A 72,089-nucleotide genomic window follows, 5' to 3' on the forward strand; every position below is an offset into this window, starting at 1 on the left:
CCGCATATCCCTGCAAGCCGCCGCTAAGACGACCAGCCCCCCTTTGCCGCAAATGCTAGCGAAGAGAACAGAGAGCTGCGATGCTGCAGTGGCCTCCAATTGGCCTGCACAGCCACTCCTCACGCTCCCTTACACGTCGAGAACAGGGAAAAAACACCTCTGCTCCTTGAGCTTGTAATGGCAACTGCACTGAGGAAGAAGGCAAGGCTGGCCTATATAGGCCAGGCCATGCCCCCCAGGACTACCCGGATGCCCGGGAAAGAATCTTTCTCTCCCTCTGTGCAGGAAGGCAAATGGTGGCACCCGGATAAGTGTGCTGTGCGTGCACTGAGAGTGCCATTTTCTCTTAGACAAATCAAGAGGGAAGAAAGCCCTCTCATATATTCTACTGTAGTTACTACAGATGCAGATGTACTGTGAAGAGGCACATAACACCACCCCTTCCCTTGTAGGGGCAACTGCAGCACTAAAGAATAAACAAACCCTCACCCCAGCATACCTTCTGACTCATTTTCTTTCTTTCTTTCTTTCTTTCTTTCTTTCTTTCTTTCTTTCTTTCTTTCTTTCTTTCTTTCTTTCTTTCTTTCTTTCTTTCTTTCTTTCTTTCTTTCTTTCTTTCTTTCTTTCTTTCAAAACATTAATATGCCACCTTTCCACCCAAAGAGAGTTCCCAAGGCTGTGAACAACATCTATTAAAATATTTAAAATATTAAAATAACATTTAAAATGTATATATAAATACATCAGAAAACAAACATATACAACAAAATATAACAAAAATAGATATATAACAAACATATACATGCACAACCTTGGAGGAGAGCCAATATGGGTTTACTAGGGAATATGCTAAATGAAACAAAAATGGTCTTCACCTACTGGTAGAAGACATTAACTGAGGGAGATAAGCAAATCTCCTTGGGGAGGAAGTTCCAAAATTTCGATGCCATGACTGAGAAGACCTTTTCTCGAACTTGCCACTGTCTAGGCTCAGATGGCAGGGGCACCCAAAGCAAGGCCTCTGAAGATGACTGGAATAGATGGATAGGTTCATATGGGAGAAGGCAGTTATGCCTTAAGTTAGGCTGCTCTCAAGTTGCATAGGGCTTTGGAGCCCTATGAATTGGGCCTGGAAGCAAATTGGGAGCCAGTGTAGATGGAGCAAGACTATCATCCACTCCAGTAAACACTCTGGCTGCAGCATTTTGTATCAATTGCAGCTTCTGGACAGTCATCAAGGGCAGCTTCACATAAAATGCATTGCGCTAATATAATCTGGATATTGCTAAAGCATTCAACACAGTAGCAAGATCTTTCCTGTCCATGAAGGTCTGCAGCTGTCTCACCAAGCTGTTGAAAGATACCCCTGGCCACCACTGCTATCTGCTTATCCAAAAAGAGGCCTGGTCCGGCAGCACTCCCAAACTACTAATCTGCTCCTTTAGGGGAATGCAACCCTTTCCTGGGTCAGTCCTCCCCCCCCCCCCACCAGTAGCACCTCTTTTTTGTTGGGATTAAATTTCACTTTCGATTGACAATCACCATTTTAGCATCTGGTAACATGCCATTCATTATTCTTAAAAAAGTGTTACTAAAATTAGTATTGGAATTACTGTACGTTTGAGTGTGAGAATGCAAAAAAGTATCATATTTATGCAGAGATCCCAGATTTTCATATAAAAGATGAGGTTTCTCAGGCATCTGGCAACACTGTTATAGCCTTTGTGAATATCAACCAACAAGCCATGTAAAGTTCAGGTACTCTTCTTGTACTTTAGTCCGTTTAACCTTTTGTACCTTTAGTGACCCTTGAGGTACTCAAAGGCATATTAAGTGATACATAATTCATTTATCCCAAGAGTTTGCTATAATTTTATACTGAATTTTTGATTTTCTTGTTATATATTTCTACCCAGGCTGCCAATCTCATGTCCCTCCCTACTACATGATTCCTGACATCGCATCAACATTTTGAAGCATAATTCCCAGCTGACCATTGACAATTATACAAGGTCATAGCATGGGTTTATTTTAAATTGGGAAAGTAAGATCAGGTTGGATAAAATAAAAACAGTCAGCTCAAAACAGAACATGATTGCTTCTTGGCTAAGATTTGAATGCTTTCCTTCATGAGCAATCACACTATGCTCATTGGTGCTTTATATATCTACAATTCCCACAAAGCAAGGTGACAGGAAGAGACAAATTTCATACATAGATGCAATTATGTATTTGGAAGGAGTTGAGGCTGGGAGGGCTTTTTGTCTCTGCCTGGTGATCAGAGCAGGCTAGTCTGATCTTGTCAGATCTTGGTAGGCCCCTGGATTGACCCTAGTTAGTACTTGGATGGGAAGCCCAGGGTCATTACGCAGAGGCAGGCAATGGCAAACCACCTCTATTTGTTTCTTGCCTTGAAAACCTTATTGGAGTGCCATAAGTTGGCTGTGACTTGATGGCACCTTACACACACACACACACACACACACACACACACACACACACACACACACACACACACTCTTTCTAGCCCTCAGCTCATTACACTAGAACTTTTTCTATTTAAAGCAGCCTGTGCCCACAGTCTGTCCTTGGTATTAGCAATAGGCCCAGATTCATGCTACTGATTCATAATGGACTGTTCAAAGAAGGCGTGGGTGCATTCTGGGTGGTCTACTATTATAGGCAATGGCTATAGCAACTCCCAGGCCCCATTTAGTCTGATCCTGAAGCCTACAGGATGAAACAGGACCATGAAATGACCCATTTGGTGCCAATCCATCACTAAATTATCCTTACAAGATAATTAGCCAGTCTTTTCTTAAACAATTTAATGAAAGATACAATAGTTTCTCAAGGTGATGCTTTCCAATGTCCACTTTTTTACATTTAAGCAAAGTGTATCTTCTTACAACTTAGATCTCTTGCCATTTATTTTACCTCCAGGGCACGAGAAAACTGTTCTTGCTTTTCAAAATGGCAGTATTTGCATATTTTAAAAATTGCAACCCCCTACATATATTACTTTTCCTGAGCCAAACATAAAAGAAGTTTAACCCTTCATTGATGAACCTGCATTCTTCCCCATCTCAGGCTTATAATTAAGATATTGGCATAAGGTGCTGATCACAGCATGTCTGGAAGTGTAGAACAATTGGAATATCATGTACTTTATTGAAAAGTGGATTGTCAGAGTTCTTAGCTGCAAAACCTGAAGTCTAATGTTTACAATCTTTTGAAATTTAGTTCTGAGTCATGACTCAATACCATAGTAGAGTGTGCAGCCCTCTCAGGTAAATGTGCATAAAATCACAGCTATGGTGCACAGCCCTACATAGACTTAAACTCAAGCTTGCCTATCTTTGGAGATGTTCTAGTCTTCTTCTAAATGTCAGTAAAATACTCCCTTGAGGAATACTAGGACACAAAGATTCAGCTGAAGAAACAGTAGACATATGTATAGAACTTTATTTGGGTTTGAGTTTAGCTCATTTTATTCATTAATTTTTTTCAGATTGTTTTTACTGTTGTAGTATCATGTGTCCTTGCATTCTTGTTATTGCATTCTTACATTGGTTCCAACAAGAAACATTCCCATGTGTAATGTTTTTGGTCTGCTAACCAAACAGGATGAAATTCTCAAGGACTATGCCCCTCACCCAAGGGAGCAGATGAGCTTCCAGTTGTGTGTGTGTATGTGGGGGGGGGGGTGAAGATGGGGGGGGAATAATGGAGCACAAGAGGATGTTGTGATCTGCTTACACACTGTCATGTACCATAAACCTCCCTTTCCAGGCAGTTAAGGGATGTCACAACACTCCACCTGTCTAAGCTCTATCAGGCAGAGAGCCCTCATTCAAACCCATACCGGGTCCTCTCTTTCCTCTTTCCAGAGGCTCCACCAGACAGGCAGCCAGTTCCCTATATCCACTTCCCCTCACCCAGCTACTGCTCAGGGCTATTGGGGAAAGGGAACTTAGTGTTTTCGTTCCCTAAGATACACTGCCATCATTTAGATTAAATATATTGGCCCATTTGTTGTGACCAGAGTGTTTGAGGTTCGCGCGCGCGCGTGTGTGTGCGCGCGCGCGCGTCTTATTTCCCCTGAGCCAACAGATTCAAGCCAGCAGGGGTTAAAACAGAAACAAGAATAACTTATATTTATAACATAGAAAATAGGAGTGAATGAATCCCAAACTCATAGATATATTGTGGTTAAATAGGGAAAGATTACTGTGTAACAAAACAGACTAACAGCAAGCTACATCTCCCCACAGCAGCTGTGGAGAATGGCTGTTAAAAAATAAAGGAGAGCCCAAATGGTCTCAGAAAGCCACTGCTGAGGGAGGAAGGGCTCTTGCCTCCCCCCTCAAGCCATTTTCCAAAACAGTGAGCGGAGGCAGTCTCTATTTTTGCTACTCCACATGGAGTATTCTGTGGATGTGGAGCAGTAAAAAAAAAACCCATACCCCTCCCCCGTGCTATTTTGACATGGGGAAACAGCTTGGAGGGGGAAGGCAGCGGCTCTTCCTTCCCCCACGGTAGTGTTCTGAGGTCATTTTGGCTATCTTTTATTTTTAATAGTCATTCCACACAGCTGTACTGTGACTGTGGGGAACCAGACTTGGATCTAGGGAACCCAGACCCAACTCTTAAAAAATCTGCACATTTAGTTTGACCCTCAGTAACTCTTCTCCAATGGACTTTCAACAGTCACTAGCCCAGCATTCTGCCAGCTCTCATTGGCTTTCCATCACAGATGACCTCTGACTTTAGCTGCCCACCAAGCATCACTGCAGCCAATTCCACATTATAGAAGCCCTATACATATAACACATCTAGCAAATCCACAAGCAGGAACAGGGCTCTTTGTGAGTAGACATTAAGAAACTCTAGGACTAAGTTGGGTTCTCAGAGAGGCCAAGTTACACCAAGGACAAGTAAGGCTAACAGACAAACTATGACAAGCCAGAGTTGAGAAACTGGTTGTTTGAAGCAATGGAGTCAATAAAGATCCTAGATAAGACTGAAGCATAACTATATAGCTCTAGGAGGAAGCAGCTCCAACCTTTTCCATGTGGGTTCTCCTGGGCCTGATTGTGCAAGGAGTTATTTGAGCAAGAATCTAAGGAGGTGTGGGCAGTAGACTTGCTCAGTGGCATGAGCAGGGGTCAGAAATGAGGCAGTCTTCCTACTCAGAGTCATTTTCTCATGTGCTTGCCATCTCTGGAGGTCTTGGTTAGGAGGGAAGCCTGTGTAACTGGCTGAGAGAGAGGCAGGGCTGAGTAGCTGCTGAGAGAGAGGCAGGGCTGCATGGCTGATGGAAGGCTGCACCAGGAACTAGTCACCCTTTCAAGTTGTAGTCAAAGTATAGTTAGTTATCAGTTTATACATCTAGGAAATAATCCGTGCCAAGCAGAGTGACTTTAATTCCTTGTCTTTTTGCACACAATATTTGCTAATATAATTTCAAAAGTGTCATGTTGTTCATTTATATTATTTAATGTCAAATAGTGAAATTCTCTTAACAATAAAAATATTTATTTAGATTGTGAAAAATGTGATAACTGCTCACAGAGCAATGTTTGTAACAAATGTTTTTTCCACAGAGGGAAAAAATGGCAGAACCATCAGGCTGGAAAGACTGGCTTAAGGGAAGGAGGTAAATACTGCATTTATATGTCTGTGTGCAATTTTGTTCTTTACATGTCATTAAAACCTTCAGGAATGCAATTAGATATTATATTGGTAGTCGGGACTAGACATGGGCACTAACCAAAAAAAATTACAGAACCAGAGGATCGTGGTTCGGTGCAGACCACGATCCCGAATTCCCGAACAGCAACGAGCATGTCCCATTCCTGAACCCGGATTGTGGATCGTGGATCGTGAAACCCAGCCTGGGAGCCCATGGCTATTTATAAGCATGGGTCCCATTCAGCAACACAGGAGGTCTGTGTTTGGCCATCAGAGCTGCCTATCAGGGTTTGCAGGGATGAGATTGGAGTGCCCATGGCTACAGAACACCCCCTTCCCCCTCCCTCCCCTGAGTGTCTTCTCCCAACTTGTGACTGCTTTGCTGCTCTGTGGTTGGAAGGAAGCCCTGCTGATCAAGGAAAGCTGGACTTCCATTTGGGTTTCCAGGGCAACAGAAGGAGGGCAAACAGAGCTCAGGCAGTCCCCTGACTCCGTTGCCAGGGGAATAGATTGCTGGCACCTGAGTGTCTGGATCCCCAAATCGAGCCTGAACGCCATGATCCAGGCCTCTCCCGACCGCTGGATCGTTGGCCGTGGACGATCACGATCCGCCGGGTCACGATTGCGCAATCACCATTTTTGTGGGGTTTTTACATTTGTAATGCGGATCGTGCCCATCTCTAGTAGGAACTATGATTGTTTTAGTGTTTTTCTTTTGCTTCATTGTAACTTTTGATATTAACAATTCATTGTCTGTACCACTATTTGTTCCTGGTCTTGTTTCAGCAGAGAGAATACAGCTTCTCCATCTTCTGCTGATTATGTAAATTGTTTCATTTCTGTGTCGGCTATCTGGTGACATCCACGTATACAGTTTTTTATTTGGTTACCTAAAGCATGTATTTGCAATGAACGAATTGTTAGCTTCACAAAATTCTGTGAGTCGCTCTCCTTCATTTCATATTCCTTGTTCAAATTTTCTGACAATATTTGATTCTACTTTGCTTTCTTCTTTCGCTTTCCAGCCACCCATGATGATCAGAGCATCTTGTTTCGGTGTATAATCAATTTCTTCCTAGACACTTGCATAAAAGCTTTCAATTTCTTCCTCTTTAGCGCCTGTAATGGGGTGTAAACTTGAATGACGGTTATATTGATAGACTTTTCACGAAGTCTAATTGATATTATTCGGTCCAACTTTGCATTATAGCTTCTGATTGTGCTACATCTCAGCTCAGTATTAGAACAAGACTGTTTCTTCTGAGTTCGTAATTTTCTGACTGAAAGTATTCATTAGTTTGCTCACACCAAGGATTCCAATGTTTAAATGTTCCATTTCTTGTTTTACCTTTTTGAGTTTACTTTAATTCATATTTCTCACATTCCATTTTCCTATTAGAACCGTGGACTTTCCTTTTGTGTCTATTCATATTACCAATTTGGCTTTAATCTGGTCATGTCATTAAGAACAGCGCTTTTAGTACTTATCCTCGAATCTTCCCCTAGTAGTAAATTATTACTATTTAAATGAGTGTTATTTAAACATTATTAGCTGCCTTTCTACCTTATAGCACTCAATCTGTCCGCTTCCCTCCTCCTGAATGTTGATGGGCAGGAATCTGGAATCAACCCCATCTTGGGACAGTTATTATCTGTTTGTTGTTTTTATGATGAACTGTTGTTTTATGGTTTTAATATTTGTATTATATTTTTATAATCTGTTGTACCTTGCCCTGAGCCCACTTGTGGGAAGGGCGAGTTAGAAATGTAAATAATAATAATAATAATAATAATAATAATAAAAAGGTGGTTTACAACAAACATACAAATACATTAAAAAACCCTTAATTTAAAATCATAGTTTAAAACTATCATTAAGTAGAAATCTTAGTCAAATTCCATTTAAATAAAAGTATCTACAACTGCCTCCTAAAGATTAGAAAATATCTTCTTTCATTTTTGGTTGTTTCATCATAGGGTTTTTGAGGTATTAGAGGCTTCAGAAGTAGTTTAACATTGACTTCTTCTGCACAGTACTAACTGTTAGCTGAAATGTCACTGCCATTGTCTATGAAAAATCCAGTTCCACTACTGCTGCTGCCCAGTAGTTCCCCTTCAAGGATTCCTCTGTTCACATCACCATTAGAACTGTCAATTCTCTTCTGCTGATGGGATTGTTGGTTCCTGAAGAGAGTGGATGCATCTTAGTCAGCACTGACCATTCTGCCTTGAGTGACCCTATTAGGAGTTTAGACTTCTAATAGACTACATTTCTAATGGATTTGCTCTCAGTTTTACTGACACACTCACATGTTTATTTCTACAATTGTAAAATCCTTATAGTCATAAGCTGTCTCAAAGATCAATTTGACTGAAAGACATAGTAGAAATCTTCAAAATAAATAAATAAATAAATAAATAAATAAATAAATAATGTATATGTATGTGAATTATGCTTACAGCCCAGGAAGTAAAATTCATGGTACTTAAACTGTAATTCCAGAAGCCTTGATATTGTCTAGTGAGTTATCAATCCATTTTGCATTTTCCTCCAACAGTATACAGTTTCTTTTATTGTCAATATTCATTATATGGTCACTCCATGCTCCTTTATCCAAGTCTTGAGTAAAAATGTCACAGTGTCATATTGTAAACTGAACTTAAAAATGCCTTGATTCATTCTTCTATAAGTGACACATTCTGACAGTTACACATTTGCCAGTTTATAGGAAAATTTGCCAGTTTATAAGACAATTTGCCACTTTATAAGACAATTTGCCAGTTTATAAGAAAATAATTGTTTTCATTTAATCAAAACTACATGAGTGATAATATATTGTTAGAATTGCTTTATGGAATTAATACTTTGAACTCACTTAGAAGTAAAGCCAGTCTTTAATTAGATATGAGTACGAACTTTTAAAGTGTGCATTGTGTTTGGAGACTCTAAGGATCTGAATAAGTAAAAGAATATGTTTAGTTTCAGTTGCAGAAAGCCTCACAAGAACTGGAGGGTGAAATGGCTCCCATTAGACAAACATGGTTCCATCTAGTGGACTTAGAAGGATTGTAGTGATTGTTTCTTGTAGGTTCCTCTTAAAAGGCCTTACAAAGGAGGTCTGTCTTTTCATAGAACGTGGCAAAATGTAACAATGGAAGCAAATGAAATTGTTATGGCTTTGTCTCTGGAGGGGAAAAAAATCTCAAAATTATAGCTATCCAGGCATATCCTGAGCCCATCTGTGGGGAGGGTGGGGTATAAATCGAATAAAATAAATAAATAAATAAATCTTGTTTTGTTAAAGTTAAGCAAGTATTCTGCTCCTATTAAAGGCAATGGAATATTAAGTGCATGCTTTGTGTACATTCTCAGCATGTCCTGTCTATCCTCCCATTTCTCTTGTACTTTTCAGCCTTCAGGAATGGCACTTGCATGATGGTTTTTCTGTGCCTCCTGTTCCAAAGTGTATGTAATGTATATAAATAAAAAAACAATAATACTTGCATTGCTGGCATAAACAACCTGCCACATCTGGCAGCTTTGTGGCATCCATAAATGTTTGAAAATTCCCCCAGATTTATCCTAATCGGCCCTCCTTTTCACTCTTTCAAAGAATGGTAGATCAGCAAGAGGGGGAGATTTAGATTTGAGGAAGTAAGCTAGTAGCATGAATACACTGTGAGGGATGGGCAGGTTTTTGTTTTTGTTTTTTGCTGTGGCAGTCTGGAAGAATCCTTCTAGGTTTCTTGCCAGGGCTCATAAAACATGAAGCCAGTCTTGCTTCTGTATGAAATGAAATATATTTGTGTTTATTAATTTATGACTTACTTTCTTGGTCGATCCAAGCCCTTAATTCTAAACTGTACGCTCTTGATGCTAAAGATGTGAGACACAAAGAAAGCAGTCCCTAGAGAACATCCTTCTTCAGGTATGTGACTGGGAAAGGAAAGTAAGAAAAACCCCATATGTGCCCTTTTGCATCCTTTCAATGATTGATAATGGTATTGCAGTCAGTAGGACAAACTCCTGTATTTGTGGGCTTTGGGTTTGCTTTCTCCAGTCCAGTAGATTTTAAAGTGGACATTGCTGCCTCCCCCTTTTCTGACTGAAATTTGGTGTGAGAATAAGTGCAATTAGGTAGGCAATCTGTGCTTGATTTGTTTTCTAACAAGCCCTTTAAACTGTCCTCGGACTGAGAGGCTTATTAGGGGAGAAAAAGTTTAAAACGGAACATGTACCATAGCAGCAGAGATTGTGCAGGCAATAGACTCTGTGGATTGCGCCCATAGTAGTAAAGTAATGCTGTTCAGAGGCTAAGAGTTACAATGTGCTTAAGTAAATGTAAAATGCCATTCATATTTTTTGAATTCATCCACTAAATGAAGCAGAAGTGAATCATGGTGCTGCAGGAAAGGAACAGAAGAGAATGAAGTAACAACTGTCCTGAGAGGATTTAAATCATCACCTTCTTGGGATTGTTTGTCCTTAAATCAAATGTCTCTGGAGGAAAATAATATATAATAGAAAGAAACACATGTAATAGAAATAAGTTGAAAACTGCACAGTTACATAAGCAAGATATTTTATGTTGCAGTGATAGAAATAGAGGAGAAAAATCTGGCTGATGCTGGTCTGATAGTAAAGTAATCTTCAAGCACTTGGAGTAAGCCTAGCTGTTAGGGGACCAAGTTCTTCCATTATGACCGGATTAATAACAGCTTTACCCAAGGGGGAAAATCCACAAACAATACTACCATCCTACAGTCGTAATCTTAATCCATTTATTATTATGCAGCCATGTAGTTAGGTGCACATTGGCATAGAAGAACCTGAACTCTGGTCACATTCACAAAAGCCTGGATACCCCTCCATCCAATTCAAGGAGCTGCCATTACAATCACTGTGCTTGAACTTTATATCTATGTAAAATCAGTTTAGTGTAGTGAATAGCGTATTCGTATTATATTATACTACATGCTGTTATGAATTTTATGGATTTAAAGATCTTGATGGAGTTTTGTCAATTTCGGTTTAAATTTTATGATGTAGTAATTTGTATTAATAATATTGTACTTTTTTGTTATTTGCTATGGCTGTGCTGAAGCAATAAAGTATTGATTGATTGACTGATCGATTGACTGAATAGCGTATTCAGTTTGGTCATGAAATTTAAACCCTTCCTTAGCCACCAAATGTACTGGATCGCCTTAGCTGAGTAACAATGTTTTCAGCTTAACCCAGAAGGTTACTGGGAAAACAGAATGAGATAAGAAGTATTCCTCAAGTACTGTAGTTTGCCAAGATCATAGCCTACAATATTGGGGCAATAGCAGATGTAAAAAAGGCGGCTTGTCAGAAAGAATTATCATATATTCCTCCCTATGGATGTGAATGTGGGACAGCAGCATTTACTTTGACCTGGTTTAAGTCTGAATGCTATATGGTAATAAAGCACAATTTTAGAGGGGGGAGGAAATCTAGTGAAAAACCAGCTTCACTTTTATTTTTATTAAGCACATCAATTAGCAAACATGTTTGGTGGATAATATTAACCTTAATAATAGATCAGCAATCTTTTGCAAAGAGGCAAATAGCAACTCATGCTGGATTTGTGAGCAAGTAATAACCAAAGCACGGCTTCAAGATATTGCATAAAAAAAAAGGCCTTCTGATGTGCAGGAATATGACTTACAGCTTCAGCAGAAATGGGGTAAAGTTCAGGTGAGATACGTGAACAGCTCAATCCTAAGGCCCTGTCTGGCACCAGCAGCTACATGTCAGTGTAAATGCAGCACCATTCATCTGCTTCCTAAGGACTTTTGTGGGAGAGCTGGGCCAGCCAGCCGAGCCTGGGAGGGTGCAGCCAGGTGAATGCACTGGTGGTACATTGGTCGCCTGCGCTTCAGCTCCCTCTGTGCTCTACCAAGTAGCAAAGGGGTGTGTGTGAAGATTTTCGAAGATTTTTTGTGTTGCTTGCGGATATTTGTAAAATTTGAATATTCATTCTGTATTTATTAGCACATTATTTATTAACACTATTGCACTCTGGCACTTTAATATATATAAAAAGTGTAAATTATTGCCTTGAGCATTTATTGTTTTTCCCGGTCCACAGTCCCAGTCAGGCATGGCAGGTGACTGGGGAGGTTCCGCATGCCGCCCTGGATGCCATGAAGCTGGCATGTCTGGCCCGCAGCTGCTGCAGCTGGCCAGCCCCGCGCCGCCGCCGCCGCCACCAACACATGCCCCCGGCCGGGCGCAGCAGCCACAGGCCAGGCACGGCAGGCATCCAGGGCAGCATGCAGAACCTCCCCAGCCACCCGCTGTGCCTGACTGGGAGTGTGGGCAGCCTGGGCCAGGCATGCCAGCTTCATGGCATGCACCTCTGCCCCCAGAACCCCCTCTGGCACCTCCTTTGGCACCTCAGCACCCGCGGCACCCGCCTCACCACCTTAATGGTGGTGCTGGCCCTGCTGTTTCATACAGTTGCCAACCAGTTGCCCTGTAGGGTTAAGAAACGGAACACAGAGGCTAAGGCCTTCTCCTGATGGTGAGTTGTAGTACTGGGCTTCGTTGCTCACACTGAGTTTTATGCATGTGAAGATGGGGGTTCCCTTTACTAACCATGGCTAATAGGCATTGATGTACCTATCATCCATGAATCTGTCTAACATTTTAAAATGCCACCTGTGCTCATGGCCACCATTAACTCCACATCCAGTGATTTCCAAAGTTAATTACATGTTGAGTAAAGAAGTAGTTAATCTTGTCTGTCCTCTTCCTACTTTAAAATTAGGCAATTTTAAAGTAATGGCCTTGGGCAAAATTTGATGTAGTATCGTTGCTCAGCCACAGCCGAATGCATTGCCAAAAATAACTCACCAGGTGTGTATGGAATGGATCTGTGTATGAAGTTCCAGGTAAATCAATTAAGGAAGCCCTGTTGTGATTTCTGGTGTAGCTAATATGCATGTAATCATTTTTATGGTAGTGCTGGATTTTTTTGTTACCTCTACATAACTCAAAACATTTGAATGTCCCACTAACAAGATGTGTCCAAAAAAGAAAGAATCAGAGAGGAGGAGATATATGATTCTGATGTTAAGTTCTTATTGTTCATTTTCTTTCTTTATTTGTCTACATAGTTCACATTTGCAAAATCATCTGAAGTTATTCATAGTCACAGACAAAAAGACTCTCTTCTTAAATTTCAAACATATAACAACAATTTTATACTAAGATGTAAATGCGCAAAAGTGCAATCAATCATAAATATACAAAATATTATTCCAATTACATATATCACAGTCAGTCCTTTCTAGAGTTAACACACGGATATTGTTACTAGTACCAATTTTTCAAAAAACAAGGCAACCAGAATCCACATTCTTAAATAAACAGTTACATAACCAGTAAATCTGGAAATGAATACAAAACCAAATGTCCCAGTACACCAGTCTATACGACAGTATAGTCGTTACCAAAGTGCCAATATGTTTCTACAGCAGTTCAGAAAAGGAGCTTCTTCTTATCAGTAACTTGAAACTGAGTAGTAATATATCTGCTCGGAGGTAGTAAATCCGCCTGACCAAAGGCTAGCTTCAAAGGTTTCGCAGTAGCTGCTTCCTGTGGGGGGTGACTCTGCAAACTTGAACCACTTCAAAGTTTCACAAAGCATTCCATTTCCATCTGGTAGCCACGAGAGCAATGTCCATAAGAACATAAGAACATAAGCAAAGCCATGTTGGATCAGGCCAGTGGCCCATCCAGTCCAACATTCTGTCACACACAGTGGCTAGAAATCCAGTGCCATCTAAAGGACTGTCAGTGAGGCCAGGACACCAGAAGCCCTCCCACTGCCTTCCTTCCAGCACCAAGACAACAGAGCACCACCTCCCCACAAAGAGAATACCATCTATCTCCTGTGGCTAATAGCCACTGATGGACCTCTGCTCCATATATTTGTCCAGTCCCCTCTTGAAGCTGGCAATGCTTGTAGCTGCCACCACCTCCTGTGGCAACGAATTCCATGTGTTTATCACCCTTTGTGTAAAGTAGTATTTTCTTCTATCTGTTCTAACCCGACTGCTCAATAATTTCATAGAGTGCCCACGAGTTCTTGTATTGTGAGAAAGGGAGAAAAACACATCTTTCTCTACCTTCTCTAACCCGTGCATTATCTTGTAAACCTCTATCATGTCTCCCCTCAGTCGTCTTTTCTCCAGGCTAAAGAGCCCCAAGCGCCTCAATCTTTCCTCATAGGGAAAGTGTTCCAACCCTTTAATCATTTTAGTTGCCCTTCTCTGTACTTTTTCCAGTGCTATGATATCTTTTTTAAGGTGAGGCGACCAGAACTGTACACAGTACTCCAAATGAGGCCTCACCATCGATTTATACAGAGGCATTATGATACCGGCTGATTTGTTTTCAATCCCTTTCCTAATAACCCCTAGCATAGCATTAGCTTTTTTTATGGCAGTCGCACACTGTGCTGACGTTTTTAGTGAGTTATCTATCATGACTCCAAGATCTCTCTCTTGGTCAGTCTCCGCCAGTTCAGACCCCATCAACTTGTATTTATATTTTGGATTTTTGGTTCCAATGTGCATTACTTTGCACTTGGCTACATTGAACCTCATTTGCCACATGGATGCCCACTCTTCTAGCCTCGACAGATCCCTTTGGAGTGCCTCACAATCCTCTCTGGCTTTCACCACCCTGAACAACTTCGTGTCATCTGCAAATTTAGCCACTTCACTGCTTAATCCCAATTCCAAATCATTAATAAACAAGTTAAAAAGCATTGGACCCAATACCGACCCCTGTGGCACCCCACTGCTCACCACCCTCCACTGTGAGAAGTGCCCGTTTATACTCACTCTCTGTTTCCTATTAATTAGCCAGTTTTCGATCCACAAGAGGACTTGGCCCTTTATCCCATAGCTACTGAGCTTACTTAGGAGCCTTTGATGAGGAACTTTGTCAAAAGCTTTCTGAAAGTCAAGATAAACAATATCTATCGGGTCTCCCTTGTCCACTTGTTTGTTCACTCCCTCAAAGAACTCTAACAGATTGGTGAGACAAGATCTTCCCTTACAGAACCCATGCTGAGTTTTCCTCATCAGCTTTTGGTCATCAATGTGCCCACTAATTTTATTTTTGATAATAGTTTCCACCAACTTACCCGGTATTGACGTCAGGCTGACTGGCCTGTAATTTCCCGGATCTCCCCTGGAACCTTTTTTAAAGATGGGGACAACATTAGCTACCTTCCAGTCCTCAGGAACAGATGCAGAGTTTAATGACAGATTACATATTTTTGTGAGGAGATCTACAAGTTCACACTTGAGTTCTTTCAGAACTCTTGGATGTATGCCATCTGGGCCCAGTGATTTTTCAGTTTTTAAATTATCTAGCAGTCGCATAACCTCCTCTCTCCTCACCTCAATGTGACTCAGGTCTTTCAAAACCCCTCCCAAAGTCAGTGCTTCCGGAGTGGGCATGCACTTCTTATCTTCCACAGTGAAGACAGAAGCAAAGAACGCATTCAGCTTCTCGGCCATTTCCCTATCACCCTTTAGTAATCCTTTTACGCCTTGGTCATCCAAGGGCCCCACTGCCTCCCTAGCTGGTTTCCTACTTCTAATATATTTAAAGAATTGTTTATTGTTTTTCTTTATGTTCTTTGCAATATGCTCCTCATATTCCCTTTTTGCCTGTCTGATCACAGACTTGCACTTTTTTTGCCACAGCTTATGCTCCTTTTTATCAACCTCACTCCGACTAGTTTTCCACTGCCTAAAAGAATCCTTTTTACCTTTTACAGCTTCTATTACATTGCTTGTTAACCATGCTGGCCTTTTCCTAAACCTATTTGTGCCTTTCCTAACCAGCGGTATATATTTAATTTGAGCTTCCAGGATTGTAGTTTTAAATAGTCTCCAAGATTCCCCAAGTGTTTTGACCTTTTTTACTTTCCCTTTCAGTTTCTTCTTCACGTACCCCCTCATCTCAGAAAAGTTACCCCTTTTGAAGTTAAACATGGCTGTGTTGGTCTTATTAGGCAATTTCCTATTTATACATATGTTGTACTCAATAACATTATGGTCACTGTTCCCAAGTGGTGCAATCACATTTACATCTCTCACCAGGTCTTCAGCATTACTGAGGACCAAATCCAGGATCACCTCTCCCCTAGTAGGTTCTGTAACCATCTGTTCCATAGCACAGTCATTGAGACAGTCTAGAAACTCACTTTCTCTCCCCCGATTCGAACACCCATTGGCCCAGTCAATGTATGGGTAGTTAAAATCACCCATTACAACACAGTTTTTTTGTTTAGCAGCCATCTTTAATCCTGTCATCATTTTATAATCCTCCTCTATTTTCTGATCTGGAGGGCGATAACAAACTCCCACAGTTAAGTTTCCATTTGGGCCCGTAATTTCAACCCATAGCATTTCCAGAAGCGAATCTAATTCAGTTACCTTCTCAATCTTACTGGAATGTATACCTTCTCTGACATATAGAGCCACCCCACCACCAACCCTTCCCTCCCTATCCTTCCGATATAATTTATATCCAGGAATCACCGTGTCCCACTGATTTTCCTCATCCCACCAAGTTTCTGATATGCCCACAATGTCTATGGATTCGCCCAACACTAAACATTCCAGCTCCCCAATTTTACCTCGGACACTTCTAGCATTTGTATATAAACACCTGTAACTTCCCCGGCACACTTTGCCTCGAGACGTAGTTAGGTCATCTGCACTGTTTGTCTCCATCTCAGTTGACAACTCTAATCTATCTCCCTGTAGAAGTGTTATACCTAGCCCTTCATCTCTCTGAGATGAACCATCCTGAACCAGAGACACTTTATCTCTTGTCGGCTTTCCCCTAGCATTTAGTTTAAAAACTGCTCTGCCACCTTTTTGATTTTAAGTGCCAGCAGCCGGGTTCCTTCTCGGGACAAGTGGAGACCGTCTCTCTTGTACAGCTCCCGCTTGTCCCAAAAAGAATCCCAGTGCCTAACAAACTTGAACCCTTCCTCCCTACACCATCGTCTCATCCACGCATTGAGACTCCTGATCTGCGTTTGTCTCTCTGGCCCTGCGCGTGGAACAGGTAGCACTTCTGAGAAGGCTACCTTGGAGGTCCTGGCCTTGAGTCTCCTGCCTAACAGCCTAAATTTTTGTTCCAAGACCTCACGACTGCATTTCCCAACATCGTTGGTTCCAACATGGACCACGACCGCTGACTCCTCCCCAGCACTATCTACCAGCCTATCTATAACACGCGTAATGTCCGCTACCTTCGCACCAGGCAGGCAAGTCACCATACGGTCAGAACGCGGTTGTGCCACCCAGCTATCTACTTGTCTAAGGATCGAATCACCAACTACCAAGAGCCTCCCTCCCGCCCCACCCAGGGATGGTTCCTTGATGCGAAAGGAAACCTGCTCACCAACTGAAGAAGAGGTCCCTTCTGAGGGCATGTTCCCCTTATCCTCAGTATGGTGCCCTGATTCCACAAGCTCCTCATTCTCCTTGACAACAAGAACGCTGCCATTTTTAGAGTGGGACACATCTATCCTGTCCCTGAGAATCTTGTCCTCGTGCCTATCTAACTGTCTCCGCTTCTCCAGGTCAGCCACCTTGGCCTCAAGGGTATGTACTCGTTCCCTGAGAACCAGGAGCTCCTTGCAGTGAGCACACATCCAGGACTTCTGACCAGAAGGCAGATAGTCATACATGTGACACTCAGTGCAATACACTGGAAAGCCCCCAACCCCCTGCTGGCATTCTGACTTCATTATTCTGTTTTAGGAATAACACACTAAGAGGAAAGAAAACGGCTATGATCCCCCAGCTAAGAGCCACAGGCCAAGAGCCCTTTAGCTCTCGCCCTTCGGCTCGCGCCAAGGGCTCGCGCCCCTGCCCAGCAGTTGCCTTTTCAATGCAAAAGGTCACTTCCTGCTAAGCACAGGAGGTGAGCACAAAGGGGGTGTGTGGCTTGTACTCCAGCAACCCCCAGCAGCCTTACAAACACACTCACCCTCAAACACAATCAAGCCCAAACACACTCAGCCTCAAAACTACACTCAAATCAACACAAAACTACACACAAAAAGCCCCAAAGCTAGAGAGGACCACCCTTAGCTTCTCAGCTTAACCCACCACAGCCAAGAAAGGCAAAAAGCCCTTACCTCCTCTAGCAGCTGCAGACCATGTGCTCCTGAGCCCAGGTGACTCTGCTCTGTCCATCATTGTATATTGTATATTTGTGTATATTTATACATTTATGATTGATTGCACTTTTGTGCATTTACATCTTAGTATAAAATTGTTGTTATATGTTTGAAATTTAAGAGGAGAGTCTTTTTGTCTGGGACCTTACGTTTTCTCCTTTGAGTGCCTCCTATTGCTTACCTGTTATTCATAGTCATTGACTATTCTTATTGAGTGCAAATGTTCATAATGATACTAGTTGTCAGACTATGGAATCCCAGTTATCTAGAGTTTGTCTCCCCGCTCTTGCAAGAAGCACAAGGTTTCTCGATTCCAAAAGGTTTATTGAAAGACTATGCTCAGGCTTTTGAGCAAAGGCTTTTGAGGCCCTTGGCTGAACGGAAGCTTTGTTGAGAATGGCATGCAAAGCGAAAGTTACAATACTTCAAACACCCATTCCCAGCCTCCCCCAGTCCCATCTGCGAAGGCATGAGAAGACGAGGACATCAAGGTCGTTGGCTGGTCTGGATAGATAAGGACTCTTCGCTCCCATGGGTATGAGCGGCCTGGACAACACCTGGGCCTGGAGGGAGGAAAACTATACAACTACTGATTATAACACAAGTTAATATGGCGTAACTCTGGCTAGAGAACTGACATCCTGACACTAGTACATGGGCCCCAAGGAATTCAGTGGGGTTTTTACTGCCATATGGTTATAGAATTTGAATATTCTATTTTCATTTTTAAAAATCCTCCATTCAGTCTGAGAACTATGTTGTAACATGTATTGCATTAACTCAGCTCTGGTATGAGAGACATTCTGAGCCACCTTTGTTTTGGTATGGAGGACCAAATTGTTGGTGATATGAAGCCTTATCTGCTGATGCATTGCTAATAATTGGTGTGCTATGCTTGCTCAGCAAAGAAGAAACGTGGAGAAATGAAACCCGCTTAATGGTACTTGAAACTTGAAAAGTGAAGTCAGCCATGGGTATTGCTGGTGTCTTTCAATTCTAGTCATGTATAGGCTGAAGTGACAAATGGCATATATAAGACTGAGTAACCTGAGAAAAATTGATTGCGAGATGACTAGCTAGTACTCCTCCTGAGGTGCCTTTTCAATATATAAATATATATTCAAGCTCATTTTGCAGAAGTGAGAAACAAGTTGTATTTCAATCATTTTTCACTCCAAAGAGTAGACTAATTTAGAATTGTCTATGTAACAGTGTCTGGAAATCATCTTCTCCAAAATGATAAAGGACTGAATTAAGTGCTTGCTTTATTCTGTCATCCCCCCACCCCCATCTTGCCTTTATTTACTTCAAAGTGAGGAAAATGTCAAAACAAATAATATTGTTTAGTTATTGAAGTTATGTGAATCTTTTAAATGAGAACATACTCAATGTTTTTGAAAACTTGGCCATATATACATAAAAGCTGGTACTGGTGATTAGCTGTGGCCACATATACGGCAAATCGTACCATGTCCAAAAGTCAGTCACTTCTTTGGGGTGCTTTTTTTCGTTGGCGCCCTCACTGAAGTTTCCTCTGGGCTTACATGAATGTTTAAGGCAAGGATACCCAAACTTTTGGAATTTTGATAGAAGGTGCCAGGTCCCCTTAACCTTCTGGCAGGAGGGGTGGGGGAACCTGGCATGTACCTGTGTGTTTTTCTCACATGCATGCACTCCTACCAGGCATTATGATATCAATTCTGGAAGTAGCATCATCACTCCTGATGGCAGGCTTGCTCCTGCCCTTCACAGGGGCCAATTTTGGCCAATTTTGGCCTCTGTGAAGGGCAGGAGCATGCCCATCACTGAGTGTGATGATGTTATTTCCAGAAGTGACATCATCATGCCCATGGAGAGTGCACCCACTGCACACTGGCCCAGGACGCTTCTTGCCTCCTGGAGAGCCCGTTTGATGTAGTGGTTAAGAAGAGCGTGGGACTCTAATCTAGAGAATGGGGTTTAATTCCCCAGTCCCCCACTTGAAGCCAGCTGAGTGACCTTGGGTCAGTCACAGCTTCTAGCTCTAGGTGGGTGCTTCTAGGTGACCTTGGGTCAGACACAGCTTCTAGGTGGGTGGGGATAATAATGACATACCTCACAGAGTGTTTTGTTGTGAGGATAATAATGACATACTTTGTAAACCACTTTGAGTGGGTGCTGAAGGGCAGTATATAAATTGAATGTTGTTGTTGTTGTTGTTATTGCCTCCCAGGCTCATTCCCTGGGGACTTTGCTTCCCGCCAGCCAAGTGAGTGGCAGCAAGATGCAGAGGCTGGGAGCGGGGAATCCCCCACCCCCACTGGGGGACTGGCAGCCCTAGTGCAACCACAAAATGACTGCTGTGGAAGGCAGAGCCAACCACAAAATGTCAGGGAGTTAGATTATGTGTAACTCTGATAGCAGCTCTTCAACATTAACAGGATGCCTTTTAAAATTAACACATTGTTTAAAATATATTCTTGCATACACACAAAAAAGTATATAGTTTATTTGGTCCTTTATTTGGTCCTCATGTGCATGTGAAGTGCGCACTCACTCCCAGCACTGCACTGTGATGTCACTTCCAGGATGTTTGGGGCCCAACTTGGCCCAGTGTGAAGAGTGGGAGCACTTCCAGGGCCTGCACATGATGTTACTTCTGGAAGTGACATTGTTGCACTGCACTGGGAGGCCTGTTCCCCTGTCTTTCCTCCCACCAGCCAGGTGAGTGGTGGAGGGGACAAGGGAGTGGGAGAGGGGAATCTCTGCCCCCACCAGGAGACCTGGCAGCCCTATCTGGGCTGGGGGAAGCAGGTGGGGTTGGGAAGCCTATTCTAGTATTTTGCAAAAACTGTATGGTAAAACTGTAAAGGTAAAACCAGAAGTGAAACAAGTGTGCTGGCCTAATGTTGGCACACCAGGCCCTGTTCCCATTTCCTCCTGGAAGTTGCCAGCTGCAGCCTGGCAACCCTACATGATAAACAAGCAAACATACATGCTAAGCTAGATGTCATATCACTGACAAGGAAATTTAGATCAGGTGTCTCCAATCTTGTCAAGCCTGTGGTCACCCTTGAAATTTTGAGAAAGGGTAATGAGACAGTGCATCCCTAAAAATAGCTGTTGCAGAAGGCAGTACAAAACCCAATGCCTGTGCTTTGAAAAGAATTGTATGGCAACCATGCTGAACACTCAAAACTGCCTTATTCAGAGTTTGATCCTTGGTCTGTCAAGGTTAGTATTATCTGAAGTTTGGTTGGAAGCATGATGCAGTGGGTGGTCTTCTACTCCTAAACATTTACCTCTTCTCATGGCAACAGCCCAGCTTCCTGGACTTTAGCAATGGGACAAAGGTCACTCTCAGTTTTGCAAAAGAAGCTCATGGCAACAGATGGTAAGGTCACAAACTCCATACAATCACTCTCACCTCCTGCCTCATTTTATTCCACAATGTACATGTACAGTAGCCTTGTAAGCGAGTAAGATCATTGGTATACCAAGGTCAGAATTGTCTCTACTTGGACTAGCAAACATATTGGTGACATTCTATTTAGAGACAATCATATCATTTAAATTTCTATCTGGCTTCCCATATTGATAAGCCATTTGTTTTTATGTTTTTTTTTAAAAAAACGTTTCCAGTAAAAAAACAAAAACAAAAAAACAAAAACACACGTGCTTCTCACCCAGCTGATTTGGGCCCCAAACGTGCCAAATTTGGCCTATTTTGGGCCCAAATTAGCCCTGTGAGAAGCGCAGAAGCACTCCTCCTGGGACAGCGTGATGAGTCACTCCCGGGAGTGAAGTCGTTGTGCTGTCCCAGGAATGTGCCCAGGAGGCCTGTTCCCCCACCTCCCCCCCCCAACCAGCCAGGTGAGTGGTGGCAGGGGGGAGAAGATGGGAGCAGAAGATCTTCTGCCCCCACTGGCGGAACGGCAACCCTATTTCCCCCAGATATAAATTGCTTTCCCTGTCCTTTCCCAGTTCTTAGCTTGTAAATTGAAATCTGCCCCCCCCCCCCAGGTTGGAAATGTTATCTGTGATGGAAGAAAAATGCTAAAGGAAATGGAATGCAGCATAGTAAGCTGCAGGATGGGGCTGGGTGTAGGTCCCAGAGACAACTTTCTATTTCTCACTTAAGGATGCCACAAAATTAGGGAAAAGCTCACCTATACATCAATTCATCTCTGCAAGTGGGAATATTAATTGCCTATAGAATAGGAATGCTATCTCCTATCTAAATGTGGGAAGGGAGTATTCCTTGGGTGAGGGTTGCAATTGCTGATAATTTCATTCCAGGTGGGGAAAGAGAGGGGCTACACCTTGAAATGTATATTTTTATTGTGGAAATAATTGGATCAACATCCTAATATGTCTAACTTTCCTTCTAACAACAAAAAATTCTTTAAATGACATATATGACCCCACTCTGAATGTAATTATGTTTTACTTTCACCTATTGTCTGCATATTAGTGTATGGACAATACTGTATTGTCAGTGTAAGCAGCACATACTCATTAATAAATGCAAGGCTACCATGACCCAGCAACAAGAATGTTTTCTGCAGTTCTCCTGAATACTTACCACATTCTTAGTTACAGGGAATAAATTTAGTAAAAATGCATCCTGAAACTTGGGAGTGTATTGGAATTTTTTTTTTGCTGTTTTACCACTTTAAATGTTAGAATAATGAATCATTTAATCATTTGGCCTACACAAGATTGCTATGTAGTCTATTTTATTGTGCTGTTAACTAAGGTACTGTTCAGATCTCCAGCTAAGATGAGCAACAGGTGTCTCAATATGTGCCTTGAATCTTAAAGCTTGGCTGAATGTTTTATAAGAAGTCTCTTATTCTCAGTGAATATTTAGCTCTGTGCCTGGAAATTTCAGGGACAGTCTAGCACAGCTGGATATTGTGGAGCCTGATAGGTATACAAGGACACAGAGATACAAAAATATGTTTTAATGACAGAGCTTTGCCTTTCAGTTCCATGCCTTGTTAACCGAGTTACTAATACATATTCTGGGCAAGACAATGTTTTGCAGCAATCTAGATCAATGGTGTTTTTATGTGGACAGAATTTGCTATTGGACACCAGCACAATTTAGGATTACTGAGTGAATTCATTATAAGTATGATCACTGATATCCATTTCAGTGCAATGTTTCCTTTCTCCTGCTATATACTACAGACCCTTTCCTTATTATTTATTATGCTTAGACTATTATTGTTGTTGTTTTTGTTGTTATTTCTAATCTGCTCTCCTCATGAATGGGCTCAGAGTGGAATACAACACATATAAAATAAACTAGCTTGATGCTCGTGCTTCACTACAGTATTTAACTACTTTAAATCCAGTTATAATACTTACGGGTATAAAACATTTTTTTGGTTTGTGGGTGGTGGTGGTGTTGAGTTGGTTTTGTAGTATAATAGCATAGTACCGGAGCTTCACAAAGGTATTACAAAGTGAAGCATGTTGCTGCCGAAAACTGATGAAGTGAATTTTGAAATGTAACATTTATTGAAGAAATTTTAAAAGGAAAAGATTGTAGTGCAATAAATAAAGTGAAAAATACGTACAAACTTTTTTTTTCTACTGAAGAACCTCTTTGTAGACCTCATTGGTGGTTTCCCCCTCAGGTGCTAGGATCACCAGGCTGCTGGGTGAGCTCACTCTGCAGCAGGCCATGTAGAACTGCCCATGTGAGAAGCAGTTCTCCCTCAAGTCCATTCCTGCCACCTTCAGTGTGTGCCCCTGGGACTTGTTCATTGTCATAGCAAAGCAGGCCTTAAGGGGGAACTGCAGTCTCTTGAATTTGAAGGGGTTCTCTGATTATATGAGTTGTATATGTGGCATAAACACCGACTCCCCCCCCCCCGAGCTCTGTCGGTGAACAATGTGGCCTTGATGATGTTCCTGTGGAGGCTTTCACTCATAGTCTGGTGCCATTGCAGAGTTTGGGTGGGCTGAGATTCTGGAGCAGCATTGCTGGAGCCCCCATTTTGAGGAGAAGCTTGTGGGCTGGGAAGCCAAGAGGGTTGAGCACGCTGAGGAACTCCGCAGGATAGTGGACCCCATCATCCATTTGCACTGAGTCTACAGATCTGTACTTCATTTTGAGTGAGTTAAGTTGTGTTTCATTAAAGATAGCAGCCTTGTCGATCTGGGGAGTCAGAATGGCACACTTGCATAGCCAGTCCATGGACCTCTGTGATAGTCAGGGCTCATTTTGAGGGGAAACGCACAGGAACGCAGTTCCGGTAGTTCTCCAAAGAGGTCACATGTCAGGTGGCCCTGCCCACCTGATTTTCGGCCATTTTGGGCCCATTGCAGCCTGGATTGGGGCTGAAACAGCCAGGATAGGTGATGTCAGGGGGTGTGGCATACACAACCCAGTTATGCTAATGACACACTTCCGGTGATGTCAAGGGGTGTGGCATATACTAATGAGTTATGCTCATAAATTCCTGCAGCTCTTTTTCTACGAAATGGCCCCTGGTAATAGTGATGATATCAGAGTATATTGTGGCTGTTAGGTCTGCTAGGGTCATCACTACTGTGCCCAGGCCTGCAGGGATGGTCACCTTTCCTTTGGACTCAGGAACGCTTCATCCCCTATTTTTAATAGGAGTTCAGAGAAGTCCCCAGCGGACACCTCACCTCTCAAATGGACCCTCATGTTCTTTATTACTGAGAGTTTCCTCATGAGGGGCCACAGATACGACACCTTGACACACATGGTAACCTCGTCAGCGTGAGTTCCCCTTGGGACTACTGGTAGAGTCTGCCAGAAGTCTCCAGCCAGCAGCACTGTGACTCCCCCCATCGCTCTCTTGTTGCCCCAGACATCTTTGAGGGTTATGCTCAGTGCATCAAAACACACCTTAAGCGCCATGGTGCTCTCATCCCGAACAATGAGCTTACAGTTCCACAGAACTTGGGTCATGTTGCTTTGTTTTGAGATGCTGAACAGGGGTGTTTCTGCATGAATGAGGTTAAGAGGTAGCTTGAAGGTAGTGAAGGATCATATACCATGCCTGAGTGAGCCTTGACCTTCCATGGAAGTGAGCGCCTCTCTACTTATCTTCCAGGTTTATTTTGCTCATAGAGAGAGACTGCTGCTCTGTGCACCTTGGGGTGATCTTACTGGTACTTGGCCACTGCTGCTTGGTGCACTGCAGGAGCAGGACATGCACATTTCCTTGCCGCATCTCAAAGTTGCTTACTCTTTTTAGCATCAGTGTATCTTGCACGACATCTGCTAGAAGGCTTCTTAGCAGCAGTAAGAGGTGATGGCTGCAAGAGGTGTGAGGTGGAGTTGGATTGAGGAAGAGGTGGTGTGGTGGGCACTTTGGCAGGTTCATGTGAGAGGTTCGCATTGAAAAGGCCCCTAGGAAGGTTGTATACCATCTCCCCATGAACATTTAAAAACTCAGCTGCCATACTGACTTTTATATAAAATTCCTATTCAGGAGTCTTGTACTGTCTTTCTTCAACTGTCTGCAGTTTCCTTTGCCTGATTTTTACCTCAGAACACAGAGTTCCACAGCTGACCCATCAGCCTGCCAGCCACACAGGAAAGCCAGTCATTGAATGTGTCCTGAGGTACTGCATGTGTCCTGCGTAGTGTTTAGAATGTTGGGATGATGACCAATCAAGGTCGCATATGCAAATGATCTCAGGGAGGCTGAGTTGGCAGTTTGTGTGTGTATGGGGGGGGGGGAGCACCCTGCCAGCCACAACAGAGAAACTGTATCCCTATGGGAAAACACATTTTACCCCTTTTTACCCCCTTAGGGGGCGAATTTCTTAAAATCCCTTCTTAGTAAGCCTCTACATCACAAAAGGAACATTCTCCCCAAATTCCATGTTTCTAGGTCCAGGGGTTTGGGCTGGGTGTTAATGAGTCAGTCAGGACACTTGTCTTTATATAGAGAGATAAACATATTAATTTAAAACCAGATAAAAACATCAATAAATATAGGGACCTGGTAAAAGCTGGAACACGTTGCAACAGCCAGAACGGGCAGTAAACATAGAGACTTTTCACACTCGCTTTTTACAGCGTATCCGCACCTGACTCGCATCCCATGTTTGCAGAGTTTTCACATTACAAGGGTAGTCATGGGACACCGTCCTGCTGCAGGTCCGGGTTTTCTCCGATGTTTCTCCCTGCGGAGATACCGTGAGTTTATTTTGAATTCGCTGCCCACTCGGTGTTGATCCAAATAATGCCAGTGTGAACTGTTTAGTCCTCTTTTTCCTTCTCACACAGCCCCTTCTTGTCCTCTGGCACTGATTGGTCTTTGCATCTAACCACACCCACAGTCCTCGGCTCTCCTGTCCACTCTATCCGCCATTTTTTTTTGCTTGTGCGCGTGACATTGCAGCGCTTGTCATCCGAACCGTCTGCTGAAAGATCATACTCCCATCTTCAAACCCTCTCAGCCTTAGCAACCATTATATTCTGTTCCTGCGTTCGCAGCACCACACACATACCCCCCTCCGAACAGCTGTCGATTGTCATTGCAGTCATCTGAAGAAGAGTAAATCCATGGTGAAACTCTCCACCAATTGGACTCGTTATTCAGAGAATTCCCTCTCGGCTCCCCAACCAGAGTGTCAAATTTTTTTCCCCACTCTTTATTATTGACAGGAACACAACAGCGTGAATTCATTGGGTGGGTGCATAGAGACATTTATGATAATGTAACCTGGCATGCGAGTTCTCAATTTATCGCTATTTTTAATATGTGTTTTGGTTATGGCGGGCGGTTCATTCATTCTAGCCCAAAAGCTCTACACGCCTCTTTTGATCACGTGACCACGGCGGACCAATGTTTACTCGAGATCTGCCGGGCGGGAATTTCAAATGTACCGCTCTCTGAAACCACCATACACTCCCTGAGGGTTGTTCGAGACCATGGCAGCACCAAAACCGTCCGGGGGAAGAGGTGTCTCCTGGAGGGAGAAGGAAACCCTGGACCTCTTGGAATTTTGGGGAGAAGAAAAGGTACAAGAGGCGCTGACAATCTGTTATCGAAACATTGATGTTTTCGAGCGTATTGTGGAGCAGATGGTGTTACGAGGCCATGCAAGAACTGCACTAGAATGCTGAACAAAGACCAAAGCTTTGCGACAGGAATACAAGAGGGTTGTAGCACACAATGGAAGATCGGGAAATGCCCCCGCAACATGCCCATTTTATGCCCAACTGGCAAGGATTTTCAGAGGCGATGCTAGCATCAGGCCACAAAGGGTGGCGAGAAGTCTTCAACTGCAGTCTATAGGCGACGAGAAAAACACGAACCTAAATCCATCAGTCAATGGAAACAATGCTCCTTGGGAGGGATCGGAGAAGCTTTTCACGCATCCGATGGTGACCCTCAGTCTCCAGGAGGTCCACACCTCAACACCCAGTGACTCAGGCAAGTTGCTATTGCAGACCAATATGCAAGTACCTGCCTGTGAATGTTGGGGGAGGGGAAAAATGGCCTAGACAGATCAATAATGTCATCGGTCTGTTCCCTTAGTGGCTTGTTTTTTTCACTGTGTGAGAACGGGTAAATAATGAAGTTATTCGGTCGAAATCCGCTGTTAAGATTTTTATCTGGATGTGTTCACGGGACAGTGGGGCAGAGCAAGGGAAGGGTGCAAAAAGTAGATCTGACTGGCCGGGAAGGTAACTTGCCCTAGGGTTGCAGTCACTACAGCCAGTACCCTTTTCTGAGCACATATTTGTAACGGATTCAAGGGGAAATTTCTCATCTCTGCGTATTCTTGACATATTAGCTGAGTGGTTGGTCACTGCTCTCCACAGTGATCCACACCTCACCCTCAAAGATGCATGATGTATTACCACCGTTAGCCCTCTGAGGGGTCATGGGTTGGTGGTGCCGTTGAGACCACGCATCTTCTTCACTCATGTTCATTGATTTAACATCGGGTTTCACTTGCATCGCTGCTGAATATTGAGCAGATGAGGAGAGCGGTGTTGGGGGGGGGAAGCAAGTTTATTGCGATATTGACTGATGAAAGTATCATGACGGTAGCTGAGAAATGTTCCACAACTGCTCAACTGACAGACGGCGTATTTTGGACAATTGGTCCATATTAATTTTAAAATATAAGATTTATGGAAGGTAAAAAATAACCGCCCATTCTCTACTGTGTACTGCTTTCAGGTTCTCCTACGGATAGAGATACATCCACAGATGATGGATCACTCAATTCTGGTCAGGCTTGCGAGGAAGAGACCACATCAGACGGTAAGGATAATTCAAGACAAGCGTGGGATGCATCTCAGCAATGGTTAAGCATGGCCAGCAGTTGAGCCTGGGGGTGCGCCGCCGCACATCATTCTTTTTTACTAACGGCCACAGTAAGCGTTCGTTATTGGAGGGGGGAATTGCAGCATAAGTGTCTTCAATACTGTTGTTAAGGGAATGCGTCGCGGACGTGTCCCTTTTTTGCCCTGAAAAAAAATTATCTCCTCATTGTGATCAAAATGTCTTTCCTTCTGTCCAGATCAAGACATGACACAGATTGAGGATTTCCCTGAGGTGCTGGGTCAGGAGCTGGAGGAGGCCCAAGGTAGGACACCCCGATACTGGGGAGCTTAGAGTGCTCCTTGAATAATGGAGAGAGATCGAGCCATGTGCTTCTCCACAGGTGTTCCAGATAATCCACAGGTGGAAGAACAACCCGTGGCCACAACAGCACAACTTTCTCCTGCCACGCGCTTGGAGAAAGCTCGCACCAGGACCAGGCATGTCTTGCTTCTAACGAATGTTGCAGAGAAGATGCTGTCTCAGGCTCAGAGGGAGGAATTTCAACAAAGACAGGAACGCAGACAACTTCTGGAAGTGACCACTCATTGGCGTGCAGCAATGGAATCTGAGACGCGATGGCACGAGGAGATTATCAGGGAGGCCAGAGAGGATAGAAGAGCTTTTGTAGAGGCACAAAATCAAAATGCGGAGGGTCTCAATAAGGCTGTCACTGCACTCTACTCTTTGACAGAACTCTTTGTCAAGTATCAGAGAGCAGGTGCAGTCCCAGCAACTATTGAAAATTCCCCCAAGAACAGCGGGAAAATCAGGCTTCCCGAAGTTCAACCCAGAAAGAGAACACCAATTATTAAAAAAAAGAGAAAGATTTGATCCCTCTCGCTGAGCAAATCTTTTTTTTGACAGAGGGCATCCGAGTGGCTTAGTCACAAAACCGGACAACTCAGTTAAAGTGAACCAGCGTTAGTTAGTTGCCTTGTTCAAAAATAAGTACACCATGCAAACTACACAATGGTGTTAACTTGTTTGAAAATTGTATTGTTGATCCTTTCCATTTTTATGCACTTCTGTTGAGTGATCTGGTAACCGTGGGGGGAAGAAATTGTGAAGTTTATCATTTTTTTTTTTGCAAATACATACAGCGATAGAATATTGCTTTTACAATGTACGCCTATAATTACTTCTTTAATGTTAAATGCCTCTCCAGCAGCACTCTCAGCACCTCCTGTGGGTCGCTCCAAACTAACCTTTGTTCCTCAAACAAACCAGAAGATTTGTTCTTTCATTCATTGTAATTTGTGATCCTTTTGGTTTGACCTAAACGTTTGTGGAAAACAAAAATTCATTGGAAACCTCATTCAATGTAGTCATAATTTACAAAATACATTATTCACCATGCTGTGGAGTGATATGGTGCTGATTGTCAAACTTAAGAACATGTGATTAATTTTGCTGGATGAGGATCTTTGCCGTCAGCATCATTTGTTGTTTGGGAAGGGATTTATGATTCTTGGGTTGCAGATTTGGATCTTTCATCCTTCACTCATGAGTCATGCCTTAAGTAGCCAGTACCCTCCGCCAAGGAGACAGTCAGACAACCCCACACATCGCCACCCTGAAGCCCTTGCTAGATCATTCTTCAAATGAAGGGTACATGACATTGATGGGAAACAGTGGAACTGGTGTGTCATGCAACTTCACATTCAGTGGCAGTTGAATAGTGGGATCGTTATTTAGACAATGGAATCCTGATTTTATTCAATTGGGAAGAGGGAAGTTGGAAATCTGTAACAGAAGTTAATGGTTGAGTAGTGGGAAGGGTGTCCACATTACTGCACTGTGACGCATACTGAGTAAAAAAGAGACTGATGAGTGCAGAATCTTGTTCCCGTATAGCACTTTCGCCAAGGCAACAAAGGGGGGATTTATCAATGGGAAAAATTTGCCTTTGAAGGTGGATGGGGGGCGGGTTGAATAGCCTGTTTCTTTAGAATAAATATTCTTCAAAGGTATTCAAACGAAGAAGGTTAATTAATAATTTCTGGAAGTGACAGAGCACCACCTGGTCACGATGCCGTAGAAACAGGCGACGGCGGTGGAATATTGAGAACAATGTGTAATCGCTATGTGATCTAAATATCTTATGCGTGGATATGGGAAAAAACGTTTTCACCTTGACAACCGATGTGTGTTAGCTCCGGCAGGCAACTCATGATGCCATGCGCTTGTAAAATGTAATTAGGTTTGATAGCTTAAAACTGAAACCTCTCTCAAGACTTCAGATTACCGCTACTGTTTTTGTTCATTCCATTAAAACATGTTTGCCACCAAAAACAGGTGGGCCGTGAGCCCCATTGTCCCCCATCAGCTATTGCCCATACCAATACACTCGGCTTATCCTGATCAATTTATTTGGACTTGGTTGGAATGGGAGTAATCGGGTGAGATCCCTTTCAAAATTTTTTTGATGAGTAGAATGGTTGATAAGGGGGAATGCAGAACGGCAATGCAATTAAATTTCATATTTGACCAAGCATAGAAATGCACCCACATCATAACAAATATTTGGATCACTCTTTCTAGGGGTAGGGTTCTTCATGGCATTGACATAAACCGCCCATCCAAAACCGAACAAATTAAACGGAACTTCAAGTAGTCAAACAGCATGGAGGGCCGCGCAGCCATACATCAGAGGATACCCAGAGTTCTCCAGTCGTCTACTTCAAATGGCGTGTGTGGGTTCCAGCACCGCTTAGATTGGCTTCCTGCAGCATCCCCAAGATAACTTGGAATTGACAGTTTAATTGTGATGCAAATGTCATATGGCTGCAACCGACCCATTTCTAAAACTTAGTGGTCCATCAGCCATATTGCATTTTAATTTTTGGCGTACTGTTCTCCCTCTTTGGAAATACGATTCAAAGGTGGATGTTGGGAGAGGTCCAGACACCCATGTCAGCTCATGATTGGCCACCTTTTGATTTAGCTGTCCTTTATTAGACATGTCACTATGATGACCCTCCCATAGGATCTTCTTTCGACCGATGATCGCATCGGAGTGAGGTGAGGTTGTTGTGTTGTCTGTGAGGGCGGTTGAGCATGAACATGCAAAATGTTCAACGCCGAGGGGGCCACCTCCCTCGGAAACAATTACCATACATTTCACACTCAATGCATGATAGAGTGATCCCAGTGAAAGGAAATCAAGGTGAAATTTTCTCTCCATTCTGAGAACTTATGTAGAAAAACATAGGTAAACAGTAATGCACGTTCTCATCCTTGAAACACCTCCTAGGGAGCTTCCCTGCATGCGCCCAACTAACACCCTCCTCTGACCATTTTGTCCCATGCCTAACACAAAACAAAATTTTAAAAAATCATGCAACTGTCATGTAAAATGCTAACAGAACACCAAGTTTTTATTTTTAATTCAACAGGAGAAACAAAAAAGCATTGAATTTGAAACTTTTTTGTTGCAGAAACTTGTAGCAGCACAACAACTCCAATCCAACAGACAAAATTCTATACCTTACCCCGCAAGCACTCGGCAAAAAAAGATATTCTTAAATGTTAACACATATTCAAAAGCCGTAATCTTAACATGAACGAGGTCAAGTGGGAGGCTGAGAACAGTCATAAACAGTTCTAAACGCGGCTCGTTAAAGCCTCGTTGTGCCAAGCAAACCATGCCAACATTAAATTGGCCAGTTGCGGTGCATGTAGCGTGCAAGGACATCACGCACCACCCGCCCCTCCTCCCAGTGCCTCCTGTCTGCAACAGGGAGTACAAGGCATTCCTCCAGCACCTCCAATGGCCTGCAAGGTTCATCGTCCTCCGGGAACCCATGACCTTTCTGTTCACAAATATTATGAAGAACCACACACGCGGTTGCGATGCTGGTGACATTCTCCTCCGCCACCATCAACTGAGATTTAAGACACCTCCAGTGTCCTTTCAAACGCGCAAAAGATCGCTCCACCACTGTCCTGGCTCTAGTGAGGCAGCGATCAAAATATGCCTCTGTCGGATTTAAAGGACGGTTGAATGGCTTCATTAGCCAACTTCTGATGGGGTAGGCAGCATCGGAAATAATGAGGGGGGGTACTGCGACACCTTCCAGGATCAACATGGGGTTTCTGGGGACAAAACCCCTGGCGTCCATGGCCGTGCAAATCGCAGAGTTAACAAACACAAAAGTGTCATGATTGCATCCGCTCCAGCCAACCTCCACATCAATGAATCTTCCTGTGCTGTCCACTGTTCCCTGGATGAGGATAGAGTTGAATTTTTTGCGGTTTACAAACTCCCGTCCTCTACCTTTGAATTTGCAGATGGCGATATGGGTGCCATCAACCGCACCTATGCAGGGTGGAAAGCCTAGTTGTTGGAAGCCTGACATAATCTGTTGGCAGAGAAAAAAAAATTATGAGATAGGATTGTGCTTCTCAATAATGGGTAGTCACAGCTTACAACCCCCTGGCATTCATTCATTAAATTTTTAATGTGATTGAGCACATGTGCAGTTTTAAGTGGAAGAACAGGCACTGATGAGGTCCGATACATGCTGTCAAGTTGATTTCCTATTGCAATTTGTAGATCTCCTGCTCTTGTGTGAAATTAATTTGAAATTGTTTAAGCTTACCCCTGCCATGTCGGGCCCAAGGCACACGACTCTTCTGAGAAGCTCTACCTCAATGGCCCAGCAGACCTCCAGGACTACTCCTGCCACTGTCAAAAGACCCACTCCAAACTGATTCTTGCATTCTCTGTATGTGGAGCAGTTCGCAAGGTACCATAATGCGATGGCGATTCTCATCTCAACCGATATAGGCCTTCAAAGCTTTGTACGCTGGCGTGTCAGGCGGTGTCCTATGGCCTCGACCAATTCATTAAATGTTGACCTGGTCATTCTGAATTTTTCTATCCACTCTTGGTCATCCCATATGGTCGTAATGAAATTGTCCCACCAGTCCCGGCTTCTAGGATATACCCAGTAACAACGAGGAACTCTGATAGACGCCAGCACCAGAAAGCGAGCTCTGTTGATTCCACTCCTCTGCTCTAAAAATGGCAGGATGGATGGACCGCAGAGCAAGTGATGACCTGAGAATTCACCTTCTTTGGATGACCCTCAACCAGTACTTGTTGCAGGCATCAATCGATTTCCGCACATAGAGAAGGATGATTTGTATCAGAGCCAGCGCCAGCGCTCTCAGAGCAGACATTGTTCAGAGGGACCAACCGATCTGGACAAGCAAACTATCAGAAACCCGGAGGTCAGCAACATGAGGCTTGGGAAGCAATGCGTTGGATATTTCAAGTTGTGGGAGGGTTGTCTCACCAAAATTTGTCCGCCAATCAAATCGCGATCAATACTTGTGGCTTTTTTGGCAAAGAGTGCAGAGTCAAATTGCAGGAGGAGAAGGGCCAGTTCTTCCATACATTAGCTGACCTCAAGTTATGACAGCACATGCACAGGAGCAAAAAGAAGAGGGGTTGATTTCAGTGCCTTGTTCTCTTTTCCCAACCCCAGTCTAGTTTTCCTGAGGCCTGGTGGATACGGAAAGATCTCGTATATGTGTTTTTGGATTCCACAACAGCATCTTTGAGAATTCACGCCCCCCCCCCGACAAAAGAACTCCCACCCATCTTTCTACGTGGGCTAACTCTTGGACCAAATTTCGAGTGAAGGAATTCTTCCTTAAAACCTCTGTAATTGTGTGCTCACTGGTGGGGGTTGGTAACCCGTGAACGTTCATCAGTAGGGGGTGAGGGGCAGTGTCCTGACACAACTGCAAACTGGAAAAAAAAAACCTTTTCAGAAAAGTCCCTAGGAATATGAAAGTTGGGTGCAGGACCCTTTTTTTAAAAAATCCAAAGATACTCGGGCCAGTTTGTTTCCACTTAGAGGGTAACAGACGTTCGAAAGTGCTGTGTGATTGAATGTGTTGTCAATTTACACATGCGCAACTGCCGTGGTTGGTTCCCTCTCTTTTTCTTTCCTTTAATTGTCATGTGATGGAAAAAAAATTAAGTTTAACAGTTGCTGGACTCAGAAAACGTCAGGCAGTCGGTTTTGATTTGGACTCCACAAAATCGGCTAAACACCAAAATTGTTTTCATCAAATCAAATAAATTAAAATTTCATTTTCCTATCGCAATAGCAAGGCCAGCCACAGCATTGGAAGGGTCAAAAGCCTACCATTATTAGTTTAACCAAAATAAAAAGTTATTGGAAAAACTCCATGCGGATTGCGGCTGCGTTACCAATTGGCTGAAAGGGTTGAGGGGGGTGGAGGGATGACATGGCAAGCCAATCACTCAAGAGAGAATGTGCTTGCATTTGTGCGTGGCGCCGTTCACTTGGCGCAAAATGATTTCCCGGAGTCGTGGAAATGTATGGCAAGCAGAAGAGGTTTCCCTTCTTCTGAGGGTTGTTCGGAGGAGTGGCCATGCATCTCAGTTGATGGCCAGCACTCAGTTAAGTAATTGCTCCATCTATAGATTTCTTTCAAGAGTGCTACGCAGTCGTGGTTTTTATCGCACAGCCAACCAGTGCAGAACCAAATTTCAAAAACTTAAGTCTGATTTTGTGTCATTGCTGGAGGCGTTGCAATGCATCCCTAGAAGCAGTCGTGGAGTTAGGCTGCACAACGAAATGATGCTCATCTGGAAGGCGGCTGGGAGGCCCCAACGGGTAGAAAGCCATCATGAAGGTGAGTGTATTATAAGACCCCACCCATCCCAATGGGGACCATGTAACTCTTCCATGTCTAATCACACCTTTTCAGGGTGTTGTTTTCTAAGAGCCAAATTTATATTTTTTAAAAATATTGAATTTTATGGATTCAGCAACCTTCCAATATGATAATCTGATTTTGATTGTCCACATATGTATCCCCATGTCAATGTATAACGATATCTCCTCATTAGCATCTTTCCTGTGAATAAGCAAGGCTTCCAATTACCACATGATATTTCTACATCTTGTGTGATCCCCTTCTCTTACTGCATGAATAAAAAAAACCCCTTTTATTAAGGCAAACCTCATTGAGGTTATGGGCATTTTTTTTTTATCCTTGATTCCTTTTTTTATATTACAGAGATTTTTTGTAGAAGAGCAGTTAAGATTGAAGCAACTCAATCAGAACCTGATGAAAATGCAGAACCTATTGTTGTTGAATCATCAAGTGCAGCAGAATCGGATGCGCAAGCCAACACACCTCTTATGGGGACAACTAAAGATTCCAAACCAATTAAAACACCAGCATGTCCTCCAGGTTTGTTTTAGCGTTTATATAGTTGTGTGATTATTTGTGTTTAACAATGGCACCAAAAAACAAATAATATCGACTGTCTTCTTTGCAAATGAGAGATTTCAAAAATCATCCCCCTGTTTTATTGTTTTTTTTAAATCCATCCTTCCTATACGAGATGGAGGTTTTCAAACAGATGTTTTGTTCAAAAAATTGGAGAAATTAATTGTGTCATCTATTTACCAAGAATAAGATTGTTAATTCATAATCTGTTGTGTTTTTTCACTAGCAACAGTGAAAGAAACACCGACCAAAAGTGGAGCTCCTAGCCTTGAAACTGAAGAAACCATAACAATCATATCATCCGGTGAGAGTCATGAAGAAGCCGGTGATGATATGACCTCTCCTGAAACAATAAGGCCTGGAGATGTATCTCCACAACCAAGCACCTCAGGTAACTGTTTGGGGGGGGGGGGTCCACATGTGCCAGAAAGAGCTGCTCAGAAACCTGTCAGATTCCCTCAAGGTTTGATTGGAAGTATGGCCAGATTGTTGCAAAACTGGACAATTGATAGGCAAAAAGACCATCAAACAGTAGTCTGAGACCCTAATTGTGACAACGGGATGTGTAGGTTCCCTGTCAAAACTCCATTGAAGCTGAGAGGTGTCCAACCTATGCTGTTTCCAACTTGTGGCATCGCTCTTTTAATACAAGTTGGCTCGTAACATGCCACCTTTATCTTCCCCATGGAGAGGATAAATTTAACATGTGCTTAGAAAATTCATAAAGCACTGTTGAACTGATGCCTCTTTAAAATCGTGGTAGAACAAGGGCCACATTTTTTTATTAGGGCCTTCATGGCTAGCAAACAATTCCTGCTGTGATTTTTCAAGGATATTTAGCCGTGATTTTGGCAATTTGGTTCCTTATTTTTTGCCTGTAGCTGTGGCTGTCATCTGCTGTGATGTGTCTCCAGCAGAAAAACTTGTCTCTATTTTAGCAAAATACAGTATTGAGAACCCACAACAGTTGGGACTTCCGGTTTGGGATCATGATGGTCTGACACAGCTCAGAAGCGGAGCTGTCCGAGCCGCTGTTTGTGAGGGCTAGTGGGGTGTTAGATCGCCCGCGGCCCCCTGTTCTCAGGTGGAGAACAGGCATGAACGCTCAGGATCCAGAGGGTGCATTGATCTCGGCTGTGGGGGGAGATCTGCGCAACGATCGCACACCCAGCCTTGAGGTCCTGCTCTATGAAGGATGGCAAAGATCTCTGCAGTGGCTTTGGAGTCATTGAATTGACATAAGATCATTGTACCCAAGCTTCAGCAATTAATTTGGACTAATTTGGAATATTTTGAGTACTGAAACAGCGATTACAACCCACAAGTAGAACTGTTACGGTAAAGATTGCTATCTCTCTTTTCGAGAAGAATTTTGATAAGAGGAACTGAATTAATTCGTAAGACAAAAATTGCTAAGTTTTAAAAACTTACTGGCTATGTTCCGGCAAAGTGACTGAGTTAAAAAGAATTTATTTAGAAGAATTAGAGCAGAAAAGTGATTATTGTTTACATACCTGTGGTCTAAGAGAGATAGTGAACTGTGGGAAACTTGAAGAAACGCGAGAACTGCTGTGTGGCTGTGACGGAGCAGGAAGTGCATCAAAGCAATAGAGTAATGGGTTGGAAGTGGCGGCTAAAGGAAACCCGGAAAAGGAAGTGCGCCATTTTGGAAAAGGGAAAGGGCAAGACCTCAACCTAAGTGGAAGTGGGCCATCTTGGAGAAGGATAAGGGCAGAAGCTTCGAGTCAAAACCATAGAGAAAAGACGCCCGCCATTTTGGATTCCGGAATTTTTTAATTGGAGAAGAATTTGTTTAAAATAGAACACTTAACTTTGAAAATAACAAATTATCTTCGCCATGGAGTTGTGGAAGAGAGCGGACTCGTGGAAGTGAGGTAAAGCTAGCCCCACGATGTCAAAAAAGGAGTGGCAGTCAGCATTGGAGAGCCTTGATAAGAAAGTGGAGGATGGAAATAAAGAGATTAAGGATATGATAAGAGATATGGCGAAAGACTTTAAAGAGACACTTAAATCGGAGGTGGCAGAAGTAGCCAAGAGTATTGATGAGGTCAAGAAGGAATTACAAACGATGCAGTTGAAAGTTAAAGTGATGGAAGATGAAGTTGATAAATTGTCTGCTTCTTTTAAGATAGAAACCAAGGGTTTGCAAGGAAGAATGGCCGTGATGGAATGTAAACACATGGAAAGACAACTTAGATTTCACAGAGTCCCAGAAGTAGAGGGGAAATCAGCCCAAGAGCAGATATCAGAAATACTTGCAGAATTTTTGGACAAGGAAGTGGAAGAAGTTGCGGCTCTTCTGGATGTGGCTTACAGAATTAATTCAAAATATGCAGCTCAAAAAAATTTACCAAGAGATATGATAGTGCAATTTACAACAAAAAGAACAAGAGAAGATATTGTGAGTAAGCAGTTTCAAAACCCTTTGGAAATTGCTGGAAAAAGAGTGCGAATAATGAAAGAGCTACCAAGGGGAGTTTTGTTGGAAAGGAAGAAATACAGAGAATTGGTTCAAATGTTGAAGGATTTGAATATTAGATATAGATGGGAGATACCAGAGGGTTTGAGTTTTGAATATCAAACAGTCAAGAAAACGATCAGGTCCAGTCATGAGATGGAGAGGTTTTTTATGGACAATGAAAAAGACTTACCTAAAAGATCCAGAATTTGATTATGGAATGCAAAATCATATCTTGGAATGTAAATGGACTGAACTCACCTTCTAAACGTAAAACTATTTTCCATTGGCTATCTAAACAGAATTGTAATATAATTTGCTTACAGGAGACCCATATTAAGAAACAAGATATGAAATATTTAAAAAATGCTAAACTGGGAAGGGAATTTGCAGCTACATTGAAGCAAAAAAAAGAGGAGTCATCAGATATATTAAAGATGAATTGCAACCTAACATGATATTTAACGATGTGGAAGGCAGATACATAGCCGTGGAAATTATTTGGAATATGGAAAAGATTTTGCTGATTGGGATTTATGCACCTAATGGTGCTAAGGACAATTTCTTCAAGGATCTACAGAAACAACTGGATGGACTAACTTACAAATAATTTTGGCAGGTGACTTAAATGGAGTTACAGCTTTAGACGTTGATAAAAACAAAGGGTGCACAAAAGAAAAGAGGACTTTTGCCAAAATCCTTCTTGGAAATTAAGGAACAGGAGAATTTGGAGGATGTTTGGAGAAGGAATAACCTTAAGGTAAAGCAGTATACGTATTTCTCGCCAAGACATTTGACATTATGAAGAATTGATATGATCTGGGCCTCTAAGGACTTGGTTGTATGGACAAAGGATGTGGAGATAATGCCAAAAGTAGGCTCAGACCATAATCCAATTATGTGGAAGTTTGGAAAATGCACCAAAAGACGAGGATGGAGAATAAATGAGGATTTGCTGCAGCAAAAGGGCAATTTAGAATTGTTACAAAAAGAGACCAAATTCTTTATACAATATAATTTGAAAAACACCGTTCCAACCTACAAAGTTTGGGATACTTATAAAGCAGTTATTAGAGGAGTATTAATGGACTTAAATGCAAGGGATAAAAAGAGAAAAGAGGGAAAAAAGAAAGAAATTGTGGAGAATATAAGAACTAAGGAGGTACAACTGAAGAAAAGACCAGGGAAAAAGAAACTGTATCAAGAAATTAAAATCTTGCAAGAACAATTGAAAGCAATGGAGAATAAAGAGTTGGAATGGGAACTGAAGAAATTAAATCAAAAGTCATTCGAAGGGGCAAATAAACCTGGGAAATACTTAGCGTGGCAGTTGAAAAATAAAAAATAAAAAAAGGTGATAACTAAGATTCAAGAAAATGGAATGACATTGATGGATCAACTAGCAATTAGTAGAGCATTTTTTAAGTTTTATGCAAAACTGTATCAAAGGAAAGAAGTAAATTTGGAAGCTATTGAACAATACTTAGATAAAATTAAATTGCCATTGATACCAGAAAAATGGAAGGAAAAGCTGAATGCAGAAATTACAGAGATAGAGATAAAGGAAGCTATTCAGTCGACTAAATTAGGCAAAGCACCAGGTCCAGATGGAATTACGGCCAAATTTTATAAATCATTGGCAAATGAATTGGTACCCTTTTTGAAGGAGGTAATGAATGAAATATTAAGAGGACAAAAAGTTCCAGAATCTTGGAATGAGGCCATTATATCATTGATACCAAAGGAAGAACAGACTTATGTAATGTTAAAAATTATCGACCTATTTCGTTGCTGAATAATGATTATAAAATCTTTGCAAAAATTTTGGCGGAGAGATTAAAGGAGGGGCTTTTATTTATTGCAGAGGGAATTTATTGCAGAAGAACAAGCAGGTTTCCTTCCAAATATACAAATCAAAGACAATTTGACAACTGTTTTAAATGCGATAGAATATTATAACAAACACTGTGAGAAAGAAGTTGGTTTCTTCTTTGTGGATGCAGAGAAAGCTTTTGATAATCTAAATTGGAGTTTTATGTTCGCCACAATGGAAAAACTGCAAATGGGAAAAGAGTTTATTCAAGTGGTAAGAGCGATTTATAAAGACCAATGTGCAGCAATTGTAGTTAATAAGGATTTAACAAAAAAATTGGAAATCAGAAAGGGTAAAGGCAAGGTTGCCCATTATCTCCATTGTTGTTTATCTTGATTTTGGAAATGCTATTGATTCAGATTCGAGAGGATGGTGCTATAAGAGGCATAAAAATTAAAGATTTCACCTACAAAGTTAGAGCTTTTGCGGATGACGTGATGGTTATTGTTGAGGATCCAATACAAAATATGCCAAAGTTGCTAGATAAAATAAAGGAATTCGGAGATTTGGCTGGATCTTATGTGAACAAGAGAAAGTCGAAGATATTATGTAAGAATATGACCAAACAAAAGCAAGAAGAATTGATGGAAATTACAAATTGTGAAGTAATGCATAAAGTATAAATTGAGCTTACAGCGAAGAACATTGACTTGTTTAAGAACAATTATGAAAAGCTATGGCAGCAGATTGATAGAGACTTGATTAAATGGAATAAATTAAATCTGTCATGGCTGGGAAGAATAGCGGCAGTCAAGATGAATGTGTTACCACAGATCATGTTTTTATTACAGACAATTCCAATTTTTAGAGACAGTAAGCAATTTGAAAAGTGGCAGAGGAAGATTTCCAATTTTGTATGGGCAGGCAAGAAACCCCGAGTAAAAATGAAAGTTTTGTGTGATGCCAAAGAGAGAGGTGGACTGCAGTTGCCAAATATCAGATTATAGTATGAGGCAGTTTGTTTGGTCTGGCTTAAAGATTGGATGTCATTGGAGAACTGTAAGCTACTAACTTTGGAAGGCTATAAAAATTGTTTGGATGGCATGCCTACTTGTGGCACAATAAATTGAAAGCTGATTCTATGTTCCTGCATCATTACGTTAGAAGAAGTCTCTTCACAATCTGGAAAAAATATAAAAGACGTCTGGGTGAAGGTATCCCCTCGTGGGTGGTACCATTTGAAACTATCAACCTGAGAGCTATTTATAACAGAGACCAATGTCTGTCCTACAAAAAGATTCTTATACAGGAACAAAATATGATAAGAATTAAAACAGAAGAAGAGTTAGCTTCTTGTTATGGATGGTTTCAATATAGGCAGATAAAGGACTTATATAACTCGGATCGCTCAAAAGATGGAATTAAATGGAAAGACTCAGAATTGGAAGAAGCTATACTACAAGAAAGTAAGAAGAAAATTTCAAAAATTTATAAAATACTTTTGAAGTGGTATACAGAGGATGAAACTGTTAAAGTCCAGATGGTGAAGTGGGCTATAAATTGCCAAAGAGACATAACAATGGAGGCATGGGAGTATTTTTGGAAAAATACATTGAAGACCTCAACCTGTACCAGTATTAAGGAAAATGTTTTCAAGATGATATATAGGTGGTATTTGACGCCAAAAAAAATAGCTTATGGAAATGCTAAGATGTCTGACAAGTGTTGGAAATGTAAAAGTCATGAAGGATCATTGTATCACATGTGGTGGACTTGTGAGGTAGCTAGGCAGTACTGGGGAGGTATTTTAGAAATGATAAATGAGATTTTGCAGATTTCAATAATAAAGAACCTAGAACTCCTGCTACTGAACTTAAACATGGAAGATGTTCCTATGCAGCACAGAACATTGTTATTTTATATGACAACAGTGGCAAGAATATTATATGCGCAGAAATGGAAAGTGCAAGAAATACCATCTATTGGAGAGTGGATACAAAAGTTGTTGTACATGGCAGAAATGGACAAAATGACAAGAAGGCTGAGAGACCAGAATTCTGAAGAATTTTTCAAGGACTGGGGGAGATTGAAGGAATATTTGGAGAAAAAGTGGGACGTGAAGGGGAAATTATGGCAATTTGAAAGTTATTAACTGGGAGAACTATTAGAGATAGGGATCTTTACCATTTAAAGTGAAGTTTTAATTATTGTTAAGTTTAAGTTTTGAATAGATTTGAATTTAATGGATACTATTAGTTTATTAAGGAAATATGGGATAATATTATATAGAGGGAATAGTTAAGTAAGTAATAAAATAAGATATGGGTTGGAAAGCTGTTGGAAGTCTGAGGAAAAGGGGGGAGGGAAAGGGTGGGGGAAAATTGATATTTAGGTTCTTAAATAAATTTTTTATTTGTAATCTGTACTCACCTAATAAAAATTTTCATTAAAAAAAAGAGAACCCACAACAGACAACTGTGTTCCATGCTTCATCACCCGGAACGAAATCAATGGTCAACATTAGGTGCTTAGGAGATGAGTGCATTCCTCAAACACAACATACCGATTTTCCACAGATGTCAACCTTGGTCTGGAACTGCATCCTTGCAAACAGTTTCATAACATTTTGAAGAAGGAAACCTCTGGAACTCTCTAACAAAACATTTTGTTTTCTACCTTCTCTAGCAACATACAGTGGAACCTCATTCAAAAAGTTTGCAATGAGCGCAGAGCACAAAGATCGCATTCATGTGGACACAACATCTTCTGACGCTGAAGATGAGGAAAACAACGCCGTTGAGGAAGACAGAACAGAGGACGCAGAGGGAACACCATTTCTGGCATTTACCTCGGGTACGTGTGAACTGCGATTAATATGATTTCTGTGACATTTTCTGCTAATTTCTTATCCTGGGTGTCACTGTAATATCTTCCTCAACCAGTAACAGACATTACTTTTGCAGGTGAGACATCAGTGGGCAGCAGGCGTGACGTGATGCAAAATAAAGACCCATCCACTGATACAGGCGGTATCTATCGTAATCTGCGGGGAATACAATCTCAAAGTATTTCAATATGTAAGTATGACTATTCCTGGGAAATCTTGAGATCGAGTTTGGTGTGGTGGTTCGGAGCACGTAACTCGAATCAGGGGTGACAGGAGCAATTCCACATCCCGTCTGGAAGCCAGCCGGGTGACCTTTAAAGAGTCATTGTTCTCTGGAGCTATCTCAGCACCACCAACCTCACAGGGCGATTGTCCAGAGGGTATTGTCAGACTTTGTAAACAGCTCTGATTGGTCTTTAAGTTGTCTTGAATGACATAATAAAAAATCGTATGTCCTTGGTGTTGTTTTGATAGCCACATAATTGATGCAATGCCAAGTAAGATGCTTTCGAGAAGAAATTAAAATTTGTTCTGTTTATCATTAGTGAGAAAGTTCCATGAAAGAATATGCAGAATGGAGAGAAAAAATAGAAGCCTTCACAAAGAACTGAAATCTCTTAAGAGAAAGGTCTCTGCACTTGAGCGATGTCACCAAAACACAGCATCAGAGCAATCTGGAAATGAGGAGAAGAAATAGCCAGTGTGATGACAGTTAGACGAATGTTTCTACAATATTTGTTTGTTTAAAAAAGTAACAAGAATTTAAAGATAATGTTTTAAAGGAAAAGATTACACTGGAGAACTTTGATTTGTGATTTTCTAATGATTGTGTTGAGTTTGTTAGCAATGGGGGGGAAATGCTTTTGAGCAGAAAAAGCATGATCTGCCATTTTTTCTTTTTTTAATCACAGTGATGTTCTCATGTATGGCCACATTGAACTTCCGAGACAGTGACAACATTTCTGTTCTTTGGTGGTGGAAAGTCTGTGTCATTTGTTTATAATAAATAAACCTGTTATTAATGTTGGAAAAAAGACCTTGTGGATGTGAACAGTGATTATCGTTTGACAATCATTCAAATGTGTCCCCGCTGCTCATGATCGATCTATTGATTATGCATGATAATAAACATCTGTCATGGCTCTGTTTCAACAGCAGGTAAGGCCATGTGTGTCTGAGATGGGCAAACATGAGATAACATCAAGATGTTTATGAATTGCAGCAGTTAGGCAACCACAGCACCAGACCCTTTCATAGGGAAAATGAGAGGATGATGTTCTACACACTCATTCATAACATACTTTTGTGTCGTTTCTTGAACTGTCAGTTTATTAGAACAAGCAAACAGGGAACAGCTGTCAAGGCGAAAATCAATTCACATTATGTCGGTGCATAAATCAAATCCAGGGAGAAGCCGCAGCTTACAACTGACACTACAACAAGTGAGCAGACTCACACGTCACTTCCCATAGCATCATCACACGGTGAAAAGAAGCCTGTTACTTGGTTAACTCCTGATGCAACAGCATCTTTCATATTATGGTTAAATTTTCTTTGCGTTATCAAAGAGAGGACCCACAAGTAACAAAAGGCAAAGATGGAACCCTTTGTCATCTGACATACTGCTTTGATGGGAAAAGTGGGAACGCAAGTCTTGCAGCTTGGCTAGCTGATTGCTGTCGAGTGGACTTTTAAACTGTCACTCGTCCATCAGTCCTCACAGTCGCCTGCATTTCCCATTCGAAACATGAGGGTCAACAACCGTTGTCTACTCTGTGCCTTTTGTCACTTGAGATTCCACTTGCACTGGTACAAACAGAAGACAGATGGCTTGCTCAGTAGCAATTAGCCCCCCGCTGTCTGGGCTGCGTAGGCTGGAGAAGGTGATTGAAAGAATCACTTCATGGTAGGAGGGAACAAACGGAAGACGTTCCATCACACGGGGTTTAAATGGGTTATTGCCGGGACATTTTCCCTACCAGCACCAACAGGAGTTGAATGAATGGCCTTTTGGGTGAACCCGGATCACCAGGAGCATAACGGGGATGTGGCCTTTTGGGTGAACCCGGCTCACAAGGAGCATTATGGGGATGAACCCCAGACAAACTTTATTAGGTCCTCTGACTAAGGTGATAACCAGGAGCAGATTTAAAAGTTGGTCTCTGTAATGTGATGGCTGGGCTCAGCATGCACTCACAAACTTGTATTGGGCGCCTGCAACTCCCGTTTGAATCCCTCCCCTGCCCCAAGCTCAACGATCAACGATCAACGGGGGACTCCTCTCAGCTAGGTTCCCCTGCTGTATTTGGGGTGGGGTGGGGTGTTAATGAGCTCTCTTTTCCGAGAGGGACGCTAAGCTTATGAAAGGCGCACTTCAGAAGAAAGCGGTTATGGCTGGGAAACCGGAATCAAGCACAGCCCAGGAAGAGAAGACTCAAACCCTTCTCTTGCTTGCCTGCTGACGCTGCCAGGCTATTGCAAAAAAAAGCTGGCAAAACGTTGCCATGCATGCGTTCTTTTTTTTTTTTAACTGAGAGCCCAGAAATACCGCAGCTAACACGGAGTATCTCGGCTAATGTGAAAAAAATCGCGGGAGGCTAATTCGAGGATTCATACAGGTGTGAAAGGGCAGGGGGAAAATCCACAGCCACCTCCATTGCCGCAACTTCTACTTGACGGCGCGGTAAACACCGAGTGCGAAATGACTCATAGTGGTACCACAAAAAACTGGGATGCATTAAAGACACTGGAGAACAATATTTTAGAAATAAAAACATGGAAATATCATGCTTTTATTAACCCTTTCCCTGGCATAATGCTCCCGGAACACCATGAAACAGGCCAGAACAGGCACTAAAGAAATGCTAGTATCACAAAAAAACAGTGGGAAGCATTAAAGACACTGCAGAACAAGATTTTAGAAATGAAAACACTGAACTGGAATGCTTTTACTAATCCTTTCCCTGCCAAAATGCTCCCGGAACAGCACAGAACTGGACAGAATGGGCACTAAAGAAATGCTAGTACCACAAAAAACAGTGGGAAGCATTAAAGGCACTGCACAACAAGATTTTAGAAATGAAAATATGGAAATATCATGGTTTTATTAACCCTTTCTCTGCCAAAATGCTCCTAGAACACCAGGGATCAGGATAGAACGTGTGCTAAAGAAAAGATAGGACCAAAAAAACCCAGTGGGAAGCATTAAAGACAGCGTAGAATAAGATTTTAAAAATGAAAACACAGAACTGGTATGTTTTTATTAACCCTTTCTCTGCCAAATATCCCTTGAACACCACAGAACAGGCAGGAATGAACACTAAAGAAATGCTAGTACACAAAAAACAGCAGGAAACATTAAAGGCACTGCAGAAAAAGATTTTAGAAATGAAAACACGGAAATACCATGCTTTTATTAACTCTTTCCCTGCCAAAATACTTCAAAAACATAAAACAGGCTGGAACAGGCACTAAAGAAATGCTAGTACCACAAAAAACTGAGAAGCATTAAAGACAAAGCAGGCAAATATCAAGCTTTTATTAACCCTTTCCATGTCAAAATACTCCTGGAACACAATGGAATAGGCTGGAACGGGCACTAAAGAAATGATACAACCACAAAAAACAGTGGGAAGCATTAAAGACACTGCAGAAAAAGATTTGAGAACTGGCACTCTTTTATTAACCCTTTTCCTGCCAAAATTCTTCTGGAACTGCACAAAACAGGCTGAAACAGGCACTAAAGAATTGCTAGTACCAGAAAAAAATGTGGGAAGCATTAAAGACAAAACAGTCTGGAATAGGGTCACCAGCAGTTCTGTAGAAAAATGTCTTGTCCCTTTAATAGAGGAAATGGGCAGCTGAAGCTTTTCATGGTATGGAATGGCCAGGAGCTACTTAAGGACAGGATATAGGTTTATACAAATATTAGGTGTACTCTTCTTCACAGAAAAATCTTGATTTAAACATGGAGGTTACTTCAAACTAGCCATCAACTCTTCCACTTGCTTGGACATTGCACAAAAACTGTCTGAAATATGGGGTTGTCAAGTTCCATAAAAAGATCGGGATGAGCTATGGGTGAGTTTTGGAAAGGATAGTTTGCCAGATTTTCAGGAAGGGAGAACAATGAAGAATTGGATTGGAACAGCAGGCAGCAGGGTTTTCTGCAGCAGCTCGGGGCTGAAAGTGTGCCCAGACCATGTTTTCTGTCCCCTCTCTCAATTGCCTAGAGGTAGCCTGGGGCTGCAAAGGCTCATATTATGCAGAGTAAGGTCAACATTGGAAATAATAAAGAATTATTAAAGGATAGCCACACTGAGGAGGACCCAGGCACGTGAACCAGATTGCTGCCCATTCAGTGGCCTTCTGCAGCTTCTGTCCTTTGATTAGATGCCACCACAATCCAAGTATGACTATAGAAGTCAACCTAAGATTATGAGTCAAGGAACACCATCTTGCCCAGAAAAGAGTTCTTTGTCTTTTCTGGGCTCTGATTAAAATTGTTGACTCAGGGCCAAGCTACACATGACGAATGACACTTGAATGGCAAGTGTATTTCTCCCTGTTCACTTGCCCTCCACTCAATCCACTTGCCGTTCAAGTGTCATTCGTCATGTGTAGCTTGGCCCTGTGTGTTAAATGAGCAGGGCTGTGCAGCATATACAGTTCCATGTAGCCACTGAAGTCTTTACAGAGCAGTATTCCATGTGGACCAGTCAGGTTAAGACTGGGCTACCTTCATTTTCTCTGTTGAGGCTGTGGCTTTGGCTTCAGTTTAACTTCTTCATTGTTCAACTCTGGGTTAATAGTTGGAAAATGGAGACTGGGCAACCTGTCTGGTCTTCCAACTTTATTGGTACAAAATAGAGAAAAGGAAAAGGGTCATCTCTCATCCCTTCAACATCCCATTAACACAACCAAAGACCCTCCCCTCCCCTGCTTCCAATCTCACTGTGGTGGGCTGTTTTAGGAAGGGGAAACATAACACTGACTCATGTGCTGACAGCACGGCAGCACGCCCCCACCCCAACATTTCTCTGCCAGTGCGCTCACATTTTGGTATGGGGTGAAACAACGTTATGGCCCTGTGAAGTCAAGACATATTGAGGGCCAAATGCACAGGATTGTGGTAATGTGGTATGCAGGGTCACTGTGCTCAAAACCACCGTAACTTCTGAAGAATAACAGGCACTCAAAGGCAGAGGACACTGAGTGAAGTGCCAATCACAGTTCCAACTGGTCTCTCCACTATGACAGCAAGTCTATGTGACAAGAAATGCTGAGCTTAAGGCCTTTACGGGAACATTTTGCTCTTAATTTTGAAGCCTAGGAAGAGCTCTACAATGCTTTTCCTCAGCTTTCTGGTTCTAGAGTTCAGATCAGAACTGAAGATAGAGCTTGGTCAGATCCACCAGCATCAACTCTGGCAGGCAGCTCCTCCTAAGTGTAGAAAGGATGGATTTGCCCTCATCATGGGAATGAAGCTATAAAGTGCAGGGAAACATGGCATTAACAGGCAGCTGCAGGATGCAAAGGTCATTTATTGGCACCATCATAAAGCAGGAAAGTTTTTTTTTTTTAATTTGCCTTGCTGTGCTGGTTGGCAAAGGAGCACTCTCCTGCTTGGATGCCAGCCCACTGCCACTTTGACATCCACTTTCCTGCCATTGTGTGCACATTGTGTTCTCACTCACCTTCTTCAAGATCCATTGTTGTGTGTGTGCTTTGTGCTTGAGGAGAAACTTGTTGGATCAATGGGTGTAATGATTTTAAGTAAATGAATGTATGTGTCTTTAAATGCTTGATGTGGTATAGATGAAGAGTGGGGGGGGGTGAAAGAGGGATGAGTGAGTGATATGATTGGTTGATGACTGAGAGTGTGGGCGGAGTGAATGCAGTTTTAGACTGAGAGTGGAGAAAAAAGATTCAGTCAGGGCAAGAGAGGCAAGCTGTGTGCAGCCTTAGCATGTTTAAGCATTTCTGAGAAAAATATTGAGTCTGGTATTAGCAGGCAAGCTGTGTGCAGCTTGAATGTTTTTAAGCAGTTCTGAGAGAAATATTTAGTCAGGAGAAAGCAGGCAAGCTGTGTGCAGCCTGAGCTTGTTTAACACCTCAATGCCTTTTCCCAAGCATTTTTCGAGGGCTGTAGACACCAAACTCTATTGTTGAGGGTGTGATCAAACTTGATGGGTTGATCATCTGGAAGGAGGTGTCATGTCTGCACCCCTCCATGACATTATTTTCAGCTGATGTGTTGCCATGAACCATTGTACTGTGCTGAAACATTGTTCTATGCTGTGTTTTGATATCATATTGCCGATGCCATAACTTGCCTTGTATTCACAGGTCTGCTGTATCCAGAGTGTCTTATCTCTTGTGCTTTGAAGCTCAGTGTCTCTGACCTTGCAAACCTGCTAGTTCTCAGGGGAAAGAAGAATACTGTGTTCCATTCTTAATCTGTTGCTTCTCTCCTTTGTCTAGACGAAGCATGTAAACTATTTAGGGAGTTCTCAGAACTTCACGCCAAAAGTTATGTTTTCCTGTTGAGCAGGGGGATGTTTACTTGGGACCTATATGAACCATAGTTTTTACAGATCTTGCTATTCCTGTCAACCTCTGATCAACCTGTGGACATATCTATGAACATGATTTTATTCCTTGAATAAAGCCTTTTCAACCAAGACCGTGGAGTGCTTGCTGCGAGGGTACAGGGATCTATCTGCCATAGCCTGTCATCCATATTTGTTTGGTGTAGTGGTTAAGAGCACGGGACTCTAATCTGGAGAGCCGGGTTTGATTCCCCACTCCTCCACAAAGCCAGCTGGGTGACCTTGGGCGAGTCACAGTTCTCTTGAGCTCCCTTAGCCCCACCCACCTCACAGGGTGATTGTTGTGGGGTAATAATAACACTTTGTAAACCGCTCTGAGTGGGCATTAAGTTGTCCTGAAGGGCGGTATATAAATCGAATGTTATTATTATTATTATTATAGACCTGACAGGAGGACTGTGTGTTCTGTGTGATTTTAGTGCCATTATGTGCAAAAACAGTGGCCCCAGAGCCTCATTCCCAACCCCCTTGAAAAGAACAGTACATGCGTGTGCATGTACAGGCAATCCCCGCCTTGTGTGTGCACAACAGGCTGAAATTCATGATAACAAAAAAACCCAAATGGATTTGATCCAAACTGGCACCAGCTCACCTGGAACAAACCAATAATGGAATGGAGTTCATTCTGAAATCCTAGATTCGAAACTGAAATTGAAATTTTTTCAGTGTAGATCTCTAGAATTCAATGTGGTCCAGAGGTTTTCTTTTGTTGTTGTTGTTTGTTTTAGAATGATAGCAATCAAATTAATTTTTGCTGTCTGATTTTCTTAAAATAATTTAAAATAAATTAATTAAATTAGCAATGAAGTCCAAGAAAGAACAATATGTAGAAGAAGTGTTTAGTGGCTTCTGGAGGCTCATTTTTTCAATTGGCCAAGTGGCAGCAAGAAGGATAATTTGGAGCACAGTTACCTATGGACTTTACAAGCTTGGTTGCAATGAGACATGACCTCTTCAGCCCCCTTACTCCACTCACATGAGATATATGAGGTTCAGAATGTTTTAGGTGAGCCATATATATTCTTTTCCCATCCACCGTGTCCCAATATTGCCTCCCAATCTGTGTTCAGTGATCCTGAGTTTGCACTCCTGGCTTGCTGGATTTGGCCACCTATTGAGCCTTCTTAGCAATAATTACAGCAACCAGCACACATTAGTCTCTTCACTGGAATTTACTCAGAGGTCCGTTGGTGGATTGTTGTCCACCTTCTACGCATCCCTGTGAATAAATAAGAAGTACAGGGGTCTTCTCCTGTGGAAATGACCTTTGAGATTGACTCAGGATTGGAACATCTGAACATAGGGGAAAGGAATTTGCAGGGTCCTGGTTAAATCACTATTCACAGCTGTAAAACACCATCTCCCTGAAAAGCTTTAGTCCAGTATGGAACAATGGTGGTTTCCAGCTGAATACTTTGCACCTTGTGGCTAGCAAGATGCCCCAGCTTTTTAAAAGGAGGTTTCACACCACCTTGTTCTCTTTCTGAGCATAACTCCTGGGGCTCCCAGGACTTTCCCCCTTTAAAACAGAGCAAAGGCAAACCTTTGGGGAAATGGCATGGTAGCTATGGGTTGAGCACCTCCTTCTCCAGTAAGCTCTGTCTGCAGTTAATTTGGACAGAGCAGAGTGAATATAAGCACCTCCTTCAGATTGGGAACCCTAAAGTTGGGTATTTTCCCCTTCTTCATCCCTTTTAACTTTTTTTGTGGAGGTTGTTTTTTGGTTCATAGAATCATAGAGACATAGAATGAGAAAGGGTCTTATGGACCATCTAGTCCAACCCCCTGCCCAATGCAGGAAGAGCCTAAAGTATTCTTGACAATTATTCATCCAGCCACTTCTTGAAAACTGCCAGTGAGGGGGAACCCACCACATTTCTTGGCAGCTAATTCCACAGCTGAACTATTCTTAATGTGAAGAAGTTTTTCCTAATGTCCAGCTGGTACCTTCACTGTTTCGAGTCCTATCTTCTGTTGCCCACAGAAACAGCTCCCTTCCCTCCTCTGACAGCCTTTTAAATACTTAAAAAGTGTAAACATGTCTCCCTTCAACCTCCTCTTCTCCAAACTGAACATTCCCCGGTCCCTCATTCTTTCCTTGTAGGGCTTGGTCTCCAGGCCCCTAATCATCCTGATTGCTCTCCTCTGCACCCATTCCAATTTGTCCACAGCCTTTTTGATGACAATAAAGTAAACAATGAGATGAGGCAGCTAGCAGTGACTGATCTGTGTCATCAGTAGTAAGAGAGTGATGACAGGTAGCTATCATGTGACACCAGCCAGGTGATGTACTTCTCTGTAAATGTCAAGGACACCTGGGCTGGCACAGTGAGTCAGCACTGTGTGGGGATAGGCTACTAAGTAATATATAAGGATGCAGAGTCTTGTACTGTAAAGAGCTCCAGCTCTGCATGTTGCTGGCGGAGCACTTTGTCAGCCAATGTAATATAACTGTAATGTATCCACCTGTAAATTGTATAATACACCATTTGTACTGAAGCTTGGTGTGTCGTGTCTTCTCTTGAACCTGCCACTGATGCCTGTGTAGCATAATCAGACCGCGACATTGAGACCTTCAGAACTGCTCACACTACTTACTCCAAGTGAGGCCTGACTAGTACAGTATATAGTGGGGTAATAATGACATCCTGTGATTTGGATGTTATGCCTTTGTTAATACACCCCAAGTTTGTGTTAGCCTTTTTGCTGCTATATTACACTGACTGCTCATATTTAGCTTCCTATCCACCTGTACCCCAAGATCATGTTCACACACACTGCTACTCAGAAGTGTATCCCTCATCCAGTTTACATAATTTGCATTTTTGTTACCTAGGTGGAGAACCTGGCACTCATCTATTCTAAATCTTATCTTATTTAAATCTGCCCACTCTTCCAGTGAGTTCAGATCTTGTTGAATTCTATCCCGGTCTTCAAGGGTGTTTGCTACTCCTCCCAGTATGGTGTCATATGCAGATTTAATGAGTAATCCCTGCACACCTGTGTCCAGGTCATTTATAGCTAAGCTGTGATGATCTTTAACTGAAACTGAACTGTGAATGGGGAAAGGGAGGGGGACTACCTGTGAGAACGTGTGATTTGTCAACATGCCACTGTTACGCCTAGGTGACAATTTGCAAGGGGGTGGCCTGGACAAGTGTTTTGGGGAGGCACCAGCAGTGAGAGGATTGTGAAGAAGATGTTCCTGCCCAAGGCCATAGTGCTTTTGTGTTCCTGCATAGAATGCCCCAAACTACAATAGATGGTTTTCTGGTATATTTTCCTTTCTTCAGAATGTTTTCATAAATTCCAACATGCTGAAACCTGAAATGTGAGGCTCAGATGATATAAACTGCTTTCAACAAGCCTGGTCAGGAGAACTCACTTTCCTCATAGATACATGGCAGTAGCATTGCCAAGTGTCCGGTATTCACCTGGACAGTCCGTTATGTTGGTAAATGTTCCCCAAATACCAGACACCTCCCCTCCATCCAACTCCATTGCCCAGGCAAGGACCTCATGCATGGTGTTGGCAGGAGCAACCGGCTAGCCTGGGTACCTGAATGGCCTCCTGCAGCTGTGTGCACCTGCAGGAGTGGCAAGTCAGACCAGTCCTCCACAGTACTTCTGCCAGCCTTCTGCGGTTGCTCAACCCTGCAGGACCTCTCCTGCAGTTGCTGCATGCACCTGCAGGAGAGGTCAGCCTGCCTGGGTACCCAGCTGGCCTCCACAATGCTCCTGCCAGCCTCCTCCAGCTGCACGTACCAACAGGAGCAGCCAGCTAGCCTAGTTGCCAGTGCCACTGATGACATCACTTGCAGAAGTGACATCATGGTGGACTCTGGAGGAAAATAAGTGAAGTGAGTGCCAGGTCCCATCCAGTTTTTGGGGGGAGGCCACTTGGCAATCTTACAGGGCAGCTGGGGAACTTACTTCTCCAAAGTGTCACAGGGCCTGATTTGTATTAGGTATGCAGTGCTGGGAACAGAGAACCCCGCACACCATTTTTCCTCAGCTGAAACAAACCTGGGAAGGAGAGTATTTTCTCTTTTGTGAGGCTGCATGAACACTGAATACTGCACACTCAATAGCCCCATAAGGGGCAAAATGTGCCTACCTGGGGCCTGCTTGACTCAACCAAGCAACATAAGCTGGAGGCTAGAATCCTAATTCTTATAGCGCCCTGTTGAGGTTAGGCAATATGTTCCCTGCAGTTCCTGTGTAGCTTTGGTGGAAGTGGGAATGCTGACCGGAAATGTTACAAAAAGTATAATATACTTTGGCCCTCAGCTTGTATTTCCTGTTTTGAGTTCCTTTGGTGACATTCTAAACAGGGAGGATATCATGGGAGTATCATCAATGAGTACCACATTGGGAATGCATAGAGGAAAAGTGTATGCGTTAAGTGCCGTCAAGTCATCTCTGACCTATGGCAACCCTATGAATGAAAGACTTCTAGAATATCCTATTGTTAACAGACTTGCTCAGATCCTACAAACTGGATGACGTGGCTTCTTTTATTGAGTCAAGCCATCTCGTTTGAGGTCTTCCTCTTTTCCTACTGCCTCCCACTTTTCCTAGCATTATTGACTTTTCCAGAGAGTTGTCTTCTTATGATGTGACCAAAATACACTAGCCTCAGTTTTGTCATTTTAGCTTCTAGGGAGAATTCAGGCTTGATTTGATCTCGTACCCACTTATTCGTCTTTTTGGTTGTCCATGGTATCCGCAAAACTCTCCTCTAGCACCACATTTCAAATAAATGAATTTTCTTCTGATTAGCTTTCTGCATTGTCCAACGTTCACATCCATACATAGTAATGGGAAATACAAAAGTTTGGATTATCTTGATTTTGGTACCGAGAGAGAGAGATCTTTATCTTTAAAGATCTTTTCTAGTTCCCTCAAAGCTGATCTTCCAAGTCTCAGTCTTCTTCTGATTTCTTGGTTACAGTCTCTCTTTTTGGTTGATGATTGAGCCAAGGAATAGAAAATGTTGAACAATTTCCATTTCCTCATTGTCAACTTTAAAATTGTGTAATTCCTCGGTAGTCATTACTTTTGTCTTCTTGATGTTCAGTTGTAATCCTGCTTTGGCGTTTTCTCCTTTAACGTTCATCAGTATTCGTTTCAAGTCGTCACTATTTTCGGCCAGTAATGTGGTGTCATCTGCATATTTCAAATTGTTAATGTTCCTTCCAACAATTTTCCACCAAATTGTTAATGTTCCTTCCACCAAGAGGCTAGCTGTAGCCTCTTGTCTATAGTATAGGTTGAGCATCAAAACAATCAGATGCTATGGCACCCCCATTTATTTTAAAACTAGCCATAGCTTTTCATGATCTACATAGTCAAAAACTTTGCTGCAATCTATAAAACACAGGATGATTTTCTTCTCAAATTCCCTGGTATGTTCCATTAGCCATCGTAAATTTGAATGTGATTTCTAGTGCCTCTTTCATTCTTAAATCCAGTGTGAACATCTGGCATTTCTTTTTTTTTTTTTAAATACCTGTTCCTTTTATTTTAACACAAATTTTTACAAAGTAAACTTCCTGGTATTGTTATACAGGTTTCCTTTTTCCTTACCCTCCCCTCCCTCCCTTCCCTCTCCTAATCTTCTTCTGTCATTGCTTCAGCCACGGGCACAAGGTCCAAAGTTTCCAGTTAATATCCTTCTTGGCTTCTTCCTCCATGATCCAGTCAAAATAAGGTGACCACTTCTTATTAATCGAACTCTTCTTTTCCTCCCAGGTCTTCTCTTCAGTAAATAAAGCCACAATATCTGATTGTACAAATTCAAAGAGATAATTGTTCCAATTCTCCATAGTCCATTTGCTCTCATTTTTCCATCCCAATACTATCACAGCTTTCCCGGCTAATACCATAGCTTTGAGAACCTCTTGATATTTACTCTCTATTTTCTCAGTCTTTAGGGTACCCAGTGTCATTAGATTGTTATCTATTGGTATCGATACCCCTGTCTTATCTTTTATTCTATCCAATACTTTCTTCCAAAATGTCTGCACTCTAGCGCATTCCCACCACATATGCGAATACCAGCCTTTAGCCTGGTTACAGTGCCAACAGTTCGAACTCATCCCCTGTACCATATTGGCTAATTGGGCTGGTGTCCTGTACCATTTCGTCAAATATTTCAGCTCCATTTCTCTAAACTTATCCATTTTAATCTTTTTCACCCCTGCCATTAATTTTTTTAAAGTTATTTCTGAGGTCAGCCCTTCTCTATGCCATTTCTCCTGAAGACTTTTAATTATTGAGTCCTCGTTGGTGGTCATTATTTTATATATCTTACCAACTAGCCCTTTACTTGTCTTCCTCTTCTCTTTATACAATACTTCTGCAATCTCCTCCAAGCACCTTTCCCCCTTTTGCTGTTGCTTTCTTATTACACTATATAATCCCGTCAGTTTCAACCAATATTGTTTTCCTATTGTCTCTATTATCGTTTGCAGGGGTTTAAGTTGACCTCCTTCATCATACATGTCCCTTACTCTAGTAAAGCCTTTTTCTTTAAGTACTTCCCACCAATGTGGGTCATTAGCTTCCTCATATATACTTTCTATTGGTGCCCAATTGGAAGGTTTACTTAACCAGATCAGTTGCCATTTCTTCCAAACCTTCAGTACCGTTTTCTTAGGCCCCCTTGCTTTGACATATTCCTTGTTCACCTCTCTTGTAAAAATACCAAACCTCCCTACTCCCTAGTTTAGCTCATTTTCCAATCTAACCCATTTCTGGTCTACATCCTGTTCTATATCTATAAGTGCTTTAATATTGAAGGCTTCATAATAATTTATTATGTTAGGTATACCCCACCCCATTACATTCTGCGGGTTATATATGAACTTCTGTTGAACTCTGGATTTTTTACTTCCAAAATCCACTTTCTAATTTCCCCATTCCATTTTTCTAGCTGTTTTATATTCAACTCTATTGGGAGTGTTTAGAATAAGTACATCATTTTTGAGATTAAAGACATCTTAACCACTCTAATTTTATTTGAAATACTCAAGTTCTTATTGGCCCACCTTATCATGTCCTTACTAATCTTCTTCCAAACCTTTTTAAAGTCCCCTTCTCCTGTTTTACTCAAATTTTTCCAAATCTCGATCCCTAAATATTTTATTTTCTTTACTCCTAGCCCCATTCCTGTCATCCTTGCTATTTCTATCCTCTCTGCCTTATCAACATTGAAGTACATAATTTCGGATTTATCCATATTCACCTTCAGTCCTGAATATGCTTCAAAGTCATCCAATATGGTTCTTATTTCTCTAATTCCCTCTTTAGGGTTTGTCAGTGTTACAATTATGTCATCAGCGAACAGATTAATCTTTAGCTCCTCTTTTCCAATACAATATCCATCTATTCTACCATTGTTTCTTATTCTATCTGCTAGTATCTCCATACCCATTATAAAAAGATATGGGGAAAGGGGGCATCCCTGCCTTACTCCTCTCTGTATACTAAACTCCTTTGAATGCTCTCCATTCACTCTTACTACTGCCTTTCCTCCTTTATATACTTCTTGTATAACATACTTAAAGTTTTCACCTATCCCATATCCGTCCATAATCTTCCAAATATATTCATGTGAGAGCGTGTCAAAGGCCTTATACACATCTAGCTTAAAAGGCCAAGCTTTTTTCTCTGGCCGTGTTCTATTATGTTGAGGATGTTTCTAATTGGATGGCCTATATTCCTTCCCTTAATAAACCCATATTGGTCTCCCTTCACTATTTTTGGTATCACCTCTTTTAATCTAGTATTTGCTAGTTTGCTAGTATTTTAACAAAAATCTTGTAGTCCTGATTCAATAGGCTAATTGGCCTATATGACGTAATTACTTCTGGGTCTTTTTGAGGCTTAGGGATCACCACTATTTCCACCTTTCTCCACGAGTTTGGGGCGTGTTCCCCCTTCATTATAGCATTAAAAAGTATCTGAAGTTCAGGTGCTAATACTCCTACCATTTCCTTATAAAACTCTGCAGTGAAACCGTCTTGCCCCAGAGACTTCCCCCTTTTTAGTTCTTTAATTACCTCAACTATTTCCTGTACTGTTATATCCTTTTCTAACTTTAGTCTATCTTCCTGTGTAACTATAGACTGTATTTTTTCCTCGAACTTTGCCATTCTCTTTCCTGCATATAAATTTTGATAGAATCTTGCGAAAGCCTCCCTAATTTCTTTCGGGTCCCTCAGTATGTTGGGTCCTTCTCTTATTTTCTTCACACTTTGTTTCAACATCTGGCATTTCTTGTTCCATATATGGTAAGTGTCTTCATCTTCTGCTTCTAATTATGTAATCTATTTGATTCCTGTATTGGTCACCCGGTGATTTCCACATATACAATAATCTTTTTGATTGCCTGAAGCATGTGTTAGCAATGTTTCATTTTGTGATCCTAGTCCAAATTTTCCAACTATGTTTGATTCTGGTTTGTCTCCTACTGTTGTATTCTAGTCACCTATGATTATCAGTGTATCTTGTTTAGGTGTGTGATCAATTTCTTCTTGGATACTTGTGTAAAAGTTTTTGATCTCTTCCTCCTCAGCATCATAGTTGGGGCATAAACTTGAATGATGTTTATATTAACAGGCCTTCCATGAAGTCTAGTTGATTTTAATCAGTCAAACTTTGCATTGTAGCTCTTGACTGCTTGTGCTATGTCTTTCCTCACTGTTAGAACACCATTTCTTTTGAGTTTATCACTTCTGCAGTAAAACACTTTGTGCTTCTCTAACTGAAAATGCCTTCCTGAGTCGGTCCATATTAGTTCACTCACACCCAGGTTTACAATGTTTAAAGCTTCCATTTCTTGTTTGATGATTTCTAGCTTACCTGGCTTCATACTTCTCACATTTCATGTTCCTATTATATGTATTGCCCTGACCTGGATAGTCCAGGTGAGCCTGATCTCGTCAGATCTCAGAAGCTAAGCAGGGTTGGCCTTGGTTAGTAATTGGATGGGAGAACTCCAACAAATAACAGGGCTGCAGAGGCAGGCAATAGCAAACCACCTCTGTTAGTCTCTTGCCATGGAAACCCCAATAGGGGTTACCATCAGTCAGCTATGACTTGAGGGCACTCTCCCCATTATATGTATTGCACAGCTTTGGATGTTCCTTTGCATCTATTCACATCAACAAATGGGCTTTAATCCAGTCACATCATTAAGAACTGTGCTATTTGTACTTGTCTTCTGCTTTCCCCCAGTAGCCAATTGAGTGCCCTCTAGCCTGGGGTTCCTGTCTTCCAGCACTATCGCTTCTTTCTTTCATACTATATGAAAGAAAAAATATTGTGGAGGAAAAGTACAAGCTCCTTTTCAATCATGTCATAAAAACAGGAAGTATGACTTGGTTGTGCATAATGTATCAGTGTATGTTACTAGAAATAAACTCAAGTACTTTTGTCAGTATGAATGCTGCCTAGAGAAAACCCTGTGGACTGTATTGTGATGAGTGACAGTGCAGACCTAAGCACAGTCAATGTTGATACAAATGGACTTAGAACGATGTAACTGTTTAGGACTGCACTATCAGTAAGCAATGTTGTCTAATGGCAGTAAACTTTTGGTATGTTAGATTTGCAACATTTTCCATGAACGTTCATTTTGAAGACGTGTCTTGCTCTTAGCTAACTAAAAGCTGAGTCAGTAAGAATCCTTCTACTTAATTTAGTTGACTTGGAAGTAGACTGTATCCAGAATATATATGCAAGCATGAATTGCACGAAAAGATGAAGACATGCTTCATCTATACATGTTTAAGAATGCCTTTAACACTCTAAATATGTCCTTTTAAGAATTCAGTTGGTGAAGAAAATACTCAAGCCTTTTTGTACATGACTTCTGTTACAAAATGAACTTTTTATTTGTGAAATCCTAACAGAACATACTTGTGGCATTAAGAAGGTAGATCAATTGGAAACTAGGGTAATAAGACAATAAGAGAACATATATATGTTTGTGGTGATGGGGAGTGCTGTCAAGTCATAGCTGACTTATGATGACTCCTGGTGGGGTTTTCATGGCAAGAGACTAATAGAGGTGGTTTGCTATTGCCTGCCTCTGCAACCATGGTCTTTGTTGGAGGTCTTCCATCCAATTATTAACCAAGGCCAACCCTGCTTAGTTTCTGAGATCTGACAAGATGAGGCTTGCCTGGGCTATCCAGGTCAGAGCATATATATGTTTATATGTTGTATATAAGAGCAGGGCCGGATCGAGGGGAGGCAGGGGGGTAGTCTGTCCCCGGCGCCACCAGGGAGGGGGCGCTGGGAGCAGCTGCCATCTGCCAGCTGCCAGAGGGCACAGACAGCAGCACGGGCAGCCTTGCAGCCCCCCGCGCTGCCTTTCGCCTGCGCCGCGGGACAGGGGGTGGCCAGCTTTCTGCACACCCCCTGTCCTGCAGGGCAGGCAAAAGGCAGCGTGGGGGGCTGTGGGGCTGCCCGTGCCATTTGCCTGCCCCGCAGGACGGGGGCGGCCGGCTGGCCATCCCCTGTCCTGCGGGGCAGGCAAATGGTGCGGGTGGCCACGCTGCCTTTTGCCTGCCCTGCAGGACAGGGGGTGCACGGCAAACTGGCTGCCCCCTGTCCTGTGGGGCAGACAAAAGCAGCGCGGGGGGCTACGAGGCCGCCCGCGCCATTCACCTGTGGGGAGGTGAATGGCGCGGGCGGTTTCCCAGCCCCACACGCTGCCTCTGCCATCCCACCCTGCATGATGACGTCACTGAAGTGACAGGGGCCGGCTGGGGCCGGCCACCCCCTGTCCTGTGGGGCAGGCAAATGGTGCGGGTGGCCGCGCTGCCTTTTGCCTGCCCTGCAGGACAGGGGGTGCGTGGCAAGCTGGCTGACCCCTGTCCTGCGGGGCAGGTGAAAGGCAGCGCAGGGTGCTGCGATGCTGCCTGCGCCATGCGCATGCCCCCCAGGAGAGGGGACACCCAGCTGCCCCCTCTCCTGTGAGGCAGGCGAATGGCGTGGGCGGCCGCGCTGCCCTTTGCCTGCCCTGCAGGGCAGGGGGTGCATGGCAAGCTTCCCAGCCCCACATGCTGCCTCCACCATCCCGCCCCACGTGATGATGTCACCGAAGTGACAGGGGCCAGCCGGGGCCGGCTGCCCCCTGTCCTGTGGGGCAGGCGAATGGCGCGGGTGGCCGCGCTGCCTTTTTCTCTTCCTAGTTCTCTAAAGGAAGTTTTATGCTTGGTGATATCAGTATCATAATGTTGAAGTCAGTGGGTTTAGAAGAATGTAACTTTCTTTATGATTTCACCATAGAAGACTGAGCTACAAATTAAATTTGACTTTCATTGTGAACTTGTTAGGTGGTCTTAGGAAAGCTGTGCTCTTTCAGTCTCAATTCTCCCTTCCTGTCTGCAATATGGGAATAATAACGCTTACCTACCTTACAGGGAGTATTGTAAGTTTTAGAGTTATGCATGTGAAGTGCATTGAAAAATAGAAACTTACAATCTATTGCAAGTTTGAGGCCCATCAGCCAATGGGCATTTATCTCCAGATACCATGTATGCATATGGAGCATTAAAAAGGTTATCCTATCTATGTCCAGCAAAGTTGGGTGGTGTGTGTAAATAAGCTTCCATGAGCACACCTACTGCTTGAACATGTTCTGGGTATAAAAGTGTACTGTGTGTGTGCTTCTCACCCTGGATAACAATAACGCATATGTAGCACTTGGGTCTGGCAACCCTAGCACACAGTAGAACAGATGGCAAGTCCAATGGCCTGCAGAGAAAAGGGAATCCCATCCCTCTCTTTCCATCCAAAGAGGTAGCTTGGTCTGAAGTTTCCATGACTCCAAACATGTGATCCATGCTGTCAAAACTGACAGCACCAGCCATCTGTTGGTTAGCTGGGTGAATCTAATCTCTATTTAAGCAGCAGCATAGTGACAGAGCCAAACTAGATGAGACACCTGACACGTGGAGGACATGTGTCAGTTTCCCACAAGTTTCGACGGGAAGTATAGTGAGAAAGAACCTCTGCCAAGAAGAAGAGGGAGAGAATCCCTTTCTCTAGGCATCTTATATGACTGCTGCCACCAGCGTGTTCGGCTCAGCTCCTTCCCAGCCTGGCTCACCTCTCTCTGATGAGGGATGGGGTGCTTGCTCTTGTCTGGAATGCAAGCAGAGAATGGAGTGCTGCCATGCAAAGCCTTTGCAGAGAAGCCTCTGTCAGGCTGCCATGGAGAAACGGGCTAAGTATTGTATGGGGATCCCATCCAGCTCTCCATGCAGTTCCTTCTGTGCCCTGCACTGCCTATCAGTGTGCCTGCCCAGGTCAGCAGCTCAGGAAGCAAAGGGCTGGCCTTGCCTCACCCACCCAGTACCTGCCTTGCCCGCCCCCCCCCATTTGCTTCGCCCACCCTGAGTCTGCCACCTTCCTTCAGGCAGAAAGGTGAGAGCTCCCGGGCCAGATAGGGGATTTTCTGTTCCGGCCCTGGTGGAAGAAGTGTGTCCAGAAGAGCCTTGATGGTGCCATGCCAAAGCCTTGCACCCAGGAAGGGGCAGCAGCTCCACATGGCCCCCGTCCCAGCCTGGGCTGAGAGGGTGCCCTTCTGGATGGGCACCGGGGCTGGGCAAAGCAGGCATGGGGTGGGCAAGGCAGGCATGGGGTGGGTGAGGTGAGACCAGCCCATTGCTTCCTGAGCCACCCTGCACCTTTTGGGAGGGTGCCAGGGCCGGTCGAAGCAGGTGTGGGGTGGGTGAGGTGCGGGGTGGCTCAGGAAGTGAAGAACAGGCCTCGTCTCACCTGCTTCATGCCTGCCTCACATGCTCCATGCCTGCTTTGCCCGGCCCTCCACCTGAAGGAAGGTGGCAGGCACAGGGCAGGTGAAGCAGTGATGGGGTGGGCAAGGCAGGTGTGGGGCGGGTGTGGCGAGACCAGCCCTTTGCTTCCTGAGTCATTTCCCTGGGCAGGCACACTGTGGGGCAGTGCAGGGCACAGAAAGGGCTGCGTGGGGAGCTGGGTGGGATCCCCACACACCTGGCCCATTCATCTGTGGAGCCCTGGCAGGGGTTTCTGTACAAAGGCTTCATGCGGCAACACTCCATTCTCTGCTTGCGTTCCAGACAGGAGCAAGCACACACACCCCTTGTCAGAGGGAGGCATGCCAGGCTGGGAAGGAGCTGAGCTGAGTGTGGTGGCAGTGGCAGTCAGAAGAGATGCCTAAAGAAAGAATAGCTGCCAGGGGGAAGAGGGATTCTCTCCCTCTTCTCTGCTTTCTCACTACACTTCCTGTCAAAACTTGTGCAAAACTGACATGTGTCCTTCATGTGTCAGGCATCTCGTCTAGTTTGGCTCGCAGTCCTAGGCTTCCCTCAGTAGCAGCTGTCATGTATTTTTGGACCAGTGTCATATAAACAAACATGGTGGCAATCTGAATGTGGCATAATGCATTTCTTATTAATAATCTGCATTCAACACTGGCTTTTGTTTTTTTTAACTATTTCCTTACCCATCAGATAGTTTTTATGTTAATGGCCATCTTTCACAGTTGAAGTAGTCAGTGTCATATTCTACCAAATGGTTTGCTGATATCTAAACAGATTTGCGTCAGAATCCCAAGAGCTATGCTTTGCTAATGCCTTTTCTGAGCATGCCCTGCATGTTGTCTGATAAGCTTCTCTTGAAACTCAGGTGTCTTCCAGGACTGGACTCCAAGAAACTTTATAAGAAGAATCAGAAAAGAAAAGGTATCATACTTGGAGTCACAGAAGTCAGTAAATTGTGGAGAAAAGATGGGTGAAGGCCAGGCTACTAATGTGTAAATAATCATTATGCATGTCCTAAAATGTTCTGAGGATTTGTTGCACTATGCAACACAAACTGCGATTCAGTCTCGAAAGTTCTCTCATTGAAAGTTTCGTGACCAATTTAAAATCCTGTTAATTAAACTTGATCCATTTTACTAAATTTCTTCCTCAATTAAAGCAAATGTCAGCATCCTTTACATACCACTGTAATAGTTTGATAGTATGTTCAAGGGATACATGCTGTATGCTATACTCCTCTTTATGGTTTATCAACACCTCTTGGGCATTTGGAACTTAGGATGAGAGGGGTGAACATCATAAGTACTAGCACCTTTTTTTTAATATGAAAAAGCACTGCCTAAAAGTAAATAGAAGGCACATTTTGGAGAAAAGGGAAGGAGAATCAAAGAGCTCAGTAAGAGAAAACCACATTAAGCAGATACATCTGAAAATGGTACTTAAATGTAATATTGCATTATTATCAAAAACTGTACAGTAGCAGGATTGTGAGGGAAGTGCAGAAAAAGAGACTTGGAGCAAAACTTGAATAAGACTGTATTGAATAAAATCAACATCTTGATTCATGATTCTTGTATCAGAATATTGTATGAAGTTAATTCACGCCAATTTATACGTTACAGAGAAAATAGGCTGGTCTGCCTTAAGTGTACATGTGAATTTCCGCAATGTGCCAAATAGTGCATCCCCAAGATCATTTCAGGTCAAAAAAAATGGAGCATATATGGGGAAGCCTGAAGCCCCTTCTCCACACATGCTACAGTTGCTATCTGAATCATGCACTGTGCATTGGTAATTGAGAAGAACCCACAATTTATATGTGACTCTTACAGTCAAGATGCAGGATGGGGAGGGGACACTGGATCCAATCTGTCCTCTGTAATGTGTGAATCCTTTGCTCAAGTATTTGTGTAACATATTTTCTCTTTGTGATGACATCAATGGAAAAAATGTGTTGGCGAAAGGGTAAAACAGTTTCTCTGATGGCAGTTTCACATACACTAATGCTGTTGGGAGATAGTAATGGACAAGTAATTGAAGGGGGAGGGAACAAAACCCACATCCCTTGTCCCACTAGAGTGAATTAGTACTTCTGGTGTCCAACCTCCATGAGAGAGTTGTTTTCCTGCATCTATTGCAGAAGCATCAAAGCAAGAAATGACTGATTTCCTAATCTGGAAGAAAATCTTGCAGTCTTTTTACTAGTTGGTGTTCTATTTGCTGTCCTTTCAGCCTTCATCAACAGCATATCAATAGAATGTTTTTGTTATTGCAGGTCTGTGCTGTTTTCAAGGTTTTAAGAACATGAAATCTAGCATTCCTGATACACAGTGAGGAAAACTAAGATTCCATAAATGACAAGCATCGCAGTAATGGAAGAAATTCCAGAAGACAGGAGAGGAATGGCTGGCTTCCCGAAGGGATACTGGCAAATATTATATTTCAAAAGCAATGAGTGGCTGTGAATTCTTTATTGAACCACATGATCTTAATTACAAACTGATAAAATAAAGCCTTGTCCAATAACAAGGAGGCTTATGAAGTGCAATAAAACCAGGGCCACCGTTGTGCCTCTGCTGTAAAAGGATTCATAGGATGACTCACATAATTATAGGAGGGTTAGTTAGATATTGATCTTAGGTGAAAATTAATGGAAAAGCTAATGATGGATTTAGTCAAAAAGCTTGTTTTATTATTTAGTAAAATAATAAAACAAGCCTTTCCTTCAAATCCATTTGACCAATTCAGAACGATGCAAAATAAATATAGATACTAATGCTAATAATATCTAATATGTGCAAAAACTAATTACTATCAAATGATATTCTTTGTATTCTAAAGTCAACAACACTCACTATTTTAATTCAATAACCTCAAAGAGGATTATAATATAATTGCTGATCACTTGCACTAGTGGATCACGATTCATGTGTCATGCTTGGAAACAGCTTAATGTAAGGGTTGCATGCTGACAAGCCACTGTATAACCTGCCCCCAATCATGAGATTTCTAGCAGACCAAAGTCAAACTTAAGCACACTAAGTAGACAAGTATAAGATAGCAGCAAGGCAATTATGTGTCCTCTGTATATGGCAATGATAAATCTGGAACTGGACCATGGCCCACAGGTTTGGCAACCACATTCTTTAAAGGGTGTTGAGAAAATGAAGGGACAGTAAAGAATCTATGAGAGTAATTAAAACCGAAGGAAGACAAACCACTCCTTATGGAGTAAAGCTTAATTATACAGGATCTGTTGACTTTATTAAAAGGGTTAACAGGTGATTTGGCTGTTGTTGAATAGGTGTCCTCAGCAGAAATAAAGCACTGGGAAATAAAGGGATCTTTAAGCAGAGCAAAAATACAACATGAACAAAGGGGTAAGCTGAATTGAAATATGGGGTCACTTTGCAGACAAATTTCTGCTCACAAAATAGGTCCTCATTGGCAGGCTTTTAAGGACATTTTTGGCAACTGGGATGTAATGCAAAAATGGCAGGCATCTAGGGTTGCCAACCTGCAGGTGCTGGTTGGAGATATTCTGGAATTAAAATTGGTCTTCTGCTTTGGAGGGTGGATTGTATGACATTATATCCTGATGAGATCTCTCCCCTCCCTACATCTCATCCTCTTCAGGCTCCACCCCCAAAATCTTCAAGAGCTGGCAACCCTATCTCTGACATATTCAGGAGGTATATACCTTCATACTGGGTGTTCAAACACTTTAAGTATCATTCCACCTGCAAATTTAGTACCATTTTAAAAATAAAATAGTGCTTTCCCTTAGTAGTACTAGTAATGTCACAATTGATCATTATATAGTACAAATGAAGTTAATTCAGAGCAAGGGCATTGTGAAGAATGTTAAGACAACTTAAACTGATTTCATATGCAACATGTAGGATTGCCAGCTCTAGATTAGGAAATTCCTGGAAATTTTGGGGTAGTGTAGGGGAGGGGAGGATATAATGCAATCCTCCAAAGCAATCCATCATTTAGTTATGAGTTATAATTCTGGGAGCTCTGAAGTCACTACCGGGAGGTTGGCAACCTTAGCAGCACAGATTATCTTCCTTTCCCCATTTACTGGTCTACAAAACCTTCTCTAATACACGAAATTAAAAAATCTTTTTGAAGATTACTTGAAATTTTAAAGAGGTTCTCCTTTGTGGTCTCTTTCAAGGGTTAATCACCTTTACTATTAGGTGTGTGCGCGGCTTCTAATCGTGAAGTGCTCAGTATTGGTTTCAGTTAGAGCTGGCTAAATGTTCTCCAGCAAACATTTTTGGTGTGAAAAGAGACTTTCAGAAAGACATATATTTTCAAGAAGATTGTCCCCAGGATTATTTTTTCTGGGCAGTTCACTGCCAATCCCGTTAATAGCCCTAATCGAGCGCAGATTTAGCATAGTTTGAGTTTATGTATTTATTTAGTCAATTTATATCTGCCTCTCCAGTGATCTGCTCAAGACAGCTCACAAAGTAAAAACAATACTGTTGAATCATCAAAGCAACAACAGAAGAATGATTAATGATAAAACAACCACAAAAATGTATGTGAAAAATAGTTCTTTGTAACAACAATTACATCATCACACAGCCCATCAAATTTAGCCATGTGGCTAAATAAGGACATCAGCATAGGTAATTCATTCCAGAGCCAGGGCACTGAACACTTTTAACACATCTCTCTTTTTCTAGGGAAAGGTAGCAGAGCATGAGTCATTTGTGTCCTTGTATTTCTGGTAGCATGGATGGGGCTTAAAGAAATGCCAAAATGATGCCTCTCCCATCAACCTCCAATGAAGTGGTGGTCAAGTCAACTAATGCTTATTCTTTAATGAATTTGATAGTCTTGTAGGTGCTGCAGAACTCTTGTTTTTAGTGTGACCGAGGCCCATTCCACAGTCATTTTACAGCATTTCATATCCTATTCTGCTTTCCATGTTCTCCAGAGTTTCACACATGCAAGGGAGTCATGGGACACAGATATGAAATTTTCCATCTTTCCCCTGTTTTTTTCCCTGCACACATTCTGCAATTTATTTTTAAAACCACTGCCTAGTCAATGCTGCAGCATGTTATGTCTGTGTGAAACTCCATACTCCCATTCTGCTTCTCGTTCTCCCCTCTTCTTTCCCCCCAGGAGTTGATTGGTCTGTCTGCTGATAACCACACCCACCCTCCTCAGCTCCATGAAATTTTTTCTGCTAGTTTTTTCTTTTTCAAAAGGGCAGTGATGCTGGAATGTTACTGCACTTATATTCCTTCTAATTTGTAAATTCTAAATCTAAAAAACTCCACCTAAAATTTCAGCCAGCACACAGGAAACTTTACAGAGAAGAATCATATTGCTGTAGAAACTACTCTCTCTGTCTCGAATTAGAACTAGAGCAATTGAAGCACCGTTGGTCTCACACTTTATCAGTGCAGGTCATCAATCCCGGGACATGAGGATTTCAGTTATCAAGATAGTAAATCTGCCACTACAAGCAGACTGCTCCCAGTGCTTGCTACAATTAGAAATGGAATTTATTCACAAATTGAAGAGCATTGTTCCAATGGGTCTTAACAACGACATGGGTTTGTCATGTTTCCTATAACAGCTTTAATTCAGTGTTCACACTTGAGTAGTCAGAATGTATGTCTGTACCTTTAAAGGATCGGGTATATATCAGTCCTCATTCAACTCATTACTGCCACATCATTGTGCTGACGGACCGTTCCTATTGTGGCTGTAATTTTGTGTGTTGGTTTGGTACTGGATTCTAATTAATTTATCTTTGTGTGTGGCACCTGGTAAGATCATGCCTGTAGAGATCTGTTTTTTGTTTCATGGTTACCTGATTATGGTTACCTGCAATGTATGTTAATTAATTTTTTGCAGATTATTGCCCTGAGAAAGCAATGAATTGTGAAACGGGGAAATGAAAAAAATATGCAGGCATAAGCCCGTTGGCGTTTGCATAGGAGTTGTTGGTGTCTAGCCATCCAGTGTACCACCCACATATGGACATTACATATGAATTGATTTATTTTCCTCTTGTATGTACTGTGGTCTAAACCAACTTTGGAATTTATTGATATTGCTGTATGCACTGTGGTTTAATATCAGTTTACTTTGGAATTCATTCATATTTGGTCCTGGTATCTTGTATATTATAAATTCATATTCATTGTATTTATTGTATCATTTTGGTCTCTATATTTGTAATTGTATCATTTTGGTCTCTAAATTTGTAATTGTGTATATGTGGCAATAATTTGGGGAATTACTTTACACACATCTTACTTATTCTGAGGAGTTAGCCGTGTTAGTCTGTAGTAGCAAAATCAAAAAGAGTCCAGTAGCACCTTTAAGACTAACCAATTTTATTGTAGCATAAGCTTTTGAGAATCAAGTTCTCTTTGTCAGATGCATGATACAAACTGGGCAAATACAGAAGAGGAGGAGGGAGAGGGGAGAGAAGAGGACATATATCAGAAGGGGACAAGATGCAATTAGCGGGGAGGCAACCAAAACATTCCTTTGCTAGTAAATGTAAACATCTCCTTTTGGTGTGGAGTCAGTTTGCCGTGTTAGTTTGTAGCAGTATAAGCATCCAATTCCTATGTAGTATAAGCCTTCGATAACCACAGCTCTCCCTGCCAGATGCATCTGACAAAGAGAACTGTGGTCCCCAAAAGCCCATACCAGGCGCCACTGGGCTCCCCCAGACCACGCCGCTGTAAAGGAAATAAATTACCTGTGATAATGTGATAACCATTCATAGTCTCTATTCAGTCCCAGCTTGACAGAGTCAAATTTGCATATGAATTCCAATTCAGCAGCCTCCTGTTGGATTTTTTTTTTAAATTTTTTTATTGGATTAGAAATCACTATAATATCCATTACAATCAATTTCCTTTAAATATTCCAATTCTAACCCCCTCCCTTTCCCCCCTTTTGTTGACTTCCAACAGTTTTCCAACCCCTTATCCATTTTTCCCCCTACTCATTTCAAACTTATTTTATTCTATTAAACATATACTTTCACTCTCTTCTAAGCTTCTCTATTATAACACAGTGCTATCTCTATTCCCTTTCCCACTTAACTTATCAACTAAATATTACATTCCTGGCATATATTCTTTAATAATAATCATTTGTCTAATTTTTGTACTCTATATTCTATCTTATTCATTCTTGTCTCGTCAGTATGGGACAAACAATTTGTCCCTTATTCTACATAACTTTAAGTACTTCTATAAGCATTGTATACATTCGCTATAAGTCAATCAATTTAACTTGTACTCTATATGTTACTCTTTACTTCCTTCTGTCTTATATTCATTCTATTTTAGTTATATAATTTCTCCATTATACAATTATCTGCCAGAAATAAAATTAGTTAGTTTCTATCCTTATAATTCTTATAATAACACCTCTATTTACTTAATACTATATATAGTAGTCAAATAAAATATTTGCTTAGAATTTCTCATTTAACTCTCCTCCCCTCGGTAAAGTCACTTCCCTCTTCTTTTGTTGTATTTCAGTAATTTTCAAACTGCCACAGTTCTCCTCCCACCTCCCATTTTTTCACCAAATATTGCTTCAACTTTTCCCAATCCATGTTGAACTGTCCTGGATCAAGGTCTCTCAGTTTCCTTGTCATTTTGAATCTTTCCCCCCTTTGTAGCTGTTCCATAGTGGCAAACATAAAATCCCAGTTCAAATTATCAAATGCTTTTTCAGCGTCCACAAAGAAGAAACCAACCTCCTTGTCACAACGCTTATCATAGTATTCAATAGCATTTATAACTGTCCTTAAATTGTCTTTGATTTGTCTGTTTGGTAAAAAACCAGCTTGTTCCTCCTCAATAACTTCGGATAGCCATCCCTTTACTCTTTCCGCCAATATCTTCGCAAAAATTTTATAGTCATTATTGAGTAACGAAATAGGTCTGTAATTTTTAACATTAGTCAAATCTTGTCCTTCTTTGGGAATCAATGATATGTTAGCTTCACTCCAAGTATCTGGAATCCTTTGATCCCTCAAAACACCATTGATCACTTCTTTTAGGAATGGCACCAGTTCATTGACCATTACCTTGTAAAATTTGGCTGTAAGTCCATCAGGTCCTGGCGCCTTTCCCAGATTTATTGACTGTATTGCCTTCCTTATCTCTTCCTCCGTTACTTCACTATTCAGTTTGTCTCTCCATCCTTCTGAAATTACTGGGAGCTTCATTTTCCCCAAATACGTCGCTATTGAGTCTGTATTCACTTCTTTTTTGTTGTACAGTTTAGCATAAAATTTGTAAAAGGCTCTACTAATAGCCGTCTGTTCCAGATATACTTTATTATCCTCACATATTTTATTTATTGTCTTCTTCTCCGTTCTCTTCTTCAATTGCCACGCCAAATATTTCCCAGGTTTATTTGCACCTTCAAACGACTTTTGGTTCATTCTCTTAAGATTCCATTCCAGTTCTTTATTATTCATTGCCGTCAACTGCTCTTGAAGGATTTTAATATCCTGGTATATTTTCTTTTTCCCTGGTCTTTTCTTTAGTTGTATTTCTTTGGCTTTTATTTTCTCCATAATCTCCTGTCTCTTCTCCTCTCTTTTTTTCCTGGTTCTTCCATTTAAGTCCATTAGTATACCTCTAATTACTGCCTTATAGGTATCCCATACCTATACCTGGATTTTGTTTTTGAAAGGTTTCTGTTGAACCACAGCGACCTTTAAGTCTTTGATGGAATGTCCTGGTAGATTGAAGTGTTCTCCCACTGGTTTTTGGAAGTTGGCACTTCTAATGTCAGATTTGTGTCCATTTATTCTTTTGCGTAGAGGTTGGCTGGTTTGTCCAATGTACAGAGCAGAAGGACATTGTTGGCACATGAGGGCATATATCAGATTGGAGGATGAGCAGCTGTAAGAGCCAGAGACAGTGTAGTTGATGCCATTGGGTCCTGTAATTGTATTCCCTGGGTAGATATAGGGGCAGAGCTGGCATCTGGGTCTGTTGCAGGGCCTGGTACCTGTGCTGGTGACTCTGCTGGCTGATTAATGATCCACCAAGCAACATTATTAATCTCTCCAGCTACAAGCTGAGCCCAGCAGAGGAATCAGTCCTCTCACGTAGACTATCTTTTTGCCCAGCCAGACCCACACAAACCATACAACTTTGTGGAGACCTGGAGGCCTATTTTAGATGCCTAAGACTGAAAGAATTCTTCAACTACTCTACTGAACAAAACGATGAACAAAGCACTGAACAGACACCATCACAGCAGCCCCCCCAACCCAGCAATACACAACCATCGTTACAAAACTCCAGAAAAAAGAATTCCACATGGACACCCCCTGAGGGCCGCAACTCCTCATTGGACTTTTACATTGAATGCTTCCGTAGACGTACTCAGGCTGAGATAATTGACAAACAACAACACCTAAAGCAGAACCTCAGCCGTGGAGAAAGAGAGGCCATAAACAGCCTCCAAAATAATTCTGGCATCGTAATCAAGGAAGCTGACAAAGGCGGAGCAGTTGTCATCATGGACAAACATAATTATATACAAGAAGCAGAAAGACAACTCTCCAACACAACATTCTATAAAATACTACCTTCTGACCCCACGGAGCAATACAAAAGGGAACTCGATAAAATATTAAAAACACTCCCCATGGACATACAAGAATGCATCCATACGGACACACCCCAGGAACCACGACCAGGAAGATTCTACCTACTACCCAAAATCCACAAACCAGGTAACCCAGGATGCCCGATTGTTTCAGGAAAATGCACTATCACAGTAGGAGTCTCGGGATACATGGACTCTATCCTCAGGCCCTATGCCACCAGCACACCCAGCTATTTACGGGACACCACTGACTTCCTCAGGAAGATATAGTCCATTGACAACCTACCAGATGACACCATCCTA

The sequence above is a fragment of the Eublepharis macularius genome, chromosome 3, assembly GCF_028583425.1.
Source record: "Eublepharis macularius isolate TG4126 chromosome 3, MPM_Emac_v1.0, whole genome shotgun sequence".
In the NCBI taxonomy this organism is placed as follows: Eukaryota; Metazoa; Chordata; class Lepidosauria; order Squamata; family Eublepharidae; genus Eublepharis; species Eublepharis macularius.